At 39.9% G+C, this 60,948-nt stretch overlaps 2 protein-coding genes across 2 annotated transcripts; one reads left to right on the forward strand and one right to left on the reverse strand.

The window, feature by feature from the left end:
* Positions 1-2,998: 2,998 nt before the first annotated feature.
* On the forward strand, positions 2,999-6,376 carry LOC128739792 (WD repeat-containing protein on Y chromosome). The gene is made up of 5 exons (XM_053835295.1): positions 2,999-3,397; positions 3,461-3,572; positions 3,637-5,527; positions 5,580-5,780; positions 5,842-6,376. The coding sequence occupies exons 1-5, from the start codon at positions 2,999-3,001 to the stop codon at positions 6,374-6,376; spliced, it is 3,138 nt and encodes a 1,045-aa protein (XP_053691270.1).
* A 24,718-nt stretch (positions 6,377-31,094) lies between these two features.
* LOC128739793 (glucose dehydrogenase [FAD, quinone]) lies at positions 31,095-54,069 on the reverse strand. The gene is made up of 5 exons (XM_053835296.1): positions 54,010-54,069; positions 51,657-51,966; positions 31,857-32,756; positions 31,362-31,798; positions 31,095-31,301 (listed from the first exon to the last, which is right to left on the reverse strand). The coding sequence occupies exons 1-5, from the start codon at positions 54,067-54,069 to the stop codon at positions 31,095-31,097; spliced, it is 1,914 nt and encodes a 637-aa protein (XP_053691271.1).
* Positions 54,070-60,948: the final 6,879 nt, after the last annotated feature.

Below are 60,948 nucleotides of genomic sequence, written 5' to 3' on the forward strand. Positions count from 1 at the left end.
TACAAAACACTAATGAGACCGGTAATCTTCTACGGACTTGAGACAGTAACTTTGCTCACGGAAGACATACGTGCACTTGCCGTTTTTGAACGAAAGGTGTTGCGGACAATGCGGACATGGACAATGATCGAGGAGGACCAGCGAGTGCTCAAGGTTTCGAAAGACGAGTGCTAAAAACGATCTTCGGCGGTGTACAGGAGAACGGAGGATGGAGGAGGACGATGAATCATGAAATCGCTTAGCTCTATGTATGGCGAACGCAGCATTCAAAAGGTGGCTAAAGCTGGACGGATACGATAGGCAGGTGTGTGTTGCAAGAATGCCGGACAACTACCCTGCAAAGATGGTGTTTGCCTCAAATCCGGTAGGAAAAAGACAACCTGGAGCGCAGCGACCAAGATGGTTAGACCAGGTGGAGCGAGGTCTGGCGGAGAGAACTCGGTGTTCGAGGAATTGGAGAGCGGTAGCCGCCCACAACTGAGTTAATTGGAGAAATCTTGTCCAGCAGGCTTTGACTTAGGACGGCAAGCCACTTAACCGTTATGTGTTCGACAAAAAAAACACCTTTAAGTGCACGACAAGGGTACCCGGGTACCCACAAATTGAAACGCTTGTAACTTTGGCAATATTTGACCGATTTGGACCATCTTACCACCTAAAGATTCAGGAATTTAACCACTTTCAGTGGGGTTGAAACAAAACCGGACGTGGTTCATTTGGTTCCCGGAAATCCGGTATTAAAGCACTTTTTAAGATTTTGGATGTAATCATAGTAATATGGTCTCCGAAAGGTCATTTTTCATAGTTTTAAAACAGTATAATGATTTATCCTCGGAATGGCCATTCTGGAACAAGTTCCCATGGGACCTCCTGTGGTTTGGATTGCAACACTGGCAATATGTGTATCTAAATTCATGAAATTACTCCGGAAGGTCGTTTTTCATTGTTTTAACTCTATCTGATGATTTTGTCCCGGCATGGCCATTCCGGAACATATTCCCGTGGGGTTTCACAGTGGTTCAAACCAAATAAACGTGCGTATTACAGTTTTGAGTGAGAAAACTTGATTTTAGGTTTATAAAGGCTTTGGAAGAGTTTCTTGAAATTAAAAGTTCTATCGTTGGGTGAAATTAAAATTTTGATTAATCCCCCTAAAAGTGAAATAAAATTTTTATTTTTCTTCAGATTCAATATAACACATTTACGGGTTCTGCAAAGTTTTAGGCATATTATTACAAGAAATTTTGCAGAAGACAGCAACCTTCTATCTCTTTAGCGAAGATAGAAAAATCCTTTTCAGCACTTTTTAGCTTTAATTCCGGAACACATCCTCGGAATACCGGATTTCCGGGAACCAGATGAACCACTTCCGGTTCTGTTGTAACCCCACTAGAAGTGCATAAGTTCCTGAATCTTTAGGTGGTAAGTTGGTCCAAATCGGTCAAATATTGCCAAAGTTCAAAGCATTTCAATTTGTGGATACCCGGGTACCCTTGTCGAGCACTTAAAGGGTAAAAAATTTCGAAGCCCCCCCTATCCTCCCCCTTAAGTGCTACATGAAAACTTATTTTATAAAAAGTTGTAATTTAGCTAGTTCTGAGATGTCACAGAGTTTCAGAATCCTGGGTCGAAGAAAACTTTAGAATTTCTTACTTTGAAATCTGAAAAGGTACCCCGGTACCCTGTCGAACACATAACGGTTAAGTAAGTAAGCAGCGAATAATGAATACCTGCGTTGTCTCTGTTGAGACACCCCACGTTTGCAAGAGGTAAAGCAATACGGATTTCAATTTTGAGTTGAAAATTCGGGTTTTGGTATACTCAACCTGTTGTGCCGCTACTGTGAAGTTGATGGAATTGTTAGTGCTCATTACCGTAGACTAATGTTTTTGCTACATTAACTGTGAATGAAGACATGCAACTCTGACTAATGGGTCGGCTAATTGTGCGTGAGGTTGCACGAGAATGCATCGAATGTGAGCAACGCCAACCTTCTCCTGGATCCAGTCGAGGATCACCTTACAAAGTACAATACGAGTAATACAGAACAACGTGATACCACGCCAGTTACTGCATCCAGTTTGGTGTCCTTTTCAGGGCCTACGACTATGGTTATGCTGAATTGCTGATACATCATCTGGACTGAACTTATTATTATTGGTTAACTAGAATTTCCGTTTTGCAGGTAGGGCTATCAGATGATTGATGACTTCGAGGAGCTCGAAATTGTATACTCATCTGGATAAAGCTGTACTAGCGATCTGAAAATCGTGATTCCTTCGATTTGTTCATATCATTGTTTCTACAGCATACGAGAGTGGTCAGATTAGGGGTGGAAGTAGTTCCATACGTAAGTGTGCAACTGTAAGTTGGTACGCCACAAAATATGTTGAAGAGATTGGTCGTCTGAGATGAAACTTGGCTCGATAAGCGGAGAGAGACGAAATCCAGTATTGCGAAAATTGCTGCTCGCCAACGATTCATTGAGCCAAAGAGGCTGTCAAGAACTCTTGCAAACATGAAATAGGAATCTGAGTTTTTATGTTCAAAATAATAGTTATAGTCAAGAAGCTGTTCTTATTTTATTCTGTCCCACTATCAGAGATTAATGAATATATTTTTGTGAAGATAACTTTGGTTTTGAACATAAAAACTGCTTTTGAAATCCCAAAAAACAATGACGGATATTTGAGTCTTAAGTACCATAATAACTGGCCTCGCGATCAAGTTAATAACTCGGAACTCTGAAATACCAGACGTTTTCTGGAAAAACCGTAGAATGATTTGAGGCATTGTCATTGTAGTCGTTGTTTAGCGGTTATTTGGATAGCGATAAACAAAGTAAATCACAGGCCACAATGCTTTCTGACGAAAAGCATCGCTTATCATTTCGATTTCGGTTTTAAACATCACAGAGAATCATATCCTTTTCCTATCAAAGTAGCCATAAGTCTTACTGGTAACACTTGTCACCTTACTATTTGCATGGACCCAAAAAATGGATTCCGCAATATCGCTAAGCACCTTAGAGGATTATTCAAATCCCCAGCTGCTCCACCGGTATCTAACGCAGCAAGACATCGAGCATCTGCATAATCTGTTTGCCAAGCGTAAGCAATTACTGCCGGAGGAACTTCGTTGGGAACTGTTCGACTTGACCGGTGTACAATTCAGCGATGAAGATTTCGGCACATTATTCATGAAAATCAACACCAATCGAGATCCTTTCTGCCAGTGGGATGAGCTGATCAGTTACTTAATTCTCGGGTTTCAAAATGACGATCCGTTGGCTGTGCAGGAATCATTGGATCTTCCGATTTCGTCCGATTTAAGCCTGAAACTAGGACGACAAACCTATCCAGTAATCAAGATCGAATACAGTCCATCGGTTTCGTATGTATGATGAAGAAAATCTTTCTACACCAGGTCTGGGCATATAATAGAGTCAATCAAATTCTAGGATGGTACAATTAACTGGTCGCAAGGTTGTTGGATAACGTCAACCCGTGAAGCGATCATTAATTTCTGGAAGCGAGATTGGAAACATGAAAAAACAGGAAAAGCATTTAGCGGTTTGCTTTCCACTACATATTCACTTTAACAAAATTTTACAGCTTTAAAATCGGTATTTTACAGTTGATTTAAAACGTGCCAAAACTATGATTTTGGATACCGCTGTCCTACCGGATCAAAACTATTTCTGTGTAGCCTGTTTAGAGTGTGAACTGCGATTTTACGACATCATTGCATCTGGGTTTACGCTTAAAACCATTATCAGTAGAATCCCAAACGCAATCAACGCGTTGTACTATCATTTTGCGCCCAACACTCGTAGTAAGCTAATTTTGGGAGATTATATAGGAGTCATCCGATCAATTGAATTCTATCCGGAAAAGAAAGAACCATTCAAGTTTGATGCTGCTTCCGCTATTACGCGATTGACTTTACGGGATCTTATAACTGGGTCGTGCCCTCAGATGGTGTGTACAGACTATGGCCGCCTATTGCCAGACATTGTGCGACAGGTCGAATTTATCGCACCTACCAACAATATTATTGCATGTTCAGAAAATGACCCACTCGTCCCACATCAACTACGCAATAAATTACAAAAATCATTAGTGATTCAACATTTACACAAACTTGATAGAAAAGTAGAGTTCAAAGTTCCCAAAGGAATTTCTTGCTTCGCATTTAACCACTTAAAAGATTTGTTGGTGACTGGCGGGCCGGATGGGCAGTTAAGATTGTGGGACAGCCGACGCCCAGAGAAGCCAACTGTAGCGCTTCCCGGACATAACTCAGGAGTAATGTTTTTATTTCTTCAGGATGACGCCCAGAAAATTTACAGCATGGATCAAAAGAAAATAGTAAAGATTTGGGATGTTCTCAACAGAACACTGATACAGACATACAGTCAATTTACATCAAATCTGTATAAAACTATCTCGGCTTGTGCATACTACAGTGAACTGAATCGGGAATTGCTTGTCGGGGCCAATAAAGTGCTAGGTGCCACCTGCTGTCCCAAAATTCCTCTGGAAGTTACTGACGGTGAGAGTCACACGCAACCTATCGCTGTACTTTTGTATAATCCACTATTTAAAGTCATTATTAGTTGTGGCTTAGATAGCTTTATCATAATTTGGGATCATACGGTAAACCGTAAACTGACAATTATAACGGATGCCCATACTAGAATAGAAAATGGATTGCTAGAAAAGGTGCCAATAACTACTGCATGTTTTGATCCTAAATTACAACTATTACTAACCGGTGCCAGGGATGGATCCTTGAAAGTTTGGAATTTCAACAGCGGTTCCTGTATGACCTCAATGAGCATTCAGCTGGACTGCGAAGTGACAGCTGTATTCTGGGAACCAACCAGCATTCTGGCGATGGGTTGGAACCATGTCGTGTGCGAGTTTCCAGTTGGTCACACCGGGATGGATTTTCCCAGCAGTGTCGAGTGGCAAAAGCTTCACTTTGACGATATCCTTGTCGCTGCAGTTACTCACAGAGAACCGAAAACAATGGCAACTTGTAGCTACGCAGGCGAGCTGATCTTCTGGAAGTTGGAAACCGGACAGCCCTATCGTAAATTTGATGCCACCAAACCAAAGCTTAAAATTCCCGTACACTTCAAACAAAGAAAACGCGTACATCCGAAGCAAAGACAAGCGAGGATGTCTATTTTCATGCCACAACAACACTGGCGTCAACGAAGACTGTCGCAGATTGTATTACCGGTGACCGCGGAGGAGCTAAGACAGCTTACGATTCATTGCTTACTTTTTCTAGAAACACGACCTATGCATCCAGACTACGGAACACTGCTTGCCAGTTTGGACACCGGTGTGATTCAAGTTTATTCCCACCACGTGGATGGCGGTTTTCTAGGACATTTCAAAACAATTCACATGGCTGGTGACAGGGTGATTTCTATGACAACGGACGCAGAGAACCGATTTCTGTTTACAGGATCTTATCTGGGATACATAAAAACATGGCTTATACAAAACTATTAGTAAGTTCTACTATTTTCTCTAAAGATCTCTTTTGGTTCAATCAAACTTTAGCATTCCAGTGAAAGAACACGTCCGTATTAATCGCCCAGCATTACGACTGCAGTTCCCGTTTCTAATAGAAGATGTGATACCCGGTCGTGCCAAACGTTCGGTAGTATCTCAACCAGATCCTTGGCTGTTAAATTCATTCCAAGCGCATAGAAATTGTATCACCGCATTGGTCTTTGTGGAATCTACAAAAATACTTATATCGTACGTAAGCATTACAAAGGTTTCTTGACCAACTAGGTATACGATATTCTTTCAATTCCAGAGGAAGCAGCGACCGTACAATCCGAATGTGGTCACTTAGCGGTCGATACATAGGGCTTGTTGGCAGTCCCGTCAAATGGGAAAGCATCAATCCAGACATGCCTCTTCCGGTGGACTTTTCATTCCGCGTTCCACCGGATCTTCAACGTGAGGTTAGTTTCACTACCGCGCAAGTGCTAAACGGTGGCAAACGTGTCATCCAGCTGAAAAGCCGTATCTTGCAAGAAGCTAGTGCGCGGAGACGTACAGAGGCGATCGAAACGTACGGAAAACCACTGGAGGAACCCATCTGGAAGCGCGAAAGGTTTCCCTTCGCACAGCGATCGAGCTATGCTCCTTGTCCTAAGATGGATAACTCATTTTTGATTACGCCAATTTTCGAGCATTTAAGCGTTCAAAATATTACCAAATTGAATTCCGTGGATAAAAGCGAGCAAGCCGTAGCAAAAATGAAGGGGTTGGATTTTTCTCGAGATGGCAACAGAATCGATACCTATCATGAATCAGAACAGACTGCTACAGTTTTTGACGAGTAGGATTGTTCAAAGTGTTTTCCTGCAAGTGTACTGAAATTATACACAATTTAATTTAAAATATATTAAATTTTACAATCATATTTAGCTTGTTTCAGTAGTTAATTGGTTTAGAATGTTGCCGTAAATAACGGGAATCGGTATGCCGTTGAAGTGGGCGTTTGCTTTCAACAAACTGTTTTTTATTTAAATAAGATACACAACTAGTTATTCTTATTCATTAAATATTATTACTCGATTAACATTATGAACCACACCATATCACCATATAGGTAGTATATTTAGACTGCTCAATTGCCTAATTTTCTGCTTAGAACAACAGAGAACCCCATCAGTTATTCAATTTATTAGAGAGATCGAGCTGAAATAAAAAAAATCTATGCACAGTTTTTTTATAAAACTAGGATTTGTGATGCCATGGACATACGAGAAAGAACGAACACAGAACAGCACTTGCGTGTTCCTGCCCGACCGGGACAGAAGGTGGGGTATCAAACCTTTACAACTTCATACAGGGATACAGGTAAACTGTGTTTGAAGTTATAAATTAAAATTGTTTAGTATTTATTTGTCTCTCGTTATCCACTCTCGCGATGTCACCGCGATGTTAGGGTGCAAAAAAATTTCGACATAATTCATACAAAGCACCGGTGCTGCCCAATGATGCCAGATCTACGGATTTATCCAACATAGATAAAGGGCCTAGTGAACGAAATCAACTGATCTGGAGGAAGTGAAGTCACGCGTGGCATCCGAGGCGTCGCTTGTATACGATGCATCCGCTCGCAGTCTTTCCACAGTCCGAATTGGCATGCTGGCATGCAAGAATTGTTGCTGCTGAGTGCTGCCTAGGTAAAATCAGGAGAAACTTTTTTCCGTACACAGCTTTTTCACTGCTTCTATCCTTTCATCCACTCGCAGAATACCCGTCTGGTCGATAAAAGGCGTCAGTTGATACAATCTTTAAACAAACCAGCTAACTAGCTAAGTCAGTACTCAGTTGGTTATGATTATGTGAGAGATCTGCGATTTCTTCTGGGAATCTCAATCGTAGCGCCATCGCAAACAACGTAACCCAAGCAACAATGTGAGTTTTATTTTACTTTTATGGCGGTTTCCATGACCAATTTTGGTCTTAAATGCCATTATAAGAGTTAAATAAAACCGAAGTTGTTACTTGGGAAGTTCAGAATAGCGATGTACAAACGCCGTAACTCTGAGCAAGCGTTCTCACTTAGAAAAACGCTCGCAATCGATGCATTCCGTAGACGTCATTCAACCTGAACATTACACGTGCTTAACTCATCTTTAATAATTGGGTATGGCGGTTTTCTGCTTCAGCCACTCTTCGACGGGTTGATATAAAAACGATGACCCCATAATACCGGGGACATTTAACGTCTACAGATGAATCATTTCTCCAATTCGTAGCGAAATCGAGTTCTATTTAGACGGTACCCACTATCATTCGTTCACATCTGTCTGCCCCAATATTTTAGCAATCGTACAGGCTACATACTCGCTATACTTACGGGGGTCTGCTCTTATCCACGCCAAACCTGCGGCAGAGTCCGACAATAGGAATCGCTCCGTTACTATTACGATATGTGATTTCAGGATGAAGCGCATTACCCGTTCCTCTAGTGGTTTTCATGACGAATTTCATAAAACCGCTAATAAAACTATGAGCTCCACCAGAACTTTCTGATCACCGCTATAAAACTGCTTTCTGACCAAGTGGCCCACTCTTCAGAAGGTTTTTATAACCTCCTTAAGAATCAGGCAATAAGCTCAAATAGCTTATTACGCTTTGCTGAAAGCAGCAAAAAATCGATTATGCTCTTCGCTGCTTGGCAGCCAGCGCAATAATTTAATAAAGTTATAAAGCACAAAGCTATCGACAAAGCTATAAAGCATAAAGCTTGTTGCTTGGTAAAGAAGGTAAATCAATCAGCCAGCTTCGTTAACTTGAAAATATATAGCTGTGAGAAGAAAAGTTAAAGTATTATTGTCAGATCATCTTGATCAATTTGGTTTATACGTGAGTCAGTCCCGATGATAGTGATTAGCATTCACGCCTCTCACGCCGAGGAACCAGGTTCAAATTCCAACTCCGCAGAAGTCTCGAATGACCCAAACTGGTAAAGTGACTATAATCCAACAAAAAAAATTGGTTTATAGCGACCATAATGAAATATACAATAGAATAAATAAATTTTCTAGCAGTTTCCGTAATTGTGCATCATATGCGCATTAAATTTTACCGTACATGTTTGTACGATAGAAGGCCATCGAAATTTTGCAATTTTTGAAAACTAGTTGTTTTATCAAACACATGTTTCTTGACATAAAAGAATCATCGTAGGGCTAGGGAGGTTAAGAAACGAGGGAGAGGGTATCTTACAAGGGGGAAAAAGGTTCAAATGGGTAAAAGGATGCGCTTCTCTTGCATTTGGGACGAGAGCAGTTCCCAGCTAGCACCAACTCGTATATTAATGTACGAAAACTATCGTAAATATCTCTTAACAAACTCGAAATCGTAACTAAAGCTGGATAAAGTGGGATCAAGTTGATTTTCTGTCGTATATAATGATAATGACTGACATACATACGATTTTCAGCACAAAATCGTAGAGTAGTACGGAGCGACTCGCGCTTAATCGGATATTATCGTATATAAATACGTAACGCTCAAAATTATTCGTAATCACGTATATCACCTCCAAAATAGTACGGATATGCCAATTTTGCGCATGAAATACGATTTATTTAGCATGTATATCTGTACGTAATGCTGATTTTTACCTTTTTTATACATATGAAAATGCTAGCTGGGTTGTACAAGTAACAGAATTTCTGAAAGGGGGAATAGGGTGGCCATTGACAAGGGAAAGGTTCAAAAACTTAAAAAAGGTTTTGTGTCGATTTATTGGAATTACCGAGAGGAAGACAGATTTACAAGTGGCTGGGAGACAACGGGAGGGGAACTGAAAAAGGGAATAGAGACATTCAAATGCACAAAAAGTGTTTTTTTTTTCTTGCATTATGAGAATTTTCGTTACAATAACAGATGTACAAATGACTGAGAGACGAGGTGACCCCGAGTAAGATCGGGCAATCAGCTAGTACCATAATAAAACCAGAAGTAATGATTAGTACCACAATAAAACCTTTATAAAATCCAAGTAATATCAATTGGTTTCAGAATTTTTATTTGGGTAGTAGTATTCCAAAGACAACCGCTTGCATGTCCAACCGACTGACAAATGGTGCCACCTTAGTTCTTGCTGGTCCCTGCATACAATTCTTAACTTTCAGGCTTTTACTTTCTGGCCGTATTATATTTAAATCTATAGTAATACTGATATTTCCTAATTGGAGTGCGGCAAATAGGCAAAATATTTTTGTTTCTATTTCTTCCCACATCCCACAGTATGTTTTCCGATGTGCTATAAAACTTCAATATCATATAAAGAAGGAAGAGACGACGCGAAGACAGTGGAAAGATGACGAAAAAACGAAAAGACGACGGAACAATGATATAAAGATGGCGAAAATACGATGAAAAGTTGACGAAGGGATGACAAAAATACGATGGAAATAACGTAAAAATACGATGAAAAGATGGCAAAGCTGTGACAAAAACGGCAAAGAAACGTTTCAAACAGACAATAAAACATGCAAAAAAGACAACAAAAAGATGCTGAATATACTGTGAACGCGGGTAATTCCGATCACTCAACTAAAGTAGTCGATTTTTAGAAGACGGAATCAAAAACCATTGTTTATGGGAATCCTCATGATCAAAGCTTGCCAATGAGCTATAAATTTTAATTCAATCTTTTAAATATCGGTTACTTTAGTGGAGTGATCGGAATTAGGAACTGATCGGAATTACCTGCGTTCACGGTACGCCAGAAAACGATGAAAGTACGACAAAAGGCCAAAAACGGCAACAGTTTGGTTTATTTGATAACAAATCGGACGAAAGTTACTGAAAAATGGCAAAAAAAAACGAATAAAAGGCGGGATAATGACAAGGTAAACAAACGCCAAAACAGTATTAAAAAGCAGCAAGAAGCCCCCGAAAACAAGTATCAAAAACAGATGTCCAGAAACGACGAAAATACGATGGAAAAATGGCAAAAAGACCACAAAAATACGAGAAATTACTAAGAGGCAAGAAATACGAAGAAACTGGAACAAAGAGATGGATGACAAAAAATGACGGCGAAAAGGTACCAAAAAGGTAACGATAATATGACGAATAAACAACGATAAGACAGGCAGTGAAATGACAGCGAAAAGACGACAGAGACATTACGAAGAAGTGAAGATTAGTAGGCGAAATAGTAATGAAGCAAAGACAAAAGACGACAATAATACGCTGAAAAGACGCCGAAAAAGCTACAAAAATTGCATGAAAAACAATTTAAAATGACGAAAAGTCTATAAAAAGGTACGGAAAAGGCAGATGAAATTATTGCAAAATTAAGTATAAAACAAACCAGTTTGGTACATTGCTCTTCAAAGTGTTTTGTTTGCATTCTGTGAATTTTCAAGTTATCCAGTTTGTTTCAGTTAAGTTGGATTTTTTGTTTCGGTCAAATAAATTCGTTCGAAAAAAATGTATAAGCTCATAAGAAAAATACGGAGATATTCCATCTTACTTTGGGAAAAAACTGAAAATTTGTAATTCAACCATCTGAAAAGTGTTGAAATGTTTGACATTGGATCACAAACCAGAAGCTGGAAGGAAGAAGCTTGCAGGAAAATGGAGAAAAAGGTCAAGACTAATTTCACCCGAAATGCCAATAATTCAACACCCGATGTTGCCAAGAAGGTCGGCGTGCCACAAGGCTACGTCCAAAAAGTAAGGACAAAACATGGATTACATACATAATAAGGTTCAAAACTTCACAAATCGCAATGAACGCCAAAAAAACTGTTGCCAAAAGCCGCGCTAGAAAGCTCTGCACAGAGATGTTGACCAGATCCAGCTGCTGTGCTGCTGATACAGCTGCTGGATGGATGATGAAACATACGTCGAAGCTAACTTCCAACAAATTCCAGGATAGAGTTTTACACCGGAGAAGATAAGTATTTTATTTACATCGGCAGTCAGTCTTATTAAACCAGAACAGATTTTGTATTTTCTCCGACCTGTGGACTATATTTTGTAATCTTTATCAAGGAATTCTACGATACAATGGGTTTTATATTTGTTAGAAATTTCGTTAATTTTTAATTTTATACGTACAATACTGTCTGTCCTTTGTTATTATGGTTGAACATCTATATTCCTGTCTATTAAATAAAATTGTCACGATTTGGTTTTTCTTTACACTGTCGGTCTAACGTCCACTTATTGTAACTGGTATGGTATGGTGTATGGTTGAAGCCTTCTACGTCGGTACGCTTGTTGACAGAGTTGCGAAAATTCGAGATATTTTTTCGTAACTGTGATCAATCATTTTAGTATTGGTCAGATAAAGGTAAAGATAAGTTCAAAGTGGATGATCGTTTAAAAAAAAGAAAATGTTCAAATTCGCATCGAACTAACTCATTTGGCAGGCAATCTGCTCCTGTGGAAAGCGAAATTTTCGGCTCAAAATTTACCATCAATAGTGAAATTTAATAATTAGCCATTTTGAAAGCCATTTAGAAACCACTATTTTGGTTGAATTTTGCTTCATATCGCTATTTTAAAATCGAGTTAGAACGGTATTGCGTTAATTCGGTGCATTTTGTCCCCGAGGACCTGCCGAACTACCTGGAAACATGATAGAAACCTATTGGACCATGATGATGCGAGGACGGAGAAAGTGAAAAAGAGCAATTGCAAGGGACTAAACGTAAGATTGTATAAATTCTATAATTGACAATAGCTCCGAGAATAATTCAACAATTGTTTTTAATGAAAATTTGTTAAGTGGAATAGATATTTCGAATGAATATTTAGATGAAATAGTAACGTTCATTTCATCTAAATATTTAATATTTTGAAGTAATCCTAAAAGTCGAACAAGATTCACACCCAAACAACCATCTGGAAAACTTCTTATAGTGTGTTTATTGCTTTTTATTGAATGAAACTGTTATTGTGTCACCAATGAGAATGGATGTGTACTCTGGGGGATTTCTGTTGAAAAAATGCATACGTAAAAGTTTCCAGATAAACCGATTCCAATGAAGTTCGTAGGTTTAGTCGTAGTACAGTTAAATTGAATAGTTAAACAATAGAACACAAAGTATAAAAGCATCTGACTAGATCTAAAATAAAAGCTAAATTCTAGCATAGCATTTTTTCACAGCAGAGCATTGGGTTTTTCTTTATTCTCTCTTTAATTTTTACTACTCCTCAAAACGAGGAATCGAAAATTATAAAAGCCGTTTTATGGAAACTACATTTTGTTCTCGGCAACTGAACTCCGCTACGAAACAAGCCCCAGTTGGTTAATCAATATCGCAAATTAAGGATGTTAATCACATTGACATAGATTAAGCTATACGGTGCATGCAGTAATAGAGTAAGTTTTTCTTTCACCAATCAAAAGTTAGTTATAAATTACTTTAAAAGATGACCGCCAGCCCAACCCGAAACGAACCCTTCGACTTTACAAATGCGACCCGTCTGTTGTTGCGGGCACCCGAATACTTTATTCTCATAGTTGAGCTAACCTTTTTTCACGACGATGATATTTTTCCGAGCCTTTATTGGGTTTCATTTAAAAAAAGTAGAGCATCCGTTTTTTTGATATTTGTGTCGTATAGGCACTTTATACCTTGAAGTAAATTTATTAACGGTATAAGTTGCAAATGTTAGCAATGTTGCAAATGTAAAATTTACGTTTATAATATGTAGACCAAAACAAAACTAACAAGCTTTGGAAAAGAATATCTTTAAAGTGCACGTCCTTACCGTACGAGCAAATTGAAACGTTATAGTTTTACGTATTTCGATCTTCATTCAGGCAATGAGTTAACGAACCGGTGACGACCACGGTGACTGACTGGCACGATGACAGCGTCTTCTTGCAAGTCGCCTCATCTATTATTCTACTCAGGGAATCGATAAGCCCTGGCCGAGTGCGTGGGTGAGTCGCCCACAGCGAAAGGAACATAGACTGCAGCGGGCATATGTTAATTCCGTACAATGTTCAACATCATAGAACACGGATCTGCAGAAAATGAAAATAAATTGAGGACGCATTCCTGCATCTGGCAGCGGATTCAGCTCTGCATGGTGCTGTTCTTCGTACCTACATATATTCTACTTCGAAAGGATTTTCCAAAATGCAACATGGGATAGAAAGTGAAATTTTTGCTATCAGCAGCAACATACAAAGTTACAAAACATCACATAATAACATAGTTTTGCACTGAACGAGTCATAAATGTGCGGTAAAGTAATTTCATGACAAGCACACAATAAAACGTTGGACGTATACACAGTGACATCACAACAATGGTTTTAAATTCCATGTAGGTACATACTTTATGTATTTTGCAAATTAAATTCTGCCAAACAATATAATAGTACGTCAACAATGCTTTTAGTAATAATAATATTTAAACAGTTACTTTATTCGCAAGATTAATCGGATTTATAGAACAACTTTACTGTCCATAAATGGAAGACAGTCACATCTGCAAAATCGTGCAACTTCGAAAAACGCTGTTGAAACCGCGATAATTTTTCTTTAATATTGAATTGATTTTGGAACAAATCGTCCAAATCGTCATAATATCACTTGGATGTACATAAAAGAATACTTTTACAAGAAATTTGTTCACAAGTGACTTAAAATTAGTTACAAAACTTATAAAAACTGCCGAAGTTACTGTTATGCGTTTATTTGTGCTTGAATAAGCAACAATAAACGCATAACAGTCACAGTCACAGCATGCCTTGATCCTTGGATTGCCGGTGACTCGGCAGTATTTTCAAGACTACGTGTCGTTGTTGTTTTGATAATTCGCGTGCTCGTTCAATTCACTTGTTCATAATGTACGTTTTGACTCAAATCTCTTCCTGACCTTTTCTCCTTTTATTTCTAACTAGCTGACCCGACAAACTTCGTATTGCCACAAATTAAACTGTGTTGTACATAAATCGTGAATCTCGGATGACCTTTATCACAATCTCGAGTTTTGCAAGTTTCTGGGGAGTTCATGGGTGTTTTAATATACAAATTTTCCTCACAGTAAAGTAGAAAACAACTCTCCGCATTGCTTATCCTGATAAAATAAAGCGGATAGCATTTAAATATTCGCCATCATTACAAACCAGTTCGCCGAATACCATTTTGCGGAACACCGATTCTCGGTTGACCATAACGCGGAATATAGAGTTTCGCAGAATACCATTTCGCGAAAACCCTTTCATGGAAAATCTTTTCGTAGAAAGTACCATTTCGCAGGGGTGACCCAACCGAAGAAAAGTAATAGAGGTCAGTAGATCTAGGAAAATAAATAAACCTAGATAGAGGTGATCTCAACGGGGGAGGGGGGCGCCCCCGACAGTGGCCGGCGCTTCCGACTGCAGGTCGTCGGTAACTCTCGCGGCCTGTGGCCGTCTCGCGCTGAATTATCTAATGTTACTATTGATAGTTTTTGGTGGTCTTGTTATTGTTATTGATTGTTATTGATTAATGTTTTATGAAAGAGTCTAAAATTTCTCGAGTTCGATTAGTTTTTGAGTTACGCAAAAATTTCTGTTTTATATGTATGAGAGACCTTATCCCCGTACCACAGGGGTGAGGGGTCTCAAACCATCATTAAAAAAATTCCTGCCTCCAAAACCCCCACATGCCAAATTTGGTTCCATTTGTTTGATTACTTCTCTAGTTATGAGGAAATTTGTATTTCATTTGTATGGGAGCCCCCCCTCCTAAAAAGGGAGAGGGGTCCTAATTCATCATATAAAAAATTCATGCCTCCAAAAACACCCACATGCCAAACATGGTTCCATTTGATTAATTAGTTCTCGAGTTATGAGGAAATTTGTATTTCATTCGTACAGGAGCCCCCCCTCCTAAAGTGGGGAGAGGTTTCAGTTCACCATAGAAAAAAATCCTGTCTCCAAAAACACCCACATGTCAAATTTTGTTCCATTTGTTTGATTAGTTCTCGTGTTTTATGAGGAAATTTGTAGTTCATTTCTATGGAAGCCCCCCTCTTAAAAGGGAGAGGGGTCATTATTCCCCTCCTAAAGAGGGGAGGGGTCTCAATTCACAATAGAAAAAAAATTGCCTACAAAAACACCCACATGCTAAATTTGGTTCCATTTGCTTGATTAGTTCTCGAGTTATGAGGAAATTTGTATTTCATTTGTAAGGGAGTCCCCCCTCCTAAAAAGGTAAGGGGTCTCAATTCATCACAGAAAAAATCCATGCCTCTAAAAACACCCACAGGCCAAATATGGTTCCATTTGATTAATTAGTTTTCGAGTTATGAAATCTACTTTATAGACACAATTTGATGATTTTTTGTATTACTTAAAGAAGATTGTATATTTATTTATTTTTTGTATATTTAGTGTATATATTAAGTTATCATGTTGGTGAATGACCCTTTGGGTTAAAACCACTCATAAAAAAAAAGTTATCATGTTCACTGATGATGATGGATTTGAAATTGTTATTATTAATTAAAAAAAGTATAGAGAAGGCTACACATGTTTGAGTCACGCGCGCGGGAACAGACATACACAATCTGGAAAATGAATGATCAGGTTAAAGTCCTGAACAAAGGGTTTAGAGCGGAAGCTGGACGGGCTTGGGTTTGCTTGTGAACTTTGGAACTCGTATACCATCGCTTTGTTGCCGAGTGGTATATCGAGCACCAAAGTTCTGCAGGATCTCCCTCGTAGTTCTAGATCGTTATCTATAACCAATTTTGACTAGCTTGAGCTCCTAAATATTAGGTTCAATTCCTAATCAAGTCCAGATAATTTTCGGGTTGGAAACGTTTTGGACGAGCCTTGGACATTGTTTGAAATTGTGATATTCACTTGAAAGTTTGATATGTTTGTATTAGGAGCCAGTTCGTTATTTGCTTTTACACCTGGCTACATTGTTATTACATAAATATCTTAATAGATAAATCGTCTCGCTCAAACCGTTGTAGGGGCATGAGGTGGGACCATCATCATCATCATTATCAGGAAATTTGTATTTCATTTGCATAGGAGCCCCCCTCCTAAAGTGGGGAGGGGTCTCAATTCACCATAGAAGAAATTGTTGTCTCCAAAAACACCCACATGTAAAATTTTGTTCCATTTGCTTGATTAGTTCTCGAGTTATGCAGAAATTTGTGTTTCATTTGTATGAGAGCCCCCCCTCTTAGTGGGGGGAAGGGTCTCTAACCATCATAAGAACCTTCCCTGGCCCCAAAAACCCCTATATGCAAATTTTCACGCCGATCGGTTCAGTAGTTTTCGATTCTATAAGGAACATTCGGGCAGACAGAAATCCATTTTTATAGGTATAGATTTGTATGGGAGCCCCCCTTCTTAGTTAGGGGAGGGGTCTTCTGCCATCGAGAGAACCTTTCTTAGCCCCAAAAACCCCTACATGAAAATTTTCACGCCGATCGTTTCAGTAGTTTTCGATTCTAAAAGAAACATACGGACAGACAGACAGAAATCCTTTTTATAGGTATAGATTTGTTATCTTGAGTTTATAGTGGGGTCGCATGATGGGGTCTTTTCGACTCAGAAGCTGATCGCTTTCCTGTGTATCCGGAAAACTCCCAGAACGTGTCCTAGTATGACCTAGACACTATATATGATAACAAATGAACTAATTCGAAGTAGTTTTGCAATTTCGAGTATCGACTTACATCGAGTCACATGTTGTATTTTAGTTAAATTCAGAAACTGATGCCCGTAAAGGTATCCGGAACATTCACGAACATGTTTAGATGTGGCCAATGATGTCTTGAACACTTTATACGACTACCAATAGTGTAAATTTACAAACTCGTGTACTTATACGTGTCACATGATGGGTTTGTTGTGATTCAAGGTGCTTATATGTTCAAGTTCCATTTATTCCGGAACTTGTTCCCACTATAACTTCGGAGTCGTACATCCGATCCAAATTCTCTTCAATAATGTTCTTCTAGGCCATAAAATCTTTCGTTTGGTAGCTGTTGCAGTCAAATCGGTTCAGGCTTTTCCAAAAAACAGATGCCTATTGATATATTTTTACTACTGTCACTGTTATTCGTTTATTTGTTATATGGGACTGACACAGTTTGATATTTTTTTCAACATTTTGGGAAAAAAGCATAACTTTTTGTTTGAAATATTGAAAGAATAGATAATTTAAAGATGATTAAGAGGTTTATCTCAAAAGTGGTGAGAAGTCATATGGGACTATTATGCGTTTATGGGCAGTTTACAAGTTGTTAAAATTACGTATCCACGAAATTCGTTGTTGTCGAGGACATTCGACATATTCTAAATTCGGCACTGAATCGATAATCTGATTGTTGCCCAAAAAGAAAACGTGAGTATAGTATTTCCTCTTGTTCAGTTCATTCAATTTTTCATTCTTCATATAAAGTATTTATAAGAAGGACTTATAATGAAAGCGAATAATCTTGGTCTGACTACTGTAGAGCTAAAGCCAAAAAAGAAAGAATACCCATATTCATACCGATATCCAATATTATTTTTGTGAGTCCCGAGAATCACAAATAAAAAATGAACTTCTAGAAAATAAATTGCATGTAATCACACAGCTTTATCTGAGAAATCGATGAGCGTACCGTAAACAAATTTTTAATTCGCCCCAATAATTTACCGAAGCACTGAGGTAGGTACGTTATTCGAGGCAATTATGAATATTCGCGTGCGTGCATCTGCTAGTAAAACGTTGAAAATGAAATTTTCTCGTTTGAATGCCATTATCATCTCTCTTTTTTTATTCAGCTCTTCAAAAGGCTGTTCACGTCCTGTGCGGGACTCGTGATGGAGTCTGCATATTGCCGTTTATGAAAGTCTACAGTGTGAGCTACAAATACCGAACTTTCCAAGAGGTACTGCTATCATCATCAAATAAACTTGTCGACATAATGAACTGTGCGGAATAATTTGAGAGAAACTTTTTTTTGGAATATTTTTCGCCTAAATAAGTTCATTTTTGCTTTCTTCATACTGTTATTTGCATGGCTCTTAACTTGATTTTGCTTATTTATCATTCACAAGTCACCATTCATCATTCATTGATTTAAAATTCATCTCAGGTGACCTTCCTTTTCGTACACCCCAACGATCAAGTGACCTAAATATTCAACAGTAAGATAGCACCCGGATTTCAAATGAATCGACAGAAGTAGAAACAACTATAGACTATTTCCCATGAGAAAAAAGAGAAACTCGAAGTGAACAACGATAACGGATTAATTATTTATAGAATTGCTAGCACCGTGGCAGATCGATTTTATTACTCCCCTCTGGACAAGACGATAGAAACACAAAGCTACAGTGCCCCGAAGTTTTCAAATTTTCACCGCTACCCGAATTTTGCGAAAAAGTTTCTGGTTGAATTTGTCATTTTTTCTCCTTTTTCCGGAAAAGCTGACAAGCTTGGTACAAGAGTTAATGACAAAAGTTTAGAATCAACAATAATACTGTGAACTGACTGCATATACTTTATAGCAATAACTTTATTCACCTAACAGTGAGTGTCTGTTTTCCACAAACTCCCACATATAAATATGACTCCATTAAAAAGATATGTTTGACGCAAAATTTTGAAATAGATTTCAATAAAAACATTAAAACTGTTGAAACAAAACTATAATACAATGCAATCACGAGAGTCGGTCTGTTGTAAACAAAGAAAAAAATTTTATGTATTAGAATGTACACGTGAAAAACCGTGTAATATTATGCTGTATTTTCAATCAATAAATTCCACTTACCTTCCGTCAGTAGCAAAATCGAATCATTTAGTTTTATTTTTGCGGTAATCGTTTCAGCTCTCCAGTTCTATAATATGAATTTTTTTGAACTTTTAAGTGCCACTACAGTGCACCTCTTCACGATTATTTCGTTTTTTTTTTTTGTTCAACCATGCAGACCGAGCAAGTTGCAGTAGTAAATTGAAACAACTGAAAGCTTTCGCCCGTGCCGATGACGTTTCGAACGCCCTGCAGCTATGTAGAAACACGTACCCGCACTTTTAGTCTCGTATAAAATATCCAACCATCATTGCAGTAGCTAGTCGGATGGGGTGGCCACTTCACTAAACCAGAACACTGTTGATGAGGAAAACAACATTCATTGCGGAAAAGAGCGGTGATTTAATATTCATTTTCAGGATTTTCTTGTGTCGTAATTTTGACCATTGCCCGACTGACGTCGACCATAATTTCACTTCATTTTAATAGCCAATGACCAACTACGTCGGATGATGATGATATGATATTTTTTGTCTTTTTATCTGGCGCGATTTATGCACCGGTACAGGCGTGGCACACCATTATCACCCGTTCCACCTTACTCATAAAGCAACAATCATTCCCTATTCATTTTTCACTGCTTTACTGTTGCTGTCATGACAATCAGTTACCAATACAACAATAGGACGGGAATTGTTTAACTTCGAAAATGGCTTTTTTGTATTGATTTTATATGCAATTGATTTCACAAAGGTTAATTTATATTATTTTAGACATAACCACCGATATCTTTAAAGTTGGTGAACAGCTAGATAATGCGTACCTTCGACGCCTTGCGTGACTGTAGTAACGAAATAGTTCCCAGAGCGGTTCCAGCTGGTCCAGGAATACGAGCAACTTTAGTGGAGATCGGGTAACCAACCTCGGTGGAAACTAAAATCGCGTGCGAACAAGGAAAAAGACAGTAATGCGATTTCCGAGTGTCAGCACAAGGAGTAGGTTTGGTAACCATGAACCACTTGCACTCCAGGTTTAGAAGGACTCACGACAGCATCTGATTCGAAGTAGGTATGATAAGAAACGAGGTGCCTTGGCACTAAAAGTATATTAGCAGCCTCATCACGAGACTCGGTAGCGTGTCCCTAGTAAGGCAACCTTCCAAAACAATAACTACTCCGAACATTTAAGCAAGTTCAGTAATATGCGCAGGAACAGCCCAGTTTCACCAGAGCGGAGGCACTTCGAATGAACTGGGAACAGGCTGTACTGTAGGGCAAAATGCAAAATCTCCTAATAGATTGGAAAGCGGTCAACTAGAGGATGTGTTTATTGAGGGTAAAAGATCGATTCTTCAATTACAGCGTCATCAACGTGACTATTCGCATAAAGACAGATCCGACGACGAGAAAGAAGTATTCTACGCGCGGCTGCAGGCAACGCACGGCCACTATTCGCCACGGAACATCAAGATCGCCATCTCGGGAAGAAAAGTGATACGGCCATATAGCCTGCATACTGATACGAACGACGACGGCCACCAACGTATCAGTCTCGCACCTACCCGAGGCCTGGTAATCTGAAATACCTTTTTCCCACGCGAGACTTGGAGGTCAGCCGACCAACATACAATGAACCGGATTGACCATGTTTCTTATGGAATGCGTATATTCATTCTTACAATCACATAGTAGCGGTAAAAGTGCGCTCAAAACTGTCAACCGTATACCAGACATGGTGAAGTTATCTTCCTCTGCTAAATTGCGATGCGATTGGCTTGATGAGAAATACCAACCAGCGGTGATCAAAAAATGAGCAATGACAAATGTTCTGAGCATTGCAACTAGGAAGAACTTAGCCAAATACCGACAAGCACGGGACTAGTTGACCACGATCCTGAGGACTAAAAATGCCAGCAAAAGGACAGATGTCGTGAAAACTTAAAAAAAAACTCTGCCCTAAGGGCATGCGCAAGTTAAACGAGAAGGTTAACAGGTTTTAATAGTTACTCTACGAAACTTGACACATGTATGGACGAGGAACGGAACTTGATCACAATGCGACGTGATCGACAGGTAAAAGCAGTTTTTCGATGAACACTTCAACTGCGAAGTTGCAGTAGGATGCGGAACGGCGTTTAACCTAGGAATGACCATAGAATATATCAGTGTCCCAACACAAGATCTTCAAAAGTCAAGCGGACCTCATGGGAGTTCGTGCCTCTACGGACCAAATAATTTATCATTCGACCGATCTCACAGAAATTACGGAAATACAGGATGCTTACGCATCACATTTTTATAGAATTCAAAGCATCATACGATACAGTTGATCGAGATCTACTATGGTAGACAATGCACGGACACAGTTTTCTGGACAAACTGATGGGATTCATCTGAAATTCGTTGGAGCGAGTGACATATTTTGTGCGCATTTTGGGGACACTCTCGGGTCCGTTGGCTGGCACAGGGTGAACATGTGCATTCCATAACCTCTGTTCATTAACCCCTATTCCTTCCTCCACGAGATGCCGGCTGGGGTACGCAACTTCGGTTGTCGTATGCTAACAGGAAAGGGGGCACAGTGGCTCCCGTCCATATTAAGATGACAGCCCCATCAGCGGGATAAGGACCTTAGGTTAACAGCCTACTGTATCGGAACACAAAAAAATTGCCGAAAATGAAAGAAGAAATCTCTCTGGACTATTGGCAACGACCTTTAGCATGAAAACACGGACACGAATCGGAACATGGAATATACTGACCCTTGCCCAGCAGGGCAAGCTGGCTCAACTTGCAAGGGAAGCTAGCGGCCTGAAGCTTGAAATCCTGGGGCTGAGCGAGGTCCGCTGGCCGGGTACTGGCGAACACAGGACATCATCCGGGCAAGTCTTGCTCTACTCTGGCATACGAGGTGAAAATGCTACTCGAGAAAGAGGATTCCTACTGAGCCCAGGGGCACATGCGGCCCTGATGAAGTGGGAACCGATAAATGAGCTAATAATCGTTTCCAGATTCAGAACACGGGTTAGGAACCTTACAGCAATCCAGTGCTATGCGCCAACAGATGCTGCCGACCTGCAGGAGAAAGAGAGTTTTTACAGCCAGCTGAACAGCGTGGTTGAGAAAATCCCGCGGAAAAACAACGCGGGCCTTGAACGCGTCATGGGACGCCATGGCCTAGGAGAGATGAGCGAAAACGGGGAGTTGTTTACAGAATTCTGTGGTAATAACAACGTGGTCATTGGTGGATCACTCATCCCCCATAGACCAGTACATAAAGTCACGTAGGTTTCCCGCGGCGGCCGAACAGAAAATCAAATCGACCACATATCCAGCAACCAGAAATGGCGAAGGAGCCTTCTTGATGTACGCAACAAACGCAGCGCTGATATTGCATCCGACCATCATCTTGTTATCGCTGAGATACGTCTGCGCGTCGCACGTGTCCAACGACGGGAGGAGAAAGTTGGGTGCCGCTACGACGTCCGCCGATTGGAGAATCCTGAGGTGAAAGGGCCTTTGTTGAACAACTTGAATCTCGAGCCTCGGAGTTGCCACCTGGTGGAACCGTCGAAAAGCAATGGACCGGCATCAAGCACGCCTTCATCACGCGCAGCGGGTGGAGGGAGTGGATTTCGGATGAAACTTGGAGGAAGATCGACGAGCGGAGAGAGGCGAAAGCCGGCATTGAGCGAGCGCGAACCAGATCGACTAAGACAGCTGCCCGTCAACGATACGCCGAACTGGAGAGGGCTGTTAAACATGCTTGTAGGCGGGACAAGAGAGCCTGGACTAACTCCCTAGCCGAACAAGCAGAAACCGCCGCCGCCAATGGTGATATCCGTTTGTTGTACAATATTTCTCGCCGCCTTAGTGGTGCCAGGATGAATACAAAGATCCCGCTAAAGGACAGTGCTGGTCAGCTATTGACTGACCGTACAGAACAGCTTAAGCGATGGACTGAACACCTTGAACAACTCTTTCGAGTTACAAATGTCAGAGACCAACAAAACCAGCAGCGTATGACGCCTACAGCTCGTCGAATTAATCGCGTCAACTCGGAGGCGCCATCGCTGGATGAAATTGTAGCAGCCATCAAGAGTATGAAATCCAATAGAGCGCCAGGGATAGACTGTATTTCAGCCGAAATGCTCAAAGCTGGCACATCTTTGTCAGCCCAGATGATGCATCAGCTTTTCAGCAATATATGGGAAACCGCAACTTTTCCGGTAGACTGGATGTCCCTAAGAAACGAGACCTAACTGAATGCGGTAACTGGCGTGGCATCACGTTGCTTTGTATTACTCTCAAAGTACTCTGTAAGGTAATCCTCAACCGGATCCAGGAGAAGATCAACGCTACTCTCCGGCGGCAGCAAGCTGGATTCCGTGCTGGCTGATCATCTGTAGACCATATCACAACGCTCCACATTATATTGGAGCAGATCAACGAATTCCTGGACTCTATTTTGCTGGTGTTCGTTGACTTCGAAAAGGCGTTCGACCGACTCAACCACGAAAACATCTGGGGCGCACTTAGGCGTAGAGGAGATCCAGATAAACTAGTCCATCTCATCGAGGCTCAGTACGAGGCGTTCTCGTGCAAGGTTTTGCCGCGGCGTCTTGTCCGACCCCATAAGGGTTACTGCTGGCGTGAAGCAGGGCTGCATTTTATCATCGCTTCTGTTTCTCACCGTAATGGATGAGATATTGGTTGGAGCAATTGACAGTAGACCAAATCGAGGATTGCCTTGGAATCCTCTAACGATGGAGCAGCTAAATGACCTCGACCTAGCCGACGTTAAATCCGTACTGCTGTATGCCTGCGAAACGTGGTGCGTCACAGCGGAGACAACGCAAAAACTACAGGTATTCATTACCCGCGCCTGCGATACATCATTCGTGCCTGGTGGCCTGATAACTGGATATCCAATGAGGAACTCCATCGTCGGTGTCATCAACGGCCGATAGCCACAGAAATTCGTAAACGTAGGTGGAAGTGGATCGGACACATTGAGGAAAGAAGCGAACGAGGTTTGCAGAGAAGCACTCGACTGGAATCCACAAGGACAGCGTAGAAGAGGCAGACCCAGAGGCTCATGGCGACGGAGCTTAGCCAACGACATCCGGGCTGTAGACGAGAACCTGTCCTGGCGACAGGTAAAAGCCATGGCGGGTAACCGTCAGCAGTGGAGATCTCTGATTTCATCCCTTTGTTCTGCCGGACCGGCGGACATGGACACATAAGTAAGTAAGTAAGGCTCGGGTCCGTTCATGACACGGATAGGGTTGGAAGAAGGTAACAGTTTATTCTGCATGCTTTTCAACATCGCTCTTGAGAGGGTAATCCGACGAGACAACACCGAACCAAGAGGCACGAATTTCTCCAAAGGTAGCCCACTCCTAGGTCTCGCAGATTACGGTATCAGGAACTTAACGATTACTTTGATGTAGCCAGAAACTGTGCACGGGGAATGCAATCTTCGCCAGGCTGATAGCGGAATCTAGGAGCATTAGGCTAAAATCAAATGAGGCGAACAACAACAACAACAACAAATGCGTCGAAAACCAAATATATGAAAGGTAGAAACTCAAACGAGACACACGCGTTCCTTCCATGGATGGTCACCGTTGATGGCGACAAACTGTAAGCAGTAGATGACGTATATTTGGTATCGTTGATGACCGCGGACAACAACACTAGTAAAAGGATCCAGCGGTGCATTCAAGCAGAAAGTCGGGCCTACTTTGTCCTTCACAAAACGCTACAATCACGAAGCATAAGTTACCGTATAGTGTACAGAACCCTTATCAGACCAGTAGTCTTGAAGCTGTGACACTGCTTACGGAGGACATACGCACCCTTGCCATGTTCGAACGGATGATGCTGCGGATGATATTTGGCCGAATACAAACTGAAAGCGGAGAAGGGCGAAGGCATGAGATTCACGCCATCTCACGAAAGTGAGCAAGCTACAATGGGACGGACATGTCGTAGTGATGCTGGACAACAGTGCAGTGAAAATGGTTCTCTTTGACAACCCCAACTGCACCAGGAACCAGAAACAGAGAAACCCAACGTGTGAGATGGCTCGTCCGGGCCGAAAGCGAATTACGTCCTCTGAGAAATCTGCGACATTGACAACGACTGTCCAACGATCGAATTGAATGGAGACGACTGCATGAAATAGCAACAGTCACTCCAGCTTTCTGCTGGTGTTCGTTGACCTTGAAAAAGCGTTTGATCGACTTAACCACGAGGACGTCAGAAGCCCAGCTCATCGAGACTCAGTACGAGGTGTTCTCATGCATTGTGTTGCTCAATAGCATTTCGTCCGATCTAATGAGGATTACTTCAGATGTGGGACAGGTGAACAAATTATCCCCGCACCTGTTTCTCATCGTTACGGATGAGATACTTGTTGAAGTTGTTGAGATTGGCCCAAGAATCCACCAAAGGTGGAGTAGCTAAATAACCTTGACCACCACCAGCAAGAATGTTTTGCTCGTCCAATACCAAATCAATATGCGAAACAAACTGAATGACCTCTTCGAGAGTTTCAGCCTTAGTTGTAGTCGTGAACACCATCAATCCCTCCAAACCCGTACAACTGCACGTGAACACCACCAATCCTTCCAAATCTGAATTATTGCACGCATGTGAAACGAAGGGCATCTCAGCAAAGACACCGCAGAAACTGCAGGCATTTGTTAATCGCTCCCTAAAATATGCGCACCTGGTGGCTTAACAACTGGATATACAAAGAAAAGCTTCATCGTCCTTCGGTGTCCCATCGTCCGTCGATTTTTTTTCCTGTGTGGACTCATCACTGCGACCAGTATAGTTGATCTATTGTGATATCGCCCAGGTGTTTGCTGTATGACCTGCACTGCATTTCTTTTTGCTATAATCGCTATTGAATGAGCGACATGCTTATTAAATTTTATGGGTGCTTGTGTGTATTGGGGTTTACTCTTCCTTCAAAGTTTGATCTACCTTACCCACCTATTCCTCACTGCCAGTACTATCCCATAACATAGCCGTCCCTGGCGAGGACTTATTCGTTCCTCTGACCAGTACACTTAACTATAGAAGGGACTTCTGCACTGTCAAAAGGCTTCAGTGAGAAAATTTAGAATTCAGCATGAAGGAAGGGTAAACGAGGGGGCCCGAGAATAAACACATGCTAAAGTCACTTGACATCGAATGGCTTGATTCTACTAAGATTCGAACCCATGACCACTCGCTGGTCAAAATAGACTCGGTAACCTTGCGGCTACAGAGCCCCCCAATCCGTCGATTAGTAGCTGACACTGGCGTGCCCAGGATGGGCACGCTGGGGCACGTGCCTCACCTTCTCAATAAAATTTGACGTAAAAAATCCTTAAGATGTAACTTAAGATGTTAATAGTCAAATATTATTACGATTAATAAACTAACTGCGTACCTAATAATAGAACCAGTAAAAAAAGCAAAGCCTAGGTGCTACATTCCGTTATCGAAACTTGACCTTCTGTTTTTAAACGACAGACTTCGCAGCCAGCTATTAAAGTGCAGGACAATTGCATGGCCAGTTGCTACGATCCTATTGACTCTAACAAGCTCTACCGCTCAAGCTCTACAAGCTCTAGTCGAGATTCGAACATACGATGACTGGCTTATTAGGCCAACGTCATACCTCGGAGCCTTCTGGGAGGCCAGTAATAGAACCAGTATCAAATCAAATTTCAAGCTTAATTTCAACTCCATTTGAAAGTTAAATTCAACCAGACCAGTCAGATTTTATACCCGATATTCAAAATTCAAATTTAATTTTAAATTCAATATCAAGTCCAATTCTACGTCTCATTTCATGTCCAAATTTAAGTAAAACTTTGTGTCAGCATCTTTGGCTCGAGCAGCACGTTCCTCACAATCGTGTGGAAGATTTGTTCAAGTTCAATTTTGAGTAAAATTTTGTGCCTAATTTCAAGTGCAATTTTTGCTCCGATTTTAAAATTAGTTTTAAGTGCGATTTCCAATCCAATTTCAAGTCCAATTTAAGTCTTATTTGAAGTTAAATTTCACGTGCCACTTCAAGTCCCATTTCAAGTCTAATTTTCAATTCGGATTGGAAGTCCAAATTCAAGTCTAATTTTGAATTCAATCCAAAGCCCGATTTCCAGTTTGATTTGAGCTAAGGCTTAATTTCTAAGTCGAAAGTCTAAATTCAACTTCAATTTTTGTCGAATTACAATTCAAATCCATTGGGGTGCTTAGGCTTTAGTACCCATCCCGCCTTCTCTATGAAATTGTAAAAATTGTTGAAATTGTTGTATTGTAAAAAAATCATCAACATGCAATCTGGAATTTCGGAATTTTCAATCTGATCAGCCAATATTTTTGCGATAAGTAAATCATCTGCGTAAAAATATACCCACTATCTCAGCGTTTACCAAATGGGGATTCGCCAAAAATTTAATTCGCTGCAGAATAGTATAGGGGATTCCGCCACGGGGTTCGCGGACCAAAAAAGTTTGGGAACCGCTGCACTATCCTAAGATTTTTCAAGGTCAAACATACTTCTGAAAAGTCGGTGTGCGAACTTCTGTTTAGGTCTGGGCACGCCAGTGGTAGCCGATAGAAAGAGAAATTGACGATCGCATGTGAAAGTGAATCGGGTACACTTTGATAAAACGAATGACTGAACTCGAATCCAATTTAACTACCCATCTCATCTAGGAACTCTTCTTTTTATTTTGCACGTAAGCGATTTTTCATTTTTCATTTCAAAAAAACTAAAGTGTTAATTTATGCCGAACACATTATCTCTTTTAGGAAAGATGAAATAATTTTTTCTATAATCCTTCCTAAATTAGTTTGGATGTCATTTCCTCTTTAATCATATGAAGCACGTTACATGCCTCTAAAAGAGTGCAACTTATGTAATGGTTTCATTTGTCACTGCTGTTATCAGAAATTAAATTTTTGCACATCGAAATTTACCCAGCCAGCACCAACTCGTATATCATTGCATTGTACGAAAATTATCGTAAATATCTCTTGACAAATTCGGAATCGTAAATAAAGCCTAATAAATCGCGCACAAGTTTATTTTACATCGCTTATAATGATAGTAGCTAACAAACACACGATTTTCAGCATAAAGTTGCAATTTTTAATTCTGACTCAAAAGAGGCGAACCAGTCGCAGGCTGAAAACCTCTAAGATAAAGAATAAAAAAACCTGACTCCAGCTACAGGGAAATTTTATTTTGAATGGATATCGTTAAATAGCTCATATAATACATTAAAAATCAAAAATAACAGTCCCTTCCAAACACAGACATTAATACGATATAGGGAAAAGTTTTACGGCCGACGAGGCCAGTGTTCTGGTGTACGAAATGATGATAGAAAGGATTGTAAAATATGATTGCAATAATTATTTTTGAATTTGAGTAATTGACAAGACTATCTCAATCTCAAGAGAGTTTAGTGTAGAGTTGAGTTCTGTTCTCTTTGTGAGTTCAAAGGCAAACTTCATGAATTACGCAAACAAAACAAATATGTTTACCGACGGTCTAATATTTGGTCCTTTTTCGGATCGATCACACATGTGTAAGTGTGTATTTTGTATTAAGTAAATATCACACCATGGTAACCAAGCATCACCATCGGAAAAATGATTATTTAACAGTTTTACTTATACAATTGCTATTCACTAATTTCGAAATTTCTTTCACATTCCATAAATATCAATCACCGCTTAGTTTGCTTGTTCGAAAATTTTTCCATCAACCTTCTTCCTTCCGCACAATCAAATATACAATCCAAAGAACTAAACACTCGAAATAACATTTCCCATTATTACAGAACGTGTACACATGAAATTATTTTTCCCTATAAAGCCAATCGGTAGCCACTTGTGCGGAAACGTGTTGCTGCTGGTACTGCTGACGCACCGAAAAGATCAAAGACGAAACTGCACCTCAATTATCTACGAACCCTGAAACATATCCAAAGGCTTGCCAAGGGCTATATTTGACCGTGCCGAAAAAGGATAAAGGTCGCCATTGACATTCGTTCACCTCGTGTTCACAGCAGTTTTATACGTCCAATTTTTTTTCCTCCACTGTTGCTATTATTGCTGTTCACACCACAAACAGGTAATCTTACAACTTCACCGACACCGCCTGGTACGTGGCAGAACAGCCAAACCAAACCACCGAACGTCCCGAACAGAAGCAAACTGACTGCACACTGATGGACAAGACATGGAAATGTTGGAAAAACGAATTCACTATCCTGTTAACGTACCGCGACCAACCACCCGTCAGGCCAACCCGCAAATTTTCCTCCCAAAGTTCAAGTTCGGGGAAACTCGATACCGACCGCCTGCCGAGCGAGCACGTGCTGGTGTTGGTGCTCCTGCGAGTGCAGGCCATTGCGACAACATGGGCGAACAGACTACCAGCGACCAGCGGAACACCGAAACCATAGCGCCTGATGGTTCAGCTCACCCACACCGGAATGGGTCTGTTTTGATATATATTTTGCCTTTGTACGGTGCTTCTTTGTGAAATTAAAATACATTTTAATTTAATGAAATGTCGCGCTGTCATAGTTGGTGCGAATGCACTACATGAAAACAGTACCGGTGCTTATTATTTTAGAAGGCTTTGTTTCTCTATCATTTGTTCGTTTTAATAGATACCATTTGAACTCTATTTTTTGTTCAGAATGGAATGGAGTCTATGATATTATCTATCAACTAACATACAAACAACCCTGATTGAGAGGAAAGTTTACATGAAATTTCAAAAGTTCTAAAATTTCATCGAACTATTATTTTGGAATGTAGAAAAATGGCCAACAAAGAACTAGATACGATTGATAATACAAAGAAACCACCTGCATTCTAAAAACATATATAACATGTATAACATTCTACCTAACAGTGAAAAAATAACTTTTCACATGGTGTCCACGTCGCGAAAACACAAGTTTTACGCAAAACAAGTTTGAACCTATTTCTACGCTCGCTTAATAATTTAGAAAATAATTTATGATAAAGTGAGCAAAACAAATTACTTCAAACTGCCTTTTAACCAAAAAACAAATTCAGAACAAATTACTTCTCAGTAACGAAGCTCAGCTTCAGCCTTCTTGTTATTTTCAGGACTATCAACAGTTCAGCTGCTTACATGCGGCACAGTAACGAACCGCATGCGCGCAGGTTGTGCTGTAACCGAATTTCCATCTTCTAGTACTACACAGTTCTCATCGCAAAACTCCCTCGGATCGTGGTCATCTACAATACTGCGAAAGGCGAGAGGTGTGTGTTCGGCCACGCGGTTCGTGGGAGAATGAAAATTCAAAACAAACCATATTTTGTACGAATTCCGCAGTGGTGTGGTACCGAAGGAAAAAAAACTGGAACAACTCGAACACGAAGAGGATTGATCGGATGTTGGAAAATAAACTCCCTCGATGGTCGAGTTTGTTTATGTTAAATAGGCTTTTACATATTTGATTTCTGCCTGCGTCTGTTATTGACTGTGCATGTATTTGGCAATTTTCACGCGAAATGTAAACATGTAAACTTTTCTACCAACGTTCCATGATCAGTCTTGAAAATTTTAATGACTTTCGTGCCAGACGATACTGTCCTTGAGTTTCAGTGCAACAATTTTGAAATTATATCTATGGCTATGGAAGGTTATCAAACTTGAACTGACAACTTCTCCTTTTATTTTATTTTACAATTAGCGAGTAAAATGGTAACATTTGACTAGATCACACAATAGAAGCGGCACGTCAAACCTGTTACCGTATCTCGTTTATCCAATACTCCTTAATCATGTCAGCGGCTTTTTCGCCTATCATGAATGCTACTGCGTTAGTATGAGATGCTGGGATAACTGGAATAATAGAGCAATCAGCAACTCGAATCCCTCGAACTCCATACACCGAAAGCTGCGGATTCACAACTGCCGTATGATCACTGGGAGGACCCATTTTACATGTTCCAGACTAAAATATAGAATAGTTAAAATTTTACGAAATCATTTGAACAACACTTTTGAGAGTCACCTGATGTTGCAAACTGGTTCCGATTCTTCGAATGCAGCACTCCCAGTATTCATCGCTTTGGAATCGATGTTGTTCGCATCCAAAGAAAGGCTGCTTGTGAAAGTTCACTCCAAACCGTGAAAACGTAGACGATTCTCCAATCTGCACCGCTAGCTTCACTCCTTCTCGTAGTACCACTAAATCATCGTTGTTCTCATAGTAATTACCCTGCATCCTAGGCCAATGGAAAGGGTTTTTGCTCTTCAACATAACTCTACCCCTACTCTTGGGACGCATCAGTACTGGCGATATGGCAAATGCATGTTTTCCAATAATCGATCCGTATGTCTTGAAGTAAAAATCATCTGGCATCCCAAAGGCGAACCTTAACGAACCAGAATCGTCATTATTGTACGCACCAGTTCCAAGCACAAGTTCGACATCCGGATAATCTGGAGCTGGATTTAAACAATTTCGAAATTATATTTCAATTAATGTTTACCGTTGAATACTCACGTAAATATGACACATTAGTTTTTACGAATGCGATTCCTTCTGCACCGCCCGGAATCGTGAATGGTCCTCTTCCGTAAAACAAATAGTCAATAATAGTTTGCGGTGATCGCATGTCACGTTCTCGGATCGTAACCGGTTGCTCTACAGTGAAAACCAATCCTGGCAGTGTCATATGGTCCTGCAAATTATATCCCACCTTGAGATCCTGAATGACTGGTATCCCAATTTCCTGAAGGTGGTCCCTAGGACCAACACCCGATAGCATCAGCAGTTGTGGTGACGCAATAACTCCAGCTGATAAAACGACTTCTTTTCCAATCCTCACCGTATGACGTTTTTTATTTTTTAGGAATTCTACACCGTAAGCAGTCTTTGTAATAGGATCAATAAGAATTCTCGTTACTCTTGAATTCATCGAAATGTGCAGGTTTGGTCTTTTGGCTACTGGTCTTAGGAAGGCCTTTGCAGCACTACACCTTCTACCGTCCCGCATCGTAGCTTGTGCCTTCGAAAAACCCATTAAACTCTCACCGTTTGGATCTGTCTCCTGATAGCCCATCCGTTTGCCAGCCTCAATGAACGATCTCAGCATGGGAGTTTCAAATGGCGATTGTTCCACATCCAGATATCCATCATCCGAATGGAACGGAGATCGTTTTAGCTTTTTGATTTTTACCCGTTCCGATTTTTTAAAATACGGTAGCACATCACGATAGCTCCAGCCCGAGTTGCCGGCCCTTTCCCAGTCGTCATAATCACGTGGATGGCCCCGAGTATAGATGAGAAAATTGATCAAACTCGTTCCACCCAAACCACGTCCCTTGGGCCAACTGCATATTCCGTCCCTCAGTCCGAGACAGGCTCCTTTCATCGGGTCCGCCTTATAACCCCAGTTGTAACCTGCAAATGAATGGAAATGATATACATTATTAAAAATTTGAATTGGCGATTTTTGGTGAAGATTATTATGATTTCCACAAAAGAAAAATATTTGACGCAGGACTTTGCCTTATTGGAAGGTAGCGAAGATAGGGGGACATTCCAAAAAATTTAATCCGAAAAATGGTCAGGTTTGGAAAGCTAATATTTGTTTTGCCCCGTTAAAGATACAGAAACGACAATGGCCTTGTCAAATTCGCAGCAGCCATAGGAATGGCTATCTATAGTACCTATTTTGCAATACAAAACGTTCGGAAGCATACCGTGAAACACCCTAATGGAAAGGCCTGCTCTCAGATCGAGCACGTTCTTGTTGATGGTCGGCACTATTCTGATGTCGCAGGCGTGCGGTCCCTTCGGTGACCGAACGTCGACTCGAACCACTATCTCGTAGTAAGCAAGATTCGTGCCCGGTTACCCAACGAATTCAAATCGAGGCCAATGAGAAAGATACGACTGAACATTCGACGATTATCAGCGGAAGACGTTGCTGAAGAGTTCTCTCGGAAAACTGATTAGCGGATCAATCAGTCAGCCTGAACGAATCAGTACTACAGTGCGGGAAATGGTACTATTGCAATAGTCACTTCCAGTGCGAGGTTTGACGCAGAGTACCAACGGGTGAATGACGAGAAGAATCGAGCAAGAAGTCACATAAGTATTGGATGCAACTGTGATGCGCCAGAGCAAAGAGATACTGTTTTCTGACTTTCTTGTTTTCTCTGTTTTCTTACTTCCCAGTATTCTCAGTTTGCCGACTTCCTTGTTTTCTCTGTTTACTGAATTCACTGTTTTTTCCGTTTCCTGACTTCCCTGTTTCTTCTGTTTTCTTACTTTCCTGTTCTCTCAGTTTTCTCTGTTTTATGACCTCCATATTTTCACTGTTTTTTGATTTCTTTGTTTTCTCTGTTTTCAGATTTTCCTGTTTTGTCAGTTTTTCTGTTTTCTGATTTCCTTGATTTCTCTGTTTTCTTACTTTCCTGTTTTCTCTGTTTTCTGACCTTCCTGTTTTCTCTGTTTTCTGACTTCAATGTTTCCTCTGCTTTCTGACTTTCCTGCTACCTCAGTTTTATAATTTCCTTCTTTTCTCTGTTTTCTTATTTTCCAGTTTTCTCAGTTTTCTGTGTTTCCTAACTTCCATATTTTCTCTGTTTTCTCTGATTTATCTCTTCTTTGACTTTCTTGTTTTAGCAGTTTTTTCTAATTTCTGATTTCCTTGTTTTCCCTATTTTTCAGTTTTCTGACTTCCCTGTTTTCTCTGTTTCTGACTTTCCTGTTTTCTCAGTTTTCTTTGTTTACTGACTGCCGTGTGTTTTCTGTTTTCTGACTTTCCTGTTTCCTCAGTTTTCTCTACTGCTTGACTTCCTTTTTACTCTGTTTTCTGACTTACCAGTTTTCTCAGATTTCTCTGCTTTCTGATTCCGAGGTTTCCAATGTTTTCTCTATTTTCTTTTTTCCCTGTTTTCACAGTTTTCTCTATTTTCTCACTTCCCTATTTTCTATATTTTCTAATTTCCTTGTTTTCTCTGTTTTCTGATTACCCTGTTTTCTCTGTTTGCTGACCTCCCTGTTTTCCCTGTTTGCTAACTTCAATGTTTTCTCTTTTTTATAACTTCACTGTTTTCTTTGTTGTCTGCCTTTCCTGTTTTCTCTGTTTCTGACTTCCCTATTTTCTCTGTTTCCTTTCTTTCCTGTTTTATCAGCTTTCTTCATTTTCTGTTCTGTGATTTCCTTGTTTTCTCTGTTTTCTTACTTCCCTGTTTTCTCTGTTTTCTGACTTTCTTGTTTTCTCTCTTTTATGACTTTCCTGTTTTCTCTGTTTTCTTACTTCCCTGTTTTCTGTTTTTCCTGTTTTCTCTGTTTTCTGGCTTTCCTTTTTTCTCAGTTGTCACTGTTTTCTGATTTCCTTGTTTTGTCTGATTTCTTTGTTTCCTGTTTTCTCTGGTTTTTAAATTCCATATTTTCTGTTTTATGATTTCCTTGTTTTCTGATTATCCTGTTTTCTCTGTTTTTCGCCTCATTTGTTTTCTCTGTTTTCTGACTAAAATGCTTTCTCTGTTTTCTGACTTTCCATTTCCTCAGTTTTCTCTGCTTTCTGATTTCCCTGTTTTCTATGTTTTCTCTATTTTCTTTCTTTCCTGTTTTTTAGTTTTCTCTTTTTTCTGACTTTCTTGTATTCTCAGTTTTCTTTGTTTACTGACTTCCCTGTTTTCTCTGATTTCTAACTTCTATGTTTTCTCTGATTTCTGACTTCAACGATTTCTGTTTTCTGACTTTCGTTTTTTCACAGTTTTCTCTGTTTTCTGATTTCCTTGTTTTCTGTTTTCTTTCTTTCCTGTTTTCTTAGTTTTCTCTGTTTCCTGACTTCCCCATTTCCTGTTTTCTGATTTCCTTGTTTTCTGACTTCCCTGTTTTCTCTGTTTTCTTACTTCAATGTTTTCTCTGACTTCTGATTTCTTATTTTTCTGACGTTCCTATTTTCACAGTTTTCTCTACTCTCTAATTTCCTTGCTTTCTCTGTTTTCTCTGTTTTCTTTCTTTCCTGTTTGCTCAGTTTTCTTACTATTTTCTAGTTTCTGATTTCCTTGTTTTCTCTGTTTTCTGACTTCCTTGTTTTTTCTCTTTTCTGATTTTTCTGTTTTCTCTGTTTTCTGACTTCCCTGTTATCTACGTTTCCTGATTTCTCAGATTTCTCTGTTTGCTGATTATCCTTTTTTCTACGGTTTCGAATTTCTCAGTTTTTTCTGTTTTATGACTTTCAAGTTTTCTCAGTTTTCTCTGCTATCCGATTTCCTTATTTCAATGTTGTCTCCATTTTCTTTCTCTCCTGGTTTTTCAGCTTTCTTCGTTTTCTGACATCCCTGCTTTCTCTTTTTTCTGACTTCCCTGTTTTCTGTGTTTTCTGATTTCCCTGTTTTTTTCTATTTTCTGACTTTCCTGTTTTCACAGTTTTCTTTGTTTACTGACTTCCCTGTTTTCTCCGTTTTCTGACATTCCTGTGTACTCCGTATTTTGTCTTTCCTGTTTCCTGTGTCTGATTTCTTTGTTTTCTTTGTTTTCTCCGTTTTCTCTGTTTTCTTACTTTCCTGTTTTCTCAGTTTTCTGACTTTTCTGTTATGTCTGTTTTCTGATTCACCTGTTTTCTCTGTTTCCTGACTTCCTGTTTTTCTTCTTTCCTGTTTTCTCCGATTTCCCTGTTTTCTGACTTCCCTGTTTACTGACTTCGTTGTTTTCTCAGTTTTCCCTGTTTTCTCTGTTATCTTACTTTCCTGTTTTCTTAGTTTTCAGTTTTCTACTTTCACTGTTTTCTGATTTACTTGATTTCTATGTTTTCTGACTTTCCTGTTTTCTATGTTTTCTCTGTTTTCTTACTTTCCTGTTTTTTCAGTTTTCTCTGTTTTCTGCTTTTTCTATTTTCTGTTTTCTGATTCACCTGCTTCCTACGTTTTCTAACTTCCCAGTTTTTTCTATTGTCTGACTTTCCAGGTTTTTCAGTTTCCTGACTTCCCTGTTTTCTCTGTTTTCTGATTTCCTTGTTTTCTCTGTTTTGTTACTTTCCTATTTTTCAGCTTTCTCTGTTTTCTGTTTTCTCTGTTTTCTAACTTTCCCTTTTTCTCAGTTTTCTCTGCTCTCTGATTTCCTTGTTTTCATTATTTTCTCTGTTTTCTGATTCATTCATGTTTTGTATGTTTTCTCTGTTTTCTAACTTCCCTGTTTTCTCAGTTTTATCTGTTTTCTTACTTCCCTGTTTTCTCAGTTTTGTGACTTCCCTGTTTTCTCTGTTTTCTGATTTCACTGTTTTCTATATTTTCTGACTTTCTTGTTTTCTCTGTTTTCTGACCTCCCTATTTTCTGATTTCTCTGTTTTCTGACTTCCCTGTTTTCTCAGTTTCCTGACTTTCCTGTTTTCTTTCCTTTTTTTCTGATTTCTCAGTTTTCTCTGTTTTCTGACTCGTTGTTTTCTCAGTTTTCTGACTTCCCTGTTATCTCTGTTTTCCGACTTCCCTATTTTCTCTGTTCTCTGACTTTCTGGTTTCTCAGTTGTCTCTCTCTGACTTTCCTGTTTTCTTTGTTTTTTGATTTCTCTGTTTTCTGTTTTCCCTGTTTTCTACGTTTTCTGTTTTCTTAGTTTTTTCTGTTTTCTGACTCCCTTGTTTTCTACGTTTTCTGATTTCGCAGTTTTTTTCTGTTTTCTGACTTCCCCGTGTACTCTGTATTCTGATTTCTTAGTTTTCTCTGTTTTCTGACGGTAGCGAACGTTACCGACTTTCTTCTAACGTTCCCTCCGAAAATTGTAAAAACTACCGCTATAAAAACTTAAATGAATATTTCATCAGCGGTGCGAAAACTAGCACAGGGTCGAAAAACTAGTTCCCTTACCCTATCGTTGATGGTTCACAGTCCAGTGTCAGAATAGCGAGCGGGACTTCGGACTCGTTTGTGACGTTGAAAGCTTTGAAACAAGGTGACGGGTTATCAAATTTGCTATTCAACATTACCTTGGAAGGTGCTATTTGCAGAGCAGTCGTGCAGAGAAGCGGTACCATTATCATGAAATCGCACATGCTCCTTGCGTTCAAGGATGACATCGATATCGTCGGTGTTAACCGTAGTACTGTGGATAAGGTGTATACGTATCTTAAGGAGCAGGCTGCGAGGATAGGAATTGTCATAAACTCTGCCAAAACGAAGTAGGGTACGGGTGGGTATTTCCAGCCCATTAAGCGGTAGCCTGAACAATATTCAGGAATTACGTTGAAACTATATTTATTCGAGACAAGATTTTTATACCAGTTAATAGAATATTATTTACTGAATATCGGCGTGTATTTTGGTTTTAATGAAATGCTACTAAATTTGAGTTATAGTCGCGAGAAATGATGAAGTCGCTGCGGCTAAATTGAGCCCATTTTCTATAGTGATGTCTGTGTTTTTTAAATCCGACGGGCCGAAATAGCCTGCACAGAGCATCAAAAGAGAGCCGATGGATAACGTGTCGCTATTGCCTACATTCCGGGCTCATTGAAGATAATTAGTTTTGCAGTGACAACAGCTTGCTGCTATGTCTAACAAGCTATGTCAACACGATAGAAGCTTTTCAGGCGTTTCAGGCATCACATATCGGTAGTAGTGTAAATAACGCACCATATGCTGGAATTAAAAACAAAATGCTGCTTATGGCTAGTGAATGAAAATTGATTTATATTTTCATATCAGAGAGGACTTTTTGTGTTCTTCCGTGATAAAAAGAAGTAGAATTGTTCTGTGATAGCATATTCACAGCTGTTTAGTTTCTAGAATAAGTAAACGTGATCATAATTGTGTGTTTTCCAAACCATCATCAAGAGCGGATACGCGTAAGCGATTGCTGCTGGTTTTTTCAGCCTAATTACGTGCCAGTGGAAAAACAGTGGTTTTGATGTTTATTGAATAAAATTTAGCAAATTACTTACATTTTTATGAAAATAGTTATAACACATTAAAGCCTATGAGTGCTACATTCGATTCAGTATTGTTATATAGCGGCAAAGTTTTTATTTGGGAAAGTGTAGCCAAAAAAGGTAATGTATGCCGAAATTAGTTGCGTGCTGGGAATACCCTCCCGTACCCTATATGCTAGCTGGTACAAAGCGTAGTAGCTCTTCGGCCGTGTAGTAAAAAGGTGGACAGGGTCTATTATGAATTACCTAGCCAACTGAGGTTCCGTGGCCTGCAGTTCCGTATGAAACTTTACGGCCACGAAGCGAGAACGTTGAAAGAGAGCGAGCGATGAGCTCTTGATGTTTTTGAGCGTAAGATCTTGCATTCACTTATTGGCGGCATGTAACAAGAATGAGGGTGGTGCAGGCGCATGAACAACGAAATTTTTCAATAGAAAGATGCGGATATCGTGAAACGAATACAATATGATAGGCTACAGTGGGCTGCCACGTAGCATCGATCCTGCGATGCTAGATGAGAGACCAACGAAAACAATATTAAGCAGAGAACCCGACAGAGGCCGTAGACTTCGAGGCAGGCCTCGTATCCTTTGGATGATCGCTTTTGACGAGAATGTTATAGAACAGCGGGTGTTGGGGGTGACTGGAGAGTGGTAGTACAAGACCGAGAAGCGTGTAGACGACTTCTAAATTCGGCCCAGATTCGATAAGCGGATTGCCACCGAAGGCAGTCTATAATGGAACTTCTATGGATTTGTTGCGAATCGCTACTTGCGATGTATTGGTGTTTAAATATAGTGGGTCTCAATTGTTACATTTGTTCATAGAAGATAATTTATTAATGTGACAATTAGTGATCGACATCGGACCGGGTAAAGTCCGGAAAGTCCGGTCCGATGTCCGGTCCGATGTCCGGTCCGAAGTCCGATCGGAACGAAATTTTAGAGTCCGATTTTTTATCGAACCGGAACCGGAACGAAGCGTTCCGGAACCGGACCGGACCAGGAATTCCGTTGAAAGTCCGGAAAAGTCCGGTGCACTTTTGATAGTAAAACAGACCGCAGTGGAAACTGACGCACTGTCGAACCAGGGAAATGCGTGTTCATAAGAATCTCCAACGTTTCCCTAGTAGTAACAGTGAGACTGCCATCTTCTTTTTACAATTGCCCTAGGCCATTATTATGGTCTTTGACTAACGCTTTTTAGAGTCGCGCCGTCACAGGCAGAGTCTGGATGCTTTCGCAAAACTTGACTCTGGACTTTCTTTTGGCTTTGCGAAGCTCTGCGTTGTATTTGGTGAGAGGTGCCCTGTAGGCCTCCCAATTAAACGTGATCTTTGTCCTGTTGAATAAACGCCTAGCCTCCCGAATAAGGTTGCTGAGCGATTCATTCCACCAGGATACGTCACGGTAGACTATCCGCGTGATTAACGGACAGTTTGCAGTATAAGCATCAATAATCCTACTTTGTAGGTCATTGGCTTCAACGTCCAGCTCAGCTGGTGTGCATATATTAATATGACAGGAATTCCGAGAGTTTCCCAGATGTTCTCTGAATGAACTCCAGTTGGTTTTCTTCGGATTTCCGCATTGTTCTCTCCTGAGAGAGTTTGCCTCAATATCAAAAACGATATGCCTGTGGTCTGATAAACTTAGTTCGTCAGAGACATGCCAGTTTTTGACCTTCTCAGCTATAGAAGTGTTGCACAGAGTAAGATCTAGGACCTCATCTCTGATAGCATTAACAAAAGTTTCAAACATTTTACTTTGAAGAAAGTTTCAGCATGGCTTAAGTGTTCGAAGTTTGAATCAGGACGGTACCTAGTTAGCAGCTAGGTTTTACTTTGCTTTACTTTACTTCGGCGACAATCCGTTTATCGAATCCATGCCGAATTCAGGAGCCGTCTCCACATTTCTCGGTCTTGGCCTGCCTCTCTCCAGTCGCCCCTAACACCCGCTGCTCTATCATCATCATCGTCAACGGCGCTCATCCAACGGGTACGGGGTCTGCCTCGAAATCGTCGGCCTCTATCGGGTTCTCTGCTAAATATTGTTTTCGCTGGTCTCTCATCCGGCATCCTTGCTACGAGGCCCACCCATTGTAGCCTGCCGTGTTTTAATCGCTTCACAATATCCGCGTCTTTGTATACTTGTTATATTTCATGATTCATGCGTTTGTGCAACACTCCCTCGTCTAATATGCCGCCAAGAATTGATCGCAGGATCTTCTGCTCAAAAACGCCAAGAGACGGTTGATCGCTCTCTTTCAATGTCCACGCTTCGTGGCCATACTGTACCACCGGGAGAATTTACGTCTTAAAAAGCGCTAGTTTTGTACGAAGTTGTAGGCTACTGGACCTCAGCTGGCTACGTAATCCGTAGAAGACCCTGTTGACAGCCGCTATCCGCCTTTTTACTTCACGACTCAATCGGCTCGTTGTCACATGTTACTAAAGTACCAAGGTCGTCGACCACTTCAAAAGTATCTCCAGGTATGACCACCGCAGTTCCTACGCCCGAAGGACTACCACGCTCTCTACCAGCCACCATATACTTTGTTTGGGTAGAATTTATGATAAACCCTGTCCTCGCAGCTTCTCCCTTAAGATGCGTGCGCTTCTTTCACAGCTCTACGGTTAACACCGTCATTCATAAACATGACTAGGACTTGCTTTATATGTTTAAAACTAATTTCTTTTAGCTTCCTCAGTATTGAGGAATGGCAATAATTTCGCTAGCAATAATCCACTTTCTGCTTAAGGCTCCCAAACAAGTCCAGCCAATCGATTTATTTTTGAAAAAATAGCAAATATCTGTGGGTCTTGAAACCGAACGCTTCACAGCATCGGCTCGTACATTTCGATCCCTCAAAATTTAATTTCAAAGAATTCATTTTAAAAGTTATGTAATTATGGCACTTCATCTTCTCGGTAATGCCATAGGTAACCGAATTTCACGCTTATGGTCCAATTTAAAACATAACTACAATAGTTTCAACGGATTTTTCTAAATTATCGTATAGGTTTGGGCGGAAGAGTATCAGATTTTCATGAAGTGCTATGGCTTCAAGATATACACTTGCACCTTTTTCTCTCTAAGTAGTAATTCCTTATAATCGCTTGGAATGAAAGGGGTACAAGTGCATAACTTAGAAGGAAAGAGGTGTAAGTGCAATTTACATTTTCAAAAATGTCTTCTAAGTCCCGAAAATCAAAGTGCTTTTCCAAGACATCAATAGAATTTAATAAAGAAATGTTAACACAACCATAGTGCGTCATTAGTTTTGTATTATATGACCTGACGAATTTTGTAGATAATGTTAATTTTGGAGCTGATTTTCTCGAAATTTACTTTTTGTCATTTACACCCCTTTTCTTCTGATCCACTCAATTGCTAATCATAGCAATTTTTGTTCGATTATAGTCACTTTAACCATCTTGGGTCATTCATGACTGCTGCGGGGTTGGGATTTGAACCCGGGTCCTCGGCGTGAGAATGGTGAATGCTAACCACTACGCCGTGACTGACCCCATCAGCACAATTGAATGGAAAACATTTTGATGGTTACTTCTAAAGTTACAGCTGTTTGTATCAAACGTGTCCTGAGTGCATAAAAACTTTAATTGTGTTTTTATCGAAATCATATTTCTAACTTCGGTACGCTATTATTTCACAAACCACTCACTACTAATTTTTATAAAGCGGATAAAATTATCATCTTTTTGACCCATCGTTTTAGCATCGGTATTGCATTTATTGAATTTTTAGAGGCGTTGAAAGACAATTTTTTTATTAAAAAACTGACTTTTATATCTGAATAAGCACCATTTTGGAATGCGCTTAAATTTTCGAAAAAAGGGTAGGTCAAACAGAAAATAACTTAGTTTAGGAATTTTCCATGACTGGTAAGCTGCCAAGCACCAGTCAATGGTGCCGCAATTTTTTATATAATCCGTTTCAAGGAGCCGTATGGCGTTTAGAAGTTACAGATTACAGGTTCTACATATTCAAAGCTTTGCCTTTGACGTTTACCTACTTTTTTAAAATTGGTAAATTTTCCATCCAGACAATTTCGGACTTCCGGACCGGAATCGGACCGGAACCGGAACAGAGCTAAATCGGACCGGAACGAAATCGGACCTAAAAAGTTCGTTCCGATTTTTTACCGGACCGGACCGGACCGGAACCCGGACTTCAATTTTCGTTCCGATGTCAAACACTAGTGACAATTATCAAAATCGACATATAACATACTACACCGTTTATCTTGCCCTTCACAATAGTTCGTCTTATACGTCACAATGATGGCATCATCAAGGCAATGAGCAATATCAAGAAAAAGTTGAAATTCCCTTTGTTTGTACTATAACCTATAACCTAAAATTAAATGGAATTTCTTCTTTACTTTTTCGTTGATTTGTGAACAGTGCTAAGAGACATCCAAAAATATTTTAAAAATAGCCGCAGAGGAGTGTCGTCGTGGTTGGGCCACGTTTTGGCATTCGCCCATAACTTTCGTTTCAAAAGGAATTTGGAAATCTAAATACATCGTTGCAAAGGTCTAAGAATAAGATATATTTCCGGAAAGTTTTGAACTCATTGCTTGAAAAATAAAAAAGTTATAGGTATTTACGTTAAGACAAAAAATGTTGTCATAGTCGGGCCATGTTGTACAGGTTGGGCCACCGCAGAAAATCTAAGACATACGCATTGAAATTCTATATAGAGACATGAAAAGAATGAATTCCATGAACATGAGCCGTTGGTACAAATACCCTATTTTTAATTGCATTTCTGCGAAATTTGGGCGATCTTGTAAAATCAATATTACTACAATCGCCTTTTCCGAAGTGTACAACTATAATGAAAAAAATAAAAACCCGAATTAATCCACCTAGCGGCGTGACCTAGCCTTTCTACTGCCACAATAATCACTATTCAATTTCTCAGGAACATCCATAATTAACTTGACTATATTTTTAAATATGCGTTCCGTATTCCTCAAAATCCTTATTTGCCAGTAAAATTCACAACGTATTGCGTAGAATAATTATATTTTCTTTCCTTGGGTGCGTAAATGTAAGTACTTGTAAGTGTCATTTATGCTACTTGATGAACACCTTATTTAGTTTCATAATATTTACGTGATTTATCGAGAAATAATGTAAACACAATAGATAATTTTTACAGACTTGAATGAATATATATAGAAAATTAAAAATTAACCCTCTAACGGGTCTACAGACGGCCTTAACTTTCGGGCTTCAGAGCCATATACGAAACTTGTTTTGAATTGACAATGTGAAACATGTGTTCATAGCAGATTATTTGATATTTTAATATTAATACCATGCGTTCAAAAGTTAGCATCTTTGAAAAACAAGAGTTCAGAAAAATTATTATTATACTTCGCTTTTGAAGAAAAAGGATATCGACAACAAAATGATTAATCTCAAAATTTTACTATTAGTTTACTTGGCTTCAATTTTGCAATATATCTGAATTAGAAAAAATAACTGAATAGAGCATTAGATATGAAAAAGAGAAATTGAACTTTTTCTTAGCTGGCGCTCCTTCAGATAATTATTTTTGCATGAAAATCAAAACTTAAGCTTCTTTTGAATGTACCTTCATGAAAAGATAGTCATTAGCTTGATCGCATCGGTTTTACAATGTTAGAGGGTTAGGAAAACAAAATGAGGTCGAAAAATAGTGCCAAAGCTGCGCCATAAACATGCTTGAGAATGGGAAATATGATCGATATGATTCCCAGTGCTTGTCTTTTTTTGATTTATTTATTAAAACATGATACATGACATAAGACATCTGTCCTTCATAATGTCACTAACAAAAATAAATCTTACAAAATTACTACCATGCAACGTATACTTCCAATTTTTCATATAATATTTCTAAGCTCTAGTATCTATTGATTGAAAAGAGCATCTATTGATGCGCAGAATTTGTTTGAATTTTGTATAAATTTATTTGGAAAAATCGACTCACTAGTATTTTTAATCCTATACGCTACTATACCTACATGCTTAAATTAACTGATTTTCTTCGCTTTTTGCTTTTCTTGTACAATTGTGAGTAACAGCAAGTGAACAAAATGACAATTGAAATCTGAAATCAAAGAAAAGAAAAAGCTTTTCGGTTGAATCCCACTATTTAATATTTATTTGCGACAGATACGTAGTTCGCCTACGACGTGCAGGCTTCATCAGTGTCTTATTTCAAAGCGTATACGTATCTGTCGCGAATAAATATTAAATAGTGAAATTTAGTTGGTAAAAGTTTTTTCTTTTCTTTAATTTCAAATTTCGTATTCCACTAAGAGGCTTCAAAAACTTCAGACAATTGACATGTTTCTCACTTTTGTTGAATTTCAATGCAAATTTAAAAATTGCAAATTGTCATCACATACACACATACATACATACATACATACATACATACATACATACATACATACTTACATACATACATACATACATACATACATACATCACACACATTGCATACAATCAACATTTGTTTTGATTTCACACGTTTTAACGGTTTAATATACGGTGCTTAAGTGTTAAAGTTTAAATAACTTTTGAATGAACCGTCCGATTTTAAATAACTCGGTTTCGTTTGATAGATCTCAGCAGTAATTTTCAAATAATAATAAAATGTGTGATGTTTTTCATTGAATTAATGCTTATATGTTACAAAAATATGTTTTAAATACTATTTTTTCACATTTCTTTATGTAACTTTCAAACTACAAGTCCAATCGTCATGAAATTTGGAAGTTAAGGGTTTGCAATGCTCCTCTTTCATATGCAATCAATTTTGTTCAAATCGGTTAAGGGACCTATGAGATAATGAAGTCCCATATTTTTCGTATTTTTATACATAACTTTTGAACTAAAATTCCGATCAGTATGAAATTCAATAGCGACCAATGGGACATCTAGACCTTTCATTTGACACTAAGAACATTAAAATCGGTCCAGCCATCTCCGAGAAAAGTGAGTGAGATTAAAAGCGTCACATACACACACACATACACACACACACACACACACACACACACACACACATACATACACACACACAGAAAATGCTCAGTTTTCGAAACTGAGTCGAATGGTGTATGACATTCGGCCCGCAGGACCTTCTTTCCATTTCCGGTTTTCCAAGTGATTTCTATACCTTTATCTATACCTATAAAGAAGGATTTCTGTCTGTCTGTCTGTCTGTCTGTCTGTCTGTCTGTGTGTCTGTTTTGTGTTCCTTATAGAATCAAAAACTACTGAACCAATCGGCGTGAAAATTTGCATGTAGAGGTTTTTAGGGCCAGGAAAGGTTTTAGTGATGGTTAGAGACCCCTCCCCCCACTAAGAGGGGGGGCTCCCATACAAATGAAACACAAATTTCTGCATAATTCGAGAACTAATTAAGCAAATAGAACCAAATTTGGCATGTGGGTGTTTTCGGTGACAAGAATTTATTCTAGGGTAATTTGAGACCCCTCCCCTCTTTATAAGGGGAATTATAACTCCTCTCTCCTTTAAGAGGGGGGGTTTCCATACCAATTTCCTCATAACTCGAGAACTAATCAAGCAAATGGAACCAAATTTGGCATGTGAAGGTTTTCGAGGGCAAGAAAATTTTCTATGTTGAATTAGGACCCCTCCTCACTTTAAGAAGGGGGGCTCCTGTACAAATGAAATACCAATTTCCTCATAACTCGAGAACTAATCAAGCAAATGGAACCAAATTTGGCATGTGTGTGTTTTTGAAGACAAAATTTTTTTCTATGATGAATTGGGACCCCTCCCCACTTTAAGAGGGGGGGGGGGGGGCTCCTATACAAACGAAATACAAATTTCCTTATAACTCGAGAGCTAATCCAGCAAATGGAACCAAATTTGGCATGTAGGTGTTTTTGGAGGCAAGAATGTTTTCTATGATGAATAAGAACCTCTCCCCACTTTAGGAGGGGGGGCTCCTATACAAATGAAATACAAATTTCCTCATAACTCGAGAACTAATCAAGCAAATAGAACCAAATTTGGCATGTGGGTGTTTTCGGTGACAAGAATTTATTCTATGGTAAATTGAGACCCCTCCCTCTTTATAAGAGGAATTGTAACTCCTCTCTCCTTTAAGAGGGGGGGCTGCCATACAAATTTCCTCATAACTCGAGAACTAATCAAGCAAATGGAACCAACTTTGGCATGTGAAGGTTTTCGAGGGCAAGAAAATTTTCTACGGTGAATTAGGACCCCTCCCCACTCTAAGAGGGGGGGCTCCTGTACAAATGAAATACAAATTTCCTCCTAACTCGAGAACTAATCAAGCAAATAGAACAACATTTGGCATGTGGGTGTTTTTTTTGGTGACAAGAATTTATTCTATGGTGAATTGAGACCCCTCCCCTCTTTATAAGAGGAATTATAACTCCTCTCCCCTTTAAGAGGGGGGACTTCCATACAAATTTCCTCATAACTCGAGAACTAATCAAGCAAATGCAACCAAATTTGGCATGTGAAGGTTTTCGAGAGCAAGAAAATTTTCTATGGTGAATTAGGACCCCTCCCCACTTTAAGAGGAGGGGCTCCTGTACAAATGAAATACCAATTTCCTCATAACTCGAGAACTAATCCAGCAAATGGAACCAAATTTGGCATGTAGGTGTTTTTGGAGGCAAGAATTTTTTCTGTGATGAATTAGGACCTCTTCCCACATTAGGAGGGGGGGCTCCAATACAAATGAAATACAAATTTCCCCATAACTCGAGAACTAATCAAGCAAATGGAACCAACTTTGGCATGTGAAGGTTTTCGAGGGCAAGAAAATTTTCTACGGTGAATTAGGACCCCTCCCCACTCTAAGAGGGAGGGCTCCTGTACAAATGAAATACAAATTTCCTCCTAACTCGAGAACTAATCAAGCAAATAGAACAACATTTGGCATGTGGGTGTTTTTGGAGGCAACCATTTTTCCCATGATGAATTAGGACTTCTTACCTTTTTAGGAGGGGGGGGGGGCTCCCATTCAAACGAAATACAAATTTGCTCATAACTTTAGAACTAATCAAGTAAATGGAACCAAATTTGGCATGTGAGAGTTTTAAATGGCAGAATTTTTTTTCTGTGGTGTATTACGACCCCTTTCCCTTTTAAGAGGGTGGGCTTCCATACAAATGAAATACAAATTTCCTTATAATTTGAGTACTAATCAAGCAAATGGAACCAAATTTAGCATGTAGGAGATTTTTGAGTCTTGAATTTATTTTATGATAGTTAGAGACCTCTCACCCCTGTGGTAGGGGGATATGGACTCTCATACAAATAAAACAGAAATTTTGGCGAAACTCAAAAACTAATCCAACTCGAGAAATTCGAGACTCTTCCATAAAACATTAATCACTAACAAGACCACAAAAACTATCTATAGTAACACTAGATCATTCAGGACGAGCCGGTCGCGAGTGTTGCCGGTGACCCGCCGTCGGAAGCGCCGCCCACTGGGGGACTTGCAAAACTCGAGAAGTGATAAAGATCATCCGAGATTCATGATTTATGTACAACACAGGTTAATTTGTGGCAATACGAAGTTTGTCGGGTCAGCTAGTACTATATATTTATATAGTAGAAAGGCAAAACAACAAAAATCTAGGTTTTTTCGTATTACTTTATTTCTTTTGGCTTTATTTCATCACATTTCACGTGACTGCCATTCTCTAGCAATTATTACGCTTCTGCGCTTAAAATTATGGTAGCCCAACCATGACTACTCAAGTGGCCCGACCTTTACAAATAGCGCATTTCTAGTATTTTACCTTAGCCTTCCTAAACACCTTACTAGAGGGCATTTTTCTATAGTCTTCGTGTGCAGCACAACACGCTTCAAACATTTTCAAAATTTAGCTCGTTAATTCATGAATCATTTCTTGAAGAAAAGTTCATTGCGCCTGGAAACCTTTTTTTGTAAGGTATAGTCACTGAATTCAGTACGGGTGTTTTGAATTCACGATTGAAACTCACGATATTGTGAAAAGTTAGCTATCACAGTAAGAAGTTTTACAGTGGTTGTATCATAAATATCATGAGTTACTAAAACTGTATAATCGTGATGGCCCGACCATAACAGTGGCCCGACGATAACGACAATACCCTACTTATTCCAACCAACCATGGAGAATTTATAGTTAGGCATTGCTTAATTATTTTCGATTATTTAAAAAATTAGTATAGAAATTTAAAATCCAGTGTATAGTAAAAGATGGTTAAAAACACTTCCGAATATTTGACAGAAATGTCTCTAGAAACTGTATAAAATGGTAACAGCATAAAATGTTACTAATCTGATACATTTTATATTTCGTCACCCACGTTTTCACACGAGACATCAATTTTGATTGGAATTCAATAGAATATCGATCCTAACTGTGGAACCTAAGGAATGGTTGTACACTTTAAGAACGCATTTTACGTTCAGGACATAAAATTTGTTTAGGTTGACATAGAGGGAAATAATCCGTGACCTGTTGGGATGGGCAGACTTGGTCACTAGTTTTCTAAAATGAAAGCAAATAAAATCGCACTTAGCTATGATTGTCGTCCCAAACTTGGGAAGTATAAATGTGGTGGCACGTGATGGTTGATTCATCAAATATGGAAATGCTTAACCATTATGCTTGCATCAATAGTGAATGTATAAAAACGAAATGTTTTTACTATTTAGTTCGATCCGCAGAAAGATTTCTGGCCGACTGATATAAGTATCTTTCGAATTAGTTGATAAATGATCGAATTATTAGCCACAACCTTTTACGTGATGCTCGGATTTTTAGATTTTTTGGTTTATGACAAAAGTTTATTTACTCTTTTCGATGCACTTTATTATTAGCAAGCTTGTAATGCGAGTGTTCGCAGTTTGAACCTGAACGGTATTTTCGTTGTTTTCATGCATCGGACGATGAGATCGTAGCAAACCATTGAGAGAACAAAACACTGAAACCATGAATGAAAACGCTAGCCGGTAGTTCTCTGATGTGAGCGTAACACTACCACCTGTATGAGTCACAACGGTGAACATTCCTCTACATTACGGAGCCAATTACTGCCTAGTTGACAATCTCTGGTAATCTGGTTGCATGTTAACATTGGCATCATCTTACTATTTTATTCTCGAAGCTGAAACAACTATATAAGGTTGGACTGAATTAAGTTTAATTGCAGCAAACCTCCGAGAAACGGATCCTGACGGTAAACTACTGCTGTCGATCGCGATTCCATGGGGTCGGACATGCGCTTCGCACAGCTTTTATTCACGTTTCTCTCGCGGTATCGCGCAGCCAAGCACTGCATAGCAGAAGGGTGTGTATATTTTTCTCACATACACTACAATGTCGTTTTCTAAAAATAGCCTTACCGCTGAAACACTACAACTGTTTTAAGGCAGTCGTTCAGACTGTTCGATTTTTCAAACCATCAATCGCTAGATTCAAAGTGAGCTTTTGCTGCTATATATAGGGCTTCCAAACCAGCTCTCGTCGGGTAGTCTGTCTGCCTCTACGGGTTAATGGTGCGAGTTACCCTAACAGCTCAAAAATACATAAACATGAAAACTTCTCTGTTAAAGGAAACTCCGTCAAGATTGAAACCAATTAATAATATAAAAGTAATCAAGTAATAATTTCGTTACGAGAAAACTTTAAATTACCGAGAGGCGTGTTCGACTATCTTTTTGAAAACTGTGCACTCAAATTTGTTTTTTACTTATTATATAAATAGTCCTCGATTTTAATATTTTCTACTTATTATATACCTACTATAAAGTAAGCTTCACGCAAACAGTCGAAGACGTTTAATGTCAAATTAGATTTGAAAAAGAAAACTGACGAAATTTCAGTCAATTTTACATATATTCCACCAACAAAAGTACATGATTACTGCTAAAACAATGGCATAAATTAAATCATGGTTGTTAAATACGAAACATATGACGTTAATATGACGTTAGAAACAACTGTTACAAACATCTGAGATCCCACAAAAAGAACAATAGCAGGACCTGTTTATCCTGACTGTTAATTGTAAGCATTGCGTCCATGCACAAATGAATAAACACTGCCTCATACCATTTATTAATAACTTAAAATCTTTTACCGTAATATATGTAATAACTTGAACTAACACAAAAATAAACTTAGCTTTGCACATATTAGAAATGTTAAGTGATTTGTTAACTGTTCCATAAACGAAACATGAAAAGAACAGTATTACAGCGCGTTTGCTCATAATTTGTGCAAAATTGGAAAAAATTAAAAATTTGAGACTCGCACTTTATTTTAGCGGACTGCATATCAATCATTTATTTCTGTAGAAGTTCTTACGGCAAAACAAAAGCAAAATATGGAAAGGAGATAATAGACGTAAACAGAGATGACAAAAATGTTGTTCAATTATTACGAGCACGGATTGAGCCATCAAATCTGTATACGATGAACAAAGGACTCTTTGAGCAAACAATTCGCGTTGATGGAGTTCTGGTGCAGTAACCTTTAAAAGTTTACAACTTGAGTGAAGCAAGGATAAGACTATTTACCGGTTATTGTCCAAGCAAACGCCATCCAAAAATGATTGAACGGATAGACAATGAAAATTCGAAAGCGAAACCGCAGAACATCTGCTCTGTCAGTGGCACTAACTCTTCACTAACAAAGAACCTTCGGTGAAGGAACAATGAAGTCTTTCGAAATCTGGACTACATATCCCTATCAAGTAATTAACTTCTTAAGAAGTGCAATGCCGCACTTTGAAAATGTACTTGTCTGTGGAATTCCTCTGTCAATCCTTTCCTTTGATCCGTTGATCATCATACCACAGGAACACAGCGGCATTGAGTACTACACTCGCGCAAATTGCATAAATAATTACCGTGTTTTAACAATACAAATTTCCAGAACAACGGAGCGATCGAATAAAAACAACAATCATTAACCGTGCTCCCAAACCTTTCCGCTTTAGACTAGAACGGAGTAGCTTTTATTATTACCTGGTCGGTTTTAGCGCAACCCATCACTAATAAAAAAAATATTTTGATTCAGCGGCTATTGAATTGCTTCATAATAAAGAAGGCTTTTTACAATCTTGTTTTACTACAACCTGATACAAATTACCCGTCCAGCAGGCAAATATGACTAGTGGATATTAGAGATACATATAGTTAACGACGTTGATACCTGCTTTCAAGTTACATTCGCTTCCAGCCTTTGACTTGGTGAAACAGTTGACCTTCAAACCGAACAGCGTGGACTGTTCAGAGACCCCATCTTCTCATTCTAAAAACTAGGATAGATTTTGTTACTAAATATTTCTACAAGCGTAGCACTACAATGTATGTATACTAAGACTAACCCGTGATGGTCGTTAGGCCTGCTGTCAGTGGGACATCCGTCAGCATATTTTCATCCTTGCCGGCTTCTAGCAGCAGTACGTTCCAGTCTTCTATTTCCGACAAACGATTGGCCACTACCGAACCAGCCGAGCCAGCTCCAATGACAATGAAATCATATTCCTTATGAAAGTGATTAGTGTCCGGAATACGATTAATCGAGTCATTGCGGAAAAACATGCCCGTTCCGTCCAGTAGCATTTCCAGTACGTTTTCTTGGCCAAATGATTGCTGCAGGACAAACAGTAGAATGTACAGCACTAGTAGTAGCATCTGAAAAAGGGAAAAAAGTAATTTTTCAAATTAACTAACTTCCATTCTATTCCATGCAATTATAATATGCAATTGTATCAGTTATAAACTAAACTGGTACGAAAAGATTCCTTTCATTGTTCAAAAAAATAAAGTATTTCTGCATGGATTGTTAAAACTAGGCCATCTCGTTGAAACCAGGTTAAAATTACACATCTTTGAGTTGATATGTAAACATTATGAACTTCACATTTGAAGAAATAAAAGTGAACCATTCCAAAACAAGTTTTCAGTGAAAGGGGAAAAATTGCATTCTTCTTTTAAGTGGTGAAGGACTCAGGCGTAGCAACAATTTTACCTTCACTCATAATTTTGTTCTGCAATGTTCCTGTACTAAAGAGCTTCAAACCCTCTTTTATAGTGACTTGAGATAAATATTAAATTGCAGTTATTTTGCGAGCATATAATTGATTACACTAATACATTCGCAACTGCTAAAAGCAGGATCACCAAAAATTTCATAAGAATAATTAATGACTGCGTAAACTTTATGCCTGCGGGGATATTAAGCTGAACTGAGCTGTCGTCATTTCGTGAAAAAAAACTCTTGACGCCGCTTTAAAATCAATTTGTGGGGTCACTGCTAGTCGAACATGCGATAGATCAATTATCTGAAACTGATGCCTGTAGTCAAACCGCTCCAGTGTCTGCCGCGTTAAGTGAACATAGTAATAAAATAAATAAATTACATTGGATATACATTTGACTGTACCGCCTCAACCAAGCAAAATTTAAGAAAGTTATGTATAGAGCATTAATAGAACTAATAATTATCTACAACATTGCTTAATAATACTTTGCAATATTCTTTGTATTTACGGCGCTACGGTGCTGCTACACCTTTGGTAGCAGAGTTTTTTGGTTACCAGCGGAGTAGCAGCCGTATAGTACGGTAAATAGGAAAGATACAGCAAAGCGTAATTCAGCAATATTGTAGACAATTACAAGTTCTACAAATTCTTCATACATAACTTTCTCAAATTTTGCTTGGCTGAGGCGATGCAGTCATATGAATCAAAATTGAGTAAAAGCGATCGTGCCATCCCTGCTCCTGGTATTTTCGATTAAGCCCTAAAATAATCAAAGATAACATACTCTGGGTCTAGATCTTATCTTTAAGTCGGTGCGGTTAGTCATGAGTCTCAGGTCATGATCACAAACAGTCAAGGTCGTTAGAAGTTGCAATCTCCAAATGCTGGCAAAGTAAGGGCGATGAAAACATAGCAAAACAAATGTATGTACAAGCATTTCACCTTCCATACGTTCCGCGTCAGTAATCAGTTGAACATAAGCTGTTCGGCATCAATTCATGTCGCAAATATTGACTCAATTTTACTAGTCCATGATTGCCTAGTTCCCATCGCCGGCACAGACTTGAGGGTTTGCCGGAATGATTGACGAACCCCCAACGGCGAACAACCAAACAGGTTTCCAACCAAATAACCGATCCCGTCTACCGTACGCGTCAGAACAGGGGTTATAAATAATTTGCAAAGGCCGATGCACGTGCGTTGAGAGGACATCATTGCATTGCACAACACTGCACTGCTGCACTTTCAATTTCAAGTTTAACCATGTAGGTCAACTGCGTAGCATGTATAAAGGGAACGGCTGGCTCCGGCAGGTACTTAACAGTTTAAACTGGTTAATAATTATTGCAAAATGAACGAAATTGTTGCAACTCAACAGCGCGATATTTGTAGCAATAACTTTGCACATGAAATGTGCCTGCACCACATTGTGCTATATAGCAAATGTGTAACAACAATATTATAAACTACTCATAATAAGGTTTAAAATCGGGTAGCTCTATTGGTTAATTATGAATTAGTCAGCGGCTATAAATAGTGAATTATTCAGGAAGGATAACATGGAAAATTATTCACCTTCGAATGCAGAAATCCGCATTCAGTGACAAAAATTATTGTTTGAGACCATCTTTTGGCAGACGCATTCTTAATGCGATTACCAGTCAGTAATAAAAATTCAAATTAAATTATATACCAATATGAACACTCCTTTTGCGCTGCATCTTCTTAACTGCTGCTGAGTGACCTTGATCATAGTCTGAAATTGCATGTCAACAAAAAACAAAGCCAATGAAGCATCCCCGTCTTGTACAGAACTGGTTTTGATATTTAAAAAATGCAGTCCACCAGGGTAACCTTTATGCAGAGACCTGCCAGACTCGGCTAATTTAGGGTTCACCGAAATTCAAAAAAAAAACCCGAGACAAAAACTGCTATGCTTATACTGTGCTCTTGAAAGGGTGAAGGTTTCGTTAAAAAGAATTCCAAAACATTGCCCAACAGGTTTGCTGGATTGAAGAAAACCTTCTAGATACACAAAACCGGCCGGTAAGAAAATAGTAAGCTCTACTATTTCTACAAATCATTCACCGAAGGTAAACATCTCAGAATAGAATTGGAGCTTGCCGGTTGAAATATAATATTGATACGTCCTGTTTTGAACGTTGAGCAATTTCACGGGTTTCCATATAAATAGTGCAACTATCACAAATTAATTTACATTCTTGTTGATTTAAATGGAAGCTTAGATTCTTTGCGATAATAGATTCAGATTCTTGAAATGTTCAAGAAATGGAACGAAAAAAGAATTCTTCCGCGATATTCTTGCCATTAAATGATTCGCAAATGACGAACAAAACATCTGAAAATTGTTACCGAATTAAATTAAAACATGAACAGTGGAGACATCACAGAAGGTTCGAAAATTTCTATTGGAGTTTTCTGAGAAAAATAGTTACCTAGATTTTTTCGTAGTGAACGCTGGTGTAAAAAAAGTTATGAATATCTAATTTGATCCTTTTCGTAAGACATTTTTTTGAATGTTGAATGTACTTACTTACTTAATCAGCTCCAGGCCGTGGTTTCCTCTGCTGTACGAAGAAGTCGTCTCCATTCTACTCGGTCCATGGCCGCAATTCGCCAGCCACGTAGTCTACGTAGGGTCCGCAGGTCGCCTTCCACTTGATCGATCCATCTTGCTCGCTGCGCGCCCCGCCGTCTCGTTCCAGTCGGATCGTTATTGAGAACTTTTTTAACCGGGCAGTCGTCCGACATCCTCACGACATGCCCAGCCCATCGCAGGCGACCGATTTTTGCGGTTGCAGCGATGGGTGGTTCCCTAAGCAGCTGATGCAATTCATGGTTCATTCGCCTCCTCCACGTTCCGTCTTCCATCTGCACTCCGCCGTAGATGGTGCGCAACACCTTCCGTTCGAAAACACTAAGGGCGCGTTGGTCCTCCACGAGCATAGTCCATGTCTCATGGCCGTAAAGGACTACCGGTCCAATCAGCGTCTTGTAGATTGTTAACTTCGTGCGGTGGCGAATTTTGTTCGATCGCAGCGTCCTACGGAGTCCAAAGTAGGCACGATTTCCTGCCATAATGCGTCTTTGTATTTCTCTGCTGGTGTCGTTGTCTGCGGTAACCAGTGAGCCCAGATACACGAACTCTTCTACCACCTCGATTTCATCACCGTCTAAATGAATCCGGGGAGGGAGGTCAGCATTCATTTCTCTAGAACCTCTTCCTTTCATGTATTTTGTTTTCGATACATTAATGACAAGTCCAATCCGTTTGGCTTCAGCTTTCAGTCCGATGTACGTTTCCGCCATCCTCTCAAAGGTACGTGTAATGATGTCAACGTCGTCAGCGAAACCAAGAAGCTGGACGGACTTCGTGAATATCGTGCCACTCGTGTCTATACCCGCTCTTCTTATCACACCCTCCAAAGCGATATTAAACAGCAAACATGAAAGCCCATCACCTTGCCGTAACCCTCTTCGAGATCCAAAGGGACTCGAGACTGCCCCTGATACTCGAACAACACACATTACTCGATCCATCGTCGCCTTGACCAACCGCGTTAGTTTATCCGGAAATCCGTAGTAGTGCATAATCTGCCATAGCTGATCTCGATCGATCGTGTCGTACGCCGATTTGAAGTCGATGAATAAATGATGCGTGGGCACGTTGTATTCGCGACATTTCTGCAACACTTGCCGAAGCGCGAAAATCTGGTCCGTGGTGGCACGGGCACCCATGAATCCCGCTTGATATTGCCCCACGAACTCCTTTGCAAATGGTGATAGTCGACGACATAAAAGTTGGGAGAGTACCTTGTAGGCGGCGTTCAACAGTGTGATTGCGCGGTAATTGCAACAATCCAACTTGTCGCCCTTTTTGTAGATCGGACACACGATGCCTTCCGTCCACTCCTCCGGTAGTAGCTCATCCTCCCAAATCTTGACAATGACCCAGTGCATCGCTCTAGCCAGTGCGTCACCACCGTATTTCAGCAGCTCGCCGGGTAGCTGATCAGCCCCAGCCGCTTTATTGTTCTTCAGCCGACCGATCTCTTCTGCTACCTCCTGGAGGTCAGGGGCTGGTATTCTGTCGTCTTCTGCACGTGCTCCAAGATCTATTGCCATATCGTCACCTCCATGTTCAGCTACATCGCTGTTAAGGTGCTCGTCATAATACTGCTTCCACCTCTCGATCACCTCACGTTCGTTCGTGAGAAGATTACCGTCTGAGTCTCGACACATATCGGCCTGCGGCACATGGCCTTTGCGCGAGCGGTTTAACTTCTCGTAGAACCTCCGTTTATCGTTAGCACGGCACAGTTCTTCCATCGCCTCGCGATCCCGATCTTCCTGTTGGCGCTTTTTCCTCCGGAAGACCGAGTTTTGCCTGTTCCGTGCTTGTTTATATCGATCCACATTCGCCCTCATACGGTGTTGCAGCATCCTCGCACGTGCTGCATTCTTCTCCTGCACTAATTGCTCGCATTCGCCGTCGAACCAATCGTTTCTTCGGTTTGGATTCATTGTACCTAGTGCGGCTAGTGCAGTGCTACCGACGGCGGTCTTAATGCCTTTCCAACCATCTTCAAGAGTTGCTGCGCCAAGTTGCTCTTCCGTTGGTAGCGCTGCTTCCAGCTGCCGTGCGTATTCCTGGGCAACTCCGGTGACTCGTAGCTGCTCGATGTTGGGTCGCGGCGTACGACTTCGACGCGTGTTATGCACCGTCGAGAGTTTTGAGCGCATGCAGACTGCAACTAGGAAATGATCCGAATCTATATTCGCACTGCGGTAGCTGCGAACGTTTATAACATCAGAGAAGAATTTACCGTCGATTAGAATATGGTCAATTTGGTTTTCTATTCGTTGGTCTGGTGATCTCCAGGTGGCCTTGTGGATATCTTTGCGGGGGAAGAAGGTACTTCGGACTACCATTCCGCGGGAGGCTGCAAAATTTACGCATCGTTGGCCGTTGGCCGTTGAATGTTGAATGTTTGATGTTGAATTGATCACCGAAAAGAAAAAAAGGAATCCCTGGGTTACTGCTCGTGCGTGATTTGTGGGATAGACGGCACACTAGGAGTCCACTTGATTCTTGAATTTAAAAAGAGTTTGTATCGATGTCTGGGATCTATTGGTTTCGAAAATCTAGAACTGTTTTATCTACCATTTTCTAGTTCGTCGCCGTCAGTGGTTACCAATTTGTCCCGTTCGAGCCTCTTCCTTTCATGTTTTCATGCATTTGGGTTTCAACGCATTTGCTTTAGGCCCATTTTCTTAGACTCCGCTTTAAGCCTGACTTAGATTACCTCCACCGTCGCAAAGTTCTTGGCTATGATATCAAAGTCACCGGCGAAACCTGGGAGATTTCTTCTTCCCCTCCTCCTCCTTCTTCTTCTTCTTCTTTTTCCTCTTTCTCTTCTTCTCCTTCTTCCTCTTCTTCTTCTTTTTTTCTAGCAGCATAGAGACGGGTGACGCTTGCCGTATCAAGAACTCCTCTCTGCTGTATTCGGTCCTGGGTAACTCGTCAACAATTCGTTGTGCATTTCTAAACACGCAAGTCGGCTTGAACCTGGTGGAGCCATCTAGCACGTTGGGCAAGATCTAGTCATGGTGCCGGTAGGGTTCTTGAAAAAAAAACGAATTTCACTGCATAAACGTCGGCGGTGACCAGAGATCCCAAATATACGAATTATACAACCACTTCCAGTTCATCGTGATCCGGCGCTTCAGTATGTCCATAAAGTCATACTCGTGTATTAAGTGCTGTAGCTGTTCGTGCTCGACTGTGTCGTATGCTGCCCTGAAAATATAATTCATGGGCACATTGTACTCTCGCCATTTCTGGAGGAGAGTGAAAATTTGATCGAAGAGTGAAAATTTGATCGCGTGTAGCACGGACCCCCATAAAGCCCGCCTGATACTACCATACGAATTTTCTTGCTATTGGGGATGGACGACGCAACAAAATCTAGGAGAGCACCTTGTAGACGACGTTGACCAGCGTAATGTCACGGTAATTACAGCAATCTAGTCGATCGTTCTTTTTGTAGATGGGACAAACCACACCTTCGATCCACTTTTCCGATAGTTTCTCTCCTTCCAAATCTTTGAAATTATCCAGTGAGAAGCGCAGTTGCTGGCGGTTCTTGCCCTTTTTTGTAGAGTTCTGCCGTGAGCATTTTCTTTTCCAGAATTATATTATTCTTTATCTGAACGGTTTCTCGCGGAATTTCTTCGAGAACAGGAACCGGCACGTAGTTATCGTTTATAGGCACTCATAGGTTAACTTCCGTTGCGGGTATGAAATGGGGAAGGCAAATGAGGAGTGTCCAATATAGCTCTAGCCGTCCCAAGCCCCTACCTAGCGCCTCCACGTAGTCATACCTGGTAATGCTCTATTGAGTAGCCAAGCTAGGAGGTGCGATGCTGGGTGGTTCCCGGCTGCCTGGTCTCAAAATCGCGGTTTTGGGCAGACGACGGAGCCACACGGCCTAGCTAATAGGTAAGCCTAATAAGTTATTTTAATTATTTTTTTCGTTTTAGCTTATGAGGCATCTCCTGCTATATAGTAAAAACTTTGGCCAAAACGACTCTTGTATGCAGTATCATGGATACCAGAATGAAAAATTAAATTAACTATTAGAAGCACTTATGGACTACTGATGAGATTGTCCTATTTTTACCATATATACCACATTTCATCTTAATAGCATATTATTAACAGTATTATTATGTGGAAGGCTGGATGATGGAGTGGATTGCCAACCTGAATCCTTAAGGTCTGAAGCAAATATGGCACTTCTCAATTCAAAACAAACAAATCATCACGTGGGTTAAAGTTGGTACAGCGAAATTGATTATTACATGGAAGGATCCTAATGCTGGAAGGCGACTCTTATAACCCCGGAATGCGCACAAGTGCCTCTGCTTGTGGGTCCGCCCAATCCCTTTTTTCCTTCTGTAACAGCATTAGTGTGAAATTCATTTGATAATCAAATTTGGATCTACTGTAATTCTACCCACATACATTGGCAAGTCCTTGAACTGATGGCGGCTTTCCCCTACTACTACTACTACTACTACTACTACTACTACTACTACTACTACTACTACTACTACTACTACTACTCCTAGGTTAACTTCCGTTGCGCCTCCTTCTGCTAGACCATCGTTAAGGGGGCATAATACTTTTTCAATTTAAAAAAAATCGAAATTTTTTTATTGATTATTTCGAAAGATTAACATTTTGACCATATGTGTTTCAAGTCATTTCGATGAATTCCAAAAATTGACAAACTTACAGCTATTTGTACCGCGCAAGTCTGGAGCGAGTACAAAGCTCATAAAAACTTCAACGTCGTTTTTCTCGAAACCAGGTTTTGAAAGTCGGTACCATAAATATCCCAAGAACGGCTCAAACAATTCTCATGATTCTTTTTTTGTTTCAAAGCCAACAAAATTATCTAGTGTTTGAACCATCATTTTTTCGATATTACAATTTTTTTTTTCATTTTTAAAGTTTAAAGTCAATTTTTTCGACAAAAAACCTTACTTTTATGTTTGAATGTCCGCCATTTTGTTATGCGTTCGAATTTTAAAAAAGGATAGGTCAAATACGAGATAATTTACTATACTTTCATGTAGTTTTGGAATTTTTCAATTCGGATAAGCCCCCTCAGCACCAATCCATGGTACCGCAAATCATGTTTTTTTCGAATGATCATGTTCAAGGAGCCGTAGGGGAGAGGGCAAGCAGTTCACATATACAAACAAAATTATAAATATTAGTATAAAGTGCAATGTTTAGAATGCAAAAAATCCTAATCGATTCGCTATTCGCGTTATCGAGAAAAAAATATTTGAAATACGGCAAAAAATATGGTGTAAAAAGTACTATGCCCCCTTAAGATGCTCATCGAAGAACTGCTTCCGCCTGTCGACCACTCATTTCTGACCCTCATCGTCTCTACACATAGGCTTCGGTGTATATCGTTCAAGAGATTAGTTCACCATCATAGAACTAGCGCGTATCATTAGCCCGGAATAGTTGTTCTAGTTCTTCATAATCTTCGTCCTCCTTCTGGCGCTTTGTTTTCCTCAGGATCGTGTTCTACTTATTATGTGTTCGTCGATACTTGGCCAAACTCTCCCTCGTACCAATGCTTAGGTAGTTTTTCCAAGTTACTTTTCCTCGCTTGTTGGCATTCCCCGTCAAACCAATCATTTCGTGCACTCATGGTTTTCTCATCTAGCACCACGGTTGCGGCCTCATTGACAGCCAAGCGTGTCCTGCTGCATCCGTCTTCGAGGGTCCAGCAGGCACCTAGCACTATAAAGGAAGATAAAGCCTCATCCAACACGAGAACGTAGTGACGAAGCAACATAGTGTCTCCTTCCCTGTGATATACGATCTTAGTTTTCAGTGTGGTTTGTTACTCGATCTCCGCTGCAGTTGCTCGTGTCCCGATCGGTACCATGAGGAGATAGGGATAGGAGTTACTAGATAAGAGGCAACGGACCACTATGGGGCCTATATTGCGCATTATCCAGTCGTTTAGCAACAAGGAGTATACTGTCTTTGGTGAAAATCATGCCTCTCGTTTCGATGCCC

The sequence above is a fragment of the Sabethes cyaneus genome, chromosome 3 (genome assembly GCF_943734655.1).
Source record: "Sabethes cyaneus chromosome 3, idSabCyanKW18_F2, whole genome shotgun sequence".
NCBI lineage: Eukaryota > Metazoa > Arthropoda > Insecta > Diptera > Culicidae > Sabethes > Sabethes cyaneus.

Excerpts from the sequence above, each read along its gene's own strand:
- LOC128739792 (XM_053835295.1), top strand. The coding sequence starts at position 2,999 with ATGGATTCCGCAATATCGCTAAGCACCTTAGAGGATTATTCAAATCCC. Across the intron at positions 3,573-3,636 it reads AACAGGAAAAGCATTTAGCG|TTGATTTAAAACGTGCCAAA; the intron begins GTTTGCTTTCCA and ends GGTATTTTACAG. Across the intron at positions 5,528-5,579 it reads TGGCTTATACAAAACTATTA|CATTCCAGTGAAAGAACACG; the intron begins GTAAGTTCTACT and ends ATCAAACTTTAG.
- LOC128739793 (XM_053835296.1), bottom strand. The coding sequence starts at position 54,069 with ATGATCAAGGTCACTCAGCAGCAGTTAAGAAGATGCAGCGCAAAAGGA. Across the intron at positions 31,799-31,856 it reads AACTAATGTGTCATATTTAC|CTCCAGATTATCCGGATGTC; the intron begins GTGAGTATTCAA and ends GTTTAAATCCAG. Across the intron at positions 31,302-31,361 it reads GAACCAGTTTGCAACATCAG|TCTGGAACATGTAAAATGGG; the intron begins GTGACTCTCAAA and ends TCTATATTTTAG.